Genomic DNA, 72,089 nt, shown 5'->3' with positions numbered 1-72,089 from the left:
CAGCGTTAAGAGGATGTGACAACCCCCTGGGAATTCATACCTGGCCTGCACTAAGCCCACGGTAGAGTACTGTGAGCCAATGAAGTGCTTTACGTCCCAGAAGTCCTGTTTAATTCAATGACGCATTTCGAGGCAGGAACTCTGTAACTAACTTGCGGTGCAGCCAAAATCATCCACCCAACCCTTCTCCCAAATATTAGGAGGAGACAGCAGCAAGCATGCTCCTCAAGAAAGTATATGGCAGCCCCACCTTACCTCTATTCAATATTCCTTTCATGTTCTTGCCTTGCATTGCTTTTGGGCTTGAGGTTACCACACCAGGGCATAACAGAGAAAAGCCCCAAGGAAGGACGATTGGTATCTTGCACCAGCCAACAGTAGGCTCTTCATAGATTACCTTGTTCTCTCACCTGAATTCAACCTGCTACTCATCCCCAGATTCTTAATATTAGATTATTTTGGAGACCTTAGAACTGGCAATTGGTGAATTCAGTGCACCCTGAACAATAATCTTAAACATGGCCTCTCAAACCCTTCCAAGCCATTGCTGATTTAGTGAGGTTAAATTTGTAGAGGAGGAACAGAGTGAATGTTCCAGTCAAAGATCATTACAATCCTCTCAGTGAACCTGTCGCTTCTGATTGTTACTTTAAACAAATGCATTTGGTGTAAATGTGGTCTTTCAGAAATACCTACACACAGTACAAAGTAAATTTATTATCAGATTATATCTATGTCACCATATATAACCCTGAGATTGGCTTAATAAATCCAAGAAACAAAGTGGAATCAATGAAAGACCACACCCAACAGGAAGGACAAATAACCAATGTGCAAAAGACAATATACTGCGAAAATACAAAAGAAAAATAAGAAATAATAATAAATAAATAATCAATAAACATTGAGAACATGAGATGAAGAGACCTTGAAAGTGAGTCCATAGGTTGTGGGAAAAGTTCAGTGATGAGGCAAGTGAAGTTAAGCAAAGCTTTTTTACCCCCATTTAGGCTTTCCTTTTTATAACTTCTTCACTTTGATGAGGCCTCCATCGGTCGGGATCAACCATGGGTGTTGTGTCCTAGCTGTCTACATACGCGAGCCAGGGCATTACAAGATGGAAAGCTAGCTGTTGCCCATGTAGCAAGCACCCCCTCCATGTCACTACGCATCTGATGAACTAAAAGGAAGGGCAGAGACCAATACAATTTGGCACCAGCAGCATCGCTTGAGTTGCCAGTCTGCATTGAACTCAACATAAGACTGCCTTAGGGAATCCTGTTCCAGATTTTTCCTTCTGGATTTACTCCCAAAGCCTTCCTCATACATTGGTATAGTCACAAGGCAGCAGAGGTCTGAGATCAGAATTTTCTTTCACCTTGATGAGCTGCCAATCACAGCTGACAAGCCCTATCTGTCCAAGCAACTGTTTTTAAGGTGCCAGTAATCCGCCTTTGCCCCTTCTCCTGTCAGTCAGTAGAAACTGTTCCGCTGGGCCTAGTAGCTAAGCCACACATGAAGGCCTAAAGCTGGACCTGGTTCTCAAAGGCTACTTATAGACAATAGACAATAGACAATAGGTGCAGAAGTAGACCATTCGGCCCTTCGAGCCTGCACTGCCATTTTGAGATCATGGCTGATCATCTACTATCAATACCCGGTTCCTACCTTGTCCCCATATCCCTTGATTCCCCTATCCATAAGATACCTATCTAGGTCCTTCTTGAAAGCATCCAGAGAATTGGCCCCCACTGCCTTCCGAGGCAGTGCATTCCAGACCCCCACAACTCTCTGGGAGAAGAAGTTTTTCCTTAACTCTGTCCTAAATGACCTACCCCTTATTCTCAAACCATGCCCTCTGGTACTGGACTCTCCCAGTATTTGGAACATATTTCCTGCCTCTATCTTGTCCAATCCCTTAATAATCTTATATGTTGCAATCAGCTCTCCTCTCAATCTCCTTAATTCCAGTGTGTACAAGCCCAGTCTCTCTAACCTCTCTGCGTAAGACAGTCCAGACATCCCAGGAATTAACCTTGTGAATCTACGCTGCACTTCCTCTACAGCTAGGATGTCCTTCCTTAACCTGGGACCAAAACTGTACACAATACTCCAGGTGTGGTCTCACCAGGGCCCTGTACAAATGCAAGAGGATTTCCTTGTTCTTGTACTCAATTCCCTTTGTAATAAAGGCCAACATTCCATTAGCTTTCTTCACTGCCTGCTGCACTTGCTCATTCACCTTCAGTGACCGATGAACAAGGACTCCTAGATCTCTATGTATTTCTCTCTTACCTAACTTTACACCATTCAGATAATAATCTGCCTTCCTGTTCTTACTCCCAAAGTGGATAACCTCACACTTATTCACATTTAACGTCATCTGCCAAGTATCTGCCCAGTCACCCAGCCTATCCAAGTCACCCTGAATTCTCCTAACATCCTCATCACATGTCACACTGCCACCCAGCTTAGTATCATCAGCAAACTTGCTGATGTTATTCTTAATGCCTTCATCTAAATCGTTGGCGTAAATCGTAAACAGCTGTGGTCCCAATACCGAGCCCTGTGGCACCCCACTAGTCACCACCTGCTATTCAGAGAAACACCCATTCACCGCTACCCTTTGCTTTCTATCTGCCAACCAGTTTTCTATCCATGTCAATGTCTTCCCCCCAATGCCATGAGCTTTGATTTTACCCACCAATCTCCTATGTGGGACCTTATCAAATGCCTTCTGAAAATCGAGGTACACTACATCCACTGGATCTCCCTTGTAAACTCCAATAGATTAGTCAAGCATGATTTACCCTTGGTAAATCCATGCTGGCTCAGCCCAGTCCTATCACTGCTATCTAGATATGCCACTATTTCATCTTTAATAATGGACTCTAGCATCTTCCCCACTACTGATGTTAGGCTGACAGGTCGATAGTTCTCTGTTTTCTCCCTCCCTCCTTTCTTAAAAAGTGGGGTAACATTAGCCATTCTCCGATCCTCAGGAACTGATCCTGAATCTAAGGAACATTGGAAAATGATTACCAATGCATCCGCAATTTCCAGGGCCACCTCCTTTAGTACCCTAGGATGCAGACCATCTGGACCTGGGGATTTGTCAGCCTTCAGTCCCATCAGTCTACTCATCACCGTTTCCTTCCTAATGTCAATCTGTTTCATTTCCTCTGTTACCCTATGTCCTTGGCCCATCCATACATCTGGGAGATTGCTTGTGCCTTAGTGAAGACAGATCTAAAGTACCTATTAAATTCTTCTGCCATTTCTCTGTTTCCCATAACAATTTCACCCAATTCATTCTTCAAGGTGTTATGAATGTACCATAGCTCTGAGGGGCCGAAGGGTGCGGGGGTAGCCCCCTCCTTTGTGAGAATCGCAAGATCACTATTGAGTCAATTCAGGAGACACAGGAAATGAGAGAAAGACATGCAGAATCCACAAAAGGGTTAGAATGTGTCCTGGCCTCCGAAAGGCGCACCCATTGATACCGGCTATTGTCTCTTGGAGACGGACTTGTGTATTGCATCCTGTACGATGCAATCGAAGCCCCAGGCAATGAACTAAGGAGGAGGTTGGTGGAGGGATTGCATCATCCCCAACCTGATTGACAACTGAGACCCTGTGAATCAGGATAAAAAGAGTGTCTGTGGGAACAGCCCCTCAGACGCACCAGAATAAACCCGTAATAGCGAAAGCCGGTGGAAGGCCACGTGCGTCCGCTTCCATTTACCCAGAATCGGTGACCTTTGCCACGGAAAAACAGTTTTTAGCTAACAACGGGGAACTCAACTCTCAACGACTCTCGAAGGATTGACATCATAAACAGAATGGGCAAGTTTTAACCCGTCTCTCTCTCTCCAACAATTGCCACACAGGGTCCCCAACGGCGGCAGCCTGTATGAACTGAACGAACTATATATTTCCATTGGACAATTCATTATCCCTTAGACAACGATACAGCTTATTTCTTATTGATTATTATTATACCCGCGCTTTTAGATTTAATATTGATGACGTATATTATCTGTCTGTTTGCATTGATATTATTTTTGTGTATTTCTATCAATAAATACTGTTAAAAATAGTACCATCAGACTTCAACAGACCTCTCTATCTTTGCTGGTAAGTGACCCAATTACGGGGTACGTAACAATTGGGGTTCTCGTCTCGAGATTTGATACCAAATTGGGGAGCCAGTGAATCGGGCTTGTAAGTCCAAACTTGGATCTGGTTACGCGGGTAGCCAGACGGGAAACCAGCAAAGATGGACGTGGGGGAATTTATAGAAAACCTGACTCTGGAGGCACTGGAGGTGGCCACCAAATCAAACTTGATAAATTTGGCGAAGGGGTTAAACCTCGCAGAAGTGAGGTTGTCAATGAAAAAGCAGGAGGTGTGAAGGGCAATAACTCAGTATTATATTGGGAAGAATGTGTTTACAGCTGAGGTATTGGAAAATATCCCTGAAAAGGTACCAGCTAGTGGGACGGCTCAGTTAGAGTTGGAGAAATTAAGGTTGGAACATGCAATTAAGTTAAAGCAGCTGGAAGCAGCTGAGAAGGAGAAAGAAAGAGCCGAAAAACAAAGGGAGCATGAGCTCCAGCTAAAGGAGTTAGAGCGGGACAGAGCTGAGAAGCAAAGAGAGCATGAACTTCAGTTAAAACAGCTGGAAGCAGCTGAAAAAGAGAAGGAAAGGGCCGAGAAGGAGAGGGAGGCAGAGAAACAGAGGAAACATGACTTGGAGATGGAGAAGTTAAGGCAAGAGCAACGAGTTCAGGGGTCAGACCGAGAGGAGCGGTTTAATGTTAGTCGGGAGTTGAGGTTAGTACCTCCGTTCGAGGAGACGGATGTTGATAGTTAGTTCTTGCATTTTGAAAAGGTGGCCATGAATCAGAAGTGGCCCAGAGAACAGTGGGTGGCGTTGTTACAAAGTGTGTTAAAAGGGAAGGCACAGCGGGCATATACGGCGTTGTCCATGGAGGAGGAAGAGGAGGAGAGTTATGACAAAGTAAAGGCGGCCATTCTCCGGAGCTATGAGCTAGTACCTGAAGCGTATAGACAAAAGTTCAGAAATTTAAAGAAAGGGTGGAATCAGATGTATACCGAGTTTGCCTATGAGAAGGGTGTGCTCTTGGACCGTTGGTGCACCGCAGAAATAGTGGACGAGGATTATTGGCGCCTCAGGGAGTTAATTCTGATTGAGGAATTTAAAGGTTGTGTTTCGGAGGATATCCGGATGTATTTGAATGAGAAGCCGAATAAATCCATCTCAGAATTTGCTAGGTTCGCAGATGAATAGGCCCTAACCCACAAGACAAAGTTTTCCTCGAATAAAAGTTCCCAGAGAGACTGTGGGAACGATCGAGAAAGCCCGCCGGCTGAGGCAGAGGTCCCGCCGGGAGCTAGTGGTAAGATTGAGGGGGAAAGGCAAGACGGCCAGAGATTTCCGGGCTTAACCTGTTTTAATTGTGGAAAGGGGGGACATATTGCATCTAGGTGCTTTGCTCTGTGGAAAGAGACAGGAAAAGGGAAAGCAGCAGTCCCTATTGGATGTGCCGTGGTAATCAGTAAATCGACAAGAGAGCCCCGGTAGACAGAGTACGAGAAGGGTCTGAGACTTGTATGTCAAATGGAACCGTGTCTGTGAGGGAGGGAGACACCCCAGTTCCAGTACGGATCTGGAGAGACATGGGAGCAGAACTATCATTGATCAGCAGTAAGGTACTAGATTTTGGTCGCAAGACGGGAATGGTAGCTGTGAAAGGCATAGGCAAAGGGACGGAAATGGTGCCCTTGCATAGGGTCATTATGAATTGTGAGCTAGTCTCTGGACCCGTTGAAATGGGGGATGTGATCAGAATTCCCGAGAACTGACGCGGACGTCCTTCTGGGTAACGATTTAGCCGGTGGTAAGGTTTGGTCGGCAATGACGCTGACAAAACAGCCTGTGAGTGTTGAGGCTCCGCCCCTAGATTCCAAGATCTATCCCGCATGCGCGGTCACTCGCAGCCTGTCGAGAAAGGCAGCTGAGAACGAGAGCAGTTTAAATCTGGCCAGTATCGATTTGGCCGAGAGGTTTTTACCGACTCTGTACCACGAGGGTTTGGAGGGTGGTAAAACAGAGGGTAGTAAAGTGAAAGAGAGTAAGGGAGAGGAGATAGACCTGCCCTTAGCGAGGAATGAAGTGCTAGAGGCACGAAATGGAGATGAGAAACAGGTAAAGCTGTTAAAAGGTCCAGAGGTGGACATGGATGGCAGAACTGTTTGAAGAAGTTGAAAATTCTAAAGGTGTTCCCGATAATGAAATGAGGGCAGTCCTAGATGAAAAGGATGCCATTACCTTGAAGAAGTCTGCTGGGTTGGCAGATGAGGTTGTTGCAGCCCGCGGGGTTGAATTTTCTCCGGAAGGGAGTTGCCCAGAGAGCAGCTGGGAGAATCAGGGGAATTTAGAATTTGGACCGGGTACGGGTATTGAAAGCCTGGAAGAGGCAAATGTCCCGTTTGAGTGTGTCCAAGATGTGGATGCACGTGGTACTGAACCTAGTAATGGAGCTCAGAAAAAGTCAGGTATTTGATTCAGTCAAAAAGGAATGCAGTCCTTGTGGGTCAGATAGACTTGGTTTAGTGAAGAAAAGGTTAACCTTGGTAATAGTGGGAAGTGAGAGTTCCCAGGTGTTTGTGCTCGAAGGTGTGTTAAAAGTTAATGCGGAGATCAAACGTGGGGAGATGAATATTATCATTGAAGAAAACGGGAAATATGTAGTTCCCAAATCGAATGAAGAAAATTTAAAACCCGCGGATCACTTACAGGTTGAGTTGGAAGATGACGGGGCCCCCCATGCTATTGTTATTCCAGAGTGTGGCGTGAAAAGGCAGAATTTGAAATGCTGCTTGAACAAAGAGTTCGAACTGAAAACTAATAGCCTGAAGGGTCCTGAAGAGAAAGCTAGCAACTTGCGTAAAATTAAAGAATTGGGTGGAAATTCAGAAGATGGTCTAAGTTTGGGACACAGTGTTGATAAAATAACTCCTATGAAAGAAGCGGGCAAAAGCCTATTTTGCCAGGCTACCCGAGCTCCCCACGTGGGAACTAACCGGAAAAGAGATGAGGGTTAATGGGGACGCCATTTTTAAATAGCAGAAACCGGTTTTAAGGGATTTCGACAAAGCCTGTGAATAATAAAAGACAAACCCCATGGAAGCCTGCCTGTTAAGTTTGAAAGCAACATAACGATTGGTATTTGCATGAACTTTTGTAGTATACACGTAAGCTTAAGATCACAACTCTTTAGTTTTGTTTGCTGAAGAAAAAAAAATTAGGTGGTTACTAAATTGGAGTCTGATGCTACAAGACTTTAGTAGGGTACAAGATGTTAAGATATTAAAGGAAGTGACAATCGTAATCGGTAACCATCTAGATGCTGAATTGAATGTATAACTGTATTACTCTGTAGTGAAAAGAAAAGCTTTTGTATTGTGTTAGATTCTAAAATCCTGTAAGACTCTGTACTACTTCATTTTCACCGCTGGTGAAAACGCTTTGAAGAAAGGGGGTGTTATGAATGTACCATAGCTCTGAGGGGCCGAAGGGTGCGGGGGTAGCCCCCTCCTTTGTGAGAATCGCAAGATCACTATTGAGTCAGTTCAGGGGACACAGGAAATGAGAGAAAGACATGCAGAATCCACAAAAGGGTTAGAATGTGTCCTGGCCTCCGAGAGGCGGACCCATTGATACCGGCTATTGTCTCTTGGAGACGGACTTGTGTATTGCATCCTGTACGATGCCATCAAAGCCCCAGGCAATGAACCAAGGAGGAGGTTGGTGGAGGGATTGCATCATCCCAACCTGATTGACACCTGAGACCCTGTGAGTCAGGATAAAAAGAGGGTCTGTGGGAACAGTCCCTCAGACGCACCAGAAGAAACGCTAGCGATCCCGTAATAGCGAAAGCCGGTGGAAGGCCACGTGCGTCCGCTTCCATTTGCCCGGAATCGGTGACCTTTGCCACGGAAAAACGGTTTTTAGCTAACAACAGGGAACTCAACTCTCAACGACTCTCGAAGGATTGACATCATAAACAGAATGGGCAAGTTTTAACCCGTCTCTCTCTCTCTCTCCAACAATTGCCACACAGGGTCCCCAACGGCGGCAGCCTGTATGAACTGAATGAACTGTATATTTCCATCGGACAATTCATTATCCCCTAGACAACGATACAGCTTATTTCTTATTGATTATTATTATACCCGCGCTTTTAGATTTACCATTGACGACGTATATTATCTGTGTGTTTACATTGATATTATTTTTGTGTATTTCTATCAATAAATACTGTTAAAAATAGTACCATCAGACTTCAACGGACCTCTCTATCTTTGCTGTTAAGTGACCCAGTTACGGGGTACGTAACAAAGGGCCCAACATTGTTCTTATCTATCTTCTTTCTCTTCACATACCTAAAAAAGCTTTTGCTATCCTCCTTTCTATTCCTGGCTAGCTTGCGTTGGTACCTCATTTTTTCTCCCCATATTGCCTTTTTAGTTAAGTTCTGTTGTTCCTTAAAAATTTCCCAATCATCTGTCTTCCCACTCACCTTAGCTCTGTCATACTTCCTTTTTTTTTAATGCTATGCAATCTCTGACTTCCTTTGTCAACCACTGTGGCCCCTTTCCCCCCTTTGAATCCTTCATTCTCTGGGGGATGAACTGATTTTGCACCTTGTGCATTATTCCCAAGAATACCTGCCATTGCTGTTCCACTGTCTTTTCTGCTAGGATATCCATCCAGTTAACTTTGGTCAGCTCCTCCCTCATGGCTCCATAGTCTCCTTTGCTCAACTGCAACACTGACACCTCCGAGCTGCCCTGATCCTTCTCAAATTGCAGATAAAAACTTATCATATTATGATCACTACCTCCTAATGGCTCCTTTACTTCAAGATCGCTTATCAAATCCTGTTCATTACATAACACTAAATCCAGAATAGCCTTGTCCCTGGTCGGCTCTCGTACAAGCTGTTCCAAGAATGCATGCCGTAGGCACTCTACAAACTTCCTATCCTGTGGTCCAGCACCAACCTGATTCTCCCAGTTCACCTGCATGTTGAAATCCCCCATAACTACTGCGACATTACCTTTGCCACATGCCAGTGTTAACTCCCTATTCAACTTGCACCCAATATCCATGCTACTGTTTGGTGGCCTGTAGACAACACCCATTTGGGTCCTTTTGCCCTTACTGTTCCTCAATTCTATCTACACAGACTCCACTTCTCCTGATCCTATGTCCCCCCTTGCAAAGGACTGAATCTCATTCCTCACCAACAGGGGCACCCCACCCCCTCTGCCCACATTTCTGTCCCTACGATAGCACGTATACCCTTGTACATTCATTTCCCAGGTCTGATCTCCCTGCAGCCATGTCTCCGTTATCCCAACAACATCATAGTTACCCATTCGCACCTGAGCTTCAAGCTCATCTGCCTTATTTCTGACATTTGAGTTGCACGCCACTGGGAGCATTTAATAGGTGGTGAGAGCATGTCCCCACTACCACCCTGGCTATAACAACCACTTCAGTCAGGGGGAAATCACATTCTGGCAAACATCGATTCACCATCTTTGTACTCATGAGATTTGGAAGAAATGGTTTCTCCCCGGCCAGTGTGCTGGTAATGAGATCAAAGCCGCAGAGCTGCAGCAGTGAATCAATAGTCATGGCATCTGATTGCTAAAACTGTCCTTGAAAATTAGCAACACTGCCTCTCTGAAACCATTACATCCTTGTGTATGTATGGAAGCAGCTGAAAAGAATATATAGATGAACCAGTGCTCTGATTTCCAGCATTTGTTGATCACTTTTAAAACAGTTCACAGGATGTAACAGGTTTTAAAACACATTATCCCTTTAAAGAAGTTAGATTTTATGTCAGCTATGTATTTTGTTTTGAAGCTGGACAAATATTCCACTTCTGACCGCAGATCCCCATTGGGCCCTGCTGCCCTGACATCTGTTTTTGCCTCCTGAATTTATAGCATCAATGCTTGAATAAGGTTTCCAACACACAAAGAGATTAAAAATATTATTCTATTCTTGCTTAAAAGTCAGGATGTAAAAAATTACTATTTATGTCATCTATCATGACATCAGGATATTCAAGTTTACTTCACAGCCCAAAGGAAGGCCCCCAAAATGACAGGAAGGGAGCTGGTGCTTAATGACATCTGGTTCCTGACTGCGCAGTTCCATCCATGTTTATCAGTGGAGAAGTTACTGGCTCTACATACCTGCCTTTCTCAGGCAGGTCTGCTGGAAACCTGGAAGCAGGAAGCTTCATCCACTCAACAAGCTGAGAACATATCAGGGAAATCAGGTTGAGCAAGGAATTTAAAAAAATAAAAAGAGTTTTAGCCTGAAAGAAACAGGCCATCAAAGCAAATGTAACACATTTCTGCTACCTTTTTACTTTAATCATTTCCTCTTTTATAAGTACTGACTAATACTTGAGTAGAGAGCTGCAGACATGGACCATTGTCTAGTTCTCCACTCAAGAAGCTACTCTTAGAGTGAAGATCCAGAAGTTGAGGATGTTGACAAAGCTGCTTTATAATCGCTAGAATAATTTCTTTGGGGTTCTACTATCAATCCAATCGAAACCCCAAGCATATTATGTTAAGGGTATTCAACACTATGATTCATTGTCCATGGTACAGATGTTGGAAGTTCCAGTCTTCTAGTTTTACCTCATACTATCTTGTCTTTGCAAGCGCCCGTTCCCTGATATCATTTGCTTCTCATCATGCTAGTCCTCCCTGGTAAACATTTCTTTTAGAATGTGTTGACTGGATCCAGATGTGAAGCTACTTTATCCATGTAATCACTCGATGGTGAAATAGGCCTGGATTGCAATCAGAACAATCGATTCCTGCAGTTTTCCAGTCATACCACTTTGCTTTGAGTTTCTGCCATCTAGACAAGCTGAGGCAACTCTGCTAACTGAAAGAAAGGCATTCACAAACACAAACACAAATTCAAATATTGGGGAGAACATTTTGACAAATGAAAAATGAATGGACAGAACTTTTACAGGAGCTTGGGATCTGAATGCACAAAAGTAATTTTTAAATCCAGATTCCAAATTGGATTAAAAATGTTGGTATTATGGATAAAATATGAAAATCACCCAAGTTTGTCTATTGTATACAACAAGCAAAACCAGGGAAATAACCTGCCAATTTGTTCCTTTTACATTTTGGTTTGTTGGCCACTAGATGCAAAGAAGCACTGAAATGAAATACTGAAGCCAGGTTCCACTGGATGAGCGAGTACTGAGTAGTGTTTGCTGCTGAATCTGCAATAAATACCATGAAAGTGGGCAGCGTAACCAGGGCCTGGAGTTGCTCATCAGTTGTCTGAATTGCTACATTTTTGTGAAGGAGCAGGCAGCGTTGCTGTGGGTGTGCATAAGATCCCTCAGAACAGTTTATACTTTGAACGATTTGTGTGGAATGCATTATTTGCAAAGGAGGCCGATTGATTCTAACATGACTTCTTTTTAAAGAAAGTAAATGCTCAAAGCTAGATTGAATTGTGCATGTCTTTTTTTTTACATAATGGAGATCTTATATAGGGTAGGTCATGGTAACAATCAACTCCACATGATTCAGGCTAACTCACTATAATGTAGTTGACGTTTACCCCATGTCATGTTTACCCTTAGTGAGGTTACAAGACATGCAGCCTGAGTTTTCTTCACTGACCGCAGAAATGGGAGCAATTAAGGTCAAAGTCTGACCTTTACTGTTCTCTTGCAGGAAAAAGTAAGAGCACATTCTGCAGTGATCTGAAATGGAAAGGTGATTGAATGGTCTGGATATTGGCCGTGCTGCTTTAAACAAGGCAGGTGGTACATTGGTCTTTATTAAGATAAGATTTAAGTGTGGGAGCAAAGGTCTCCTCCTGCTGTTGTATAGGACCTTGGTGAAGCTGCACCTGGTGCATTATTACACAACATTGGTTAGGAAGTTTTTGGAAGATAGTGTACAGTTCTGGTCAGTACGCTATAGAGAGGATGTGACTAAGCTAGAGAGAGTGTAGGAAAAGTTCACTGGGATTTTGGCTGGATTGAGTTATAAGAAGAGATTGGACAGGGTGGGTCTGTCTGCCCAGAGCAAAGGAAGCTGAGAGGTGATATGATAGAGGCACTATAGAATTATGAGAGCTGAACATCAGGTAGATACTTAACACCCAGACATATGGAATTATGAGAGGAGGGGGCGAGTCTAAAAGGGATCTGAGAGGTAATATTTAACTCAAAGAGTTGTTGAGTCTGGAATAAACTGCCAGAGGAGGTTGTGAAGGCAGGAACAGTCACAATGCTTAAGAGGCACCTGGACAGATACTTGAATGAATAGGGCACAGAGAGATGTTAAGTTATAACGAGCATGTGGGATAAGTGTAAACAGACAAGGCAGTTGGCACGGTTGTGGTGGGCCAGAGGGCCTGATTCGATGCTGTTTGACTCTGTGATTCTTTCATCCAGAGTTGCCATTTTACTCACAAATAGACTCTGGAGTGGCCCAAACCCAACAATGTTACAAGAACAGAGTCTAAACAGGATATAATTCTTAAAATGATGCCAACTCAAATGGCATATCAGTAAGTTACAATCTTCCTTCAGTAATAAAAACATTAAGTCACATCCAAAATAACTATTCGGTCTCTAAGTTTATTCACTTTATCATAAAGTCCTTGAATACAGTACTTGGCTCTGCAGATTACACTTCTGGATTTTGTCTGGAAATACAACTCAGTCCATCACAGGAAAGGCCCTCCCCTCTAAGGAGTGATACCACAAGAAAGTAGCATCCATAATCAAAGACCCCCTACTGTCCAGGCTATTCCCTTCTCTCACTGCTGCTATTGGGAAGGAGGTACAGGAGCTTTAGGTCCCACAACACCAGGTTCAGGGACGGTTATTACCCTTCAACCAACAGGCTGAGAACCAGCATGGGTAACTTCACTCATCTCAACTCTGAACTGATATCACAACCTATAGACCGACTGACTCATGTTCTCAGTATTACTTACTTACTTCTAAAAAATTTGCTCAGATGTTTTCTTTATTTAGCATGTTGGTTATTTGTCAGACTTTGTTGGTGTGTAGTTTTGCAATCATTCTATTGCATTTCTCTGTTCTACTGTGAACGTCTGCAAGAAAATGAATCTCAAGGTCGTATACAGTGGCATATGTACTTTGATAATAAATTTACTTTAAAGTTTGAACATTGTACTTTTAAATTGGTTACACTTCTCCCAGGACCTGTTGCTGAGCTGTGATATTCTTGTCCTGATGGTTTAGGATTTCTCCACATCTATGTGCCATTAAATAATCCTCCTCTCTGATCTTCCTGAGGCGGCAGCATCTTCTTTGATGTGAGAAAGACCCTCCATCAGCACTGTCTTCTTCAATGTTTTGGTGTTGGTTCTTAAGAGTCATACAGTGAAGAAATAGACCCTTCAGCCAAATTCATCCACACCAACCACAGTGCATTCATGAGCTAATCACATTTGCCTGCATTGGCACAGATCCATCTAAATTTTTCCTACCCGTGAACCTCTCCAAATGTCTTTAAATGCTGCAATTGCACCTGCTTTTGTCACTTCATCTGGTAGCTCATTCTACATCCCCCACCACCCACTTCACCAGTTACAGGGTGTGATAGTGCATCAGTGTATGGTGGGTGTTTGATCAAAGACATAAATGCAGAAGGAAAACATTTCACCCTCCAAGAGGATCGTAGGGTTTGGAGGCTTGCATGCCTCAGTGACACGGAGAGCTCTGTTGGCTGGAGTCAGGGCCTTGTGCTTTGGCCCTTGGTAAGGTCACCCATGACAAACAGGTCAAAGGGCAGAAGCTGGACTAAAAATGGTCCACCGGTCCTCCAGGTTCAGGGGTTCAGCTCAGGGTTAACAACCATGACTAGTAAAACAAAATTGTTATGGAAACAGCAATGAAGAATCCTTCTACATCTGTGTATGATGGTATTCCTGAGTCTCCACGTGGGGCTTGCGAGACTGACAGTAGTAAAAGCCAAAAGGAAGCTACTGACATGCAAAAGAAAGACCGGAACACCACTAGAGGAGCACCTTCATTGGTGCCCTAAAAGCCAGTGACATAGTAGATACAGGTAAAACATTTCATGTACAAAGCCAAGTGCACTTAAGATGGGAAGAATTGGGATGGTGGTAATTAATTTCCTTACAATTTGAGATAAACATTCTACCAGAGTCTGGAATGTAGCTTAGGTTCAATTAGTTAATGAAAATCTAAACCAATTTACTAGATTTTACCACTCTAAACATTCAACCAAGTACTTGAGACTGCAAATTGCTCAGGAATGTTACACATGCATATGGACATTCTTTATATTGTTGGTCACCTCCAGGACAGCCAAGGAGAGGATTAATATGACCGTCCCAGCCTGGTACCCCATTCAAGCAAATCTATTACTTACTTGTTTTCCTTCAGGCCAACTCCTCCTGTTACCAACACCACCAGTCAGTTGAGACCTTGTCATTGCGTCTCCTGAAACTTCGGGCTCTCCAGTAGAGGCAATCACCTCCACGCTGACACTCTGCAACAGAGTGCTAATCTTTGGACATCAACCACTCTCAGAAACACTGAGCTTAGCTGAGAGGGAGTGAGGGTTGGTCCCCTGATGCCTGGCCAATGGCCATCACTACAATTGCAGGGCTGGTGGGAACTATGCCAGATATTTTCTAGGTGACATCTGGAACCTACAATTAATGCTAACCCTTTTCTTAAATACCAGCATCTGCATTAGTGTATACAGTTACATCACTTCATCACATCCTAAGCAGACACCCCTGCTGCCATCCTGCACTCAAATAAAATATTTAATTGATTGACAAGAGCAAATGTGCAAAGATGAATCTGACAGAATACTTTGAAGAGGTTGCTAAAGGACTGAATCTGTAGCTGTTATTTATATGGATTTCCAGAAGACATTTGAGAAAGTCCTTCCTTAGAGACTGTTGGCTCAAATTGAAGCTTATGTAATTAAGGCAATTTACTGACCTGGTCAGGAAACTGGCTGAGTGCTAGAAGACAGAGAGTAAGGATAATGGGCTGGTGCTTCAATCAACAGGATGTGATTAGTGGCGCCCCACATCTAATCATCCTTGTTCATAAATAACTTAGATGATGGGATGGAAAGTCAAGTTTGCCGATGGCACAATTATAAGTGGCACAGTAAGCAGTGCAGATGGAACTACTAAATTACAGAGACATTAATATATTGAGCAAAGGGGGGAAAGTTGGCAAATGGGTTTCAGTGTTGGCAGGTGTCAGCTCTGCACTTCGAACATAAAAGAAACAGCGAAGAGGACTTCTGAAATGGCATAACCTCATAAGCAGTGGCAGTCCGAAGAAACAACGGCAATGTATGTAGATCATTAAATGTCAAAAAGCACGGCTGATAAAATGCTGTCAATTGTTATCAGATGTCTGCAGTACAGGGGAGAGAAATAATGCCACAGATAAAGCAAAGGAGCTGGCTGGTGGAGATAACCTGATTTTTTAAAAAACTGGTGGTTATTCCCTTCTTTTTGGTTTGCATCAGATCCAGTAATCATAGCACGTGTCTGCCAGAGACATGAAGCAAAACGAATCCTGCTTCCAGAAACCTAGCCGCATTTCAAAAGCAGTCAGCTTGTGTTTGCTCTGTCTGCGAAAGTTAACCACAGTACATATCCAGTGAGGGAATATTTATCATTTAACAAGTCAACTGTGTCACCCATGTACACATGAATTTAGATCTCTTGAAGATATGGATTTGGGGATATGTGAGAGCCAATCAAACTAATGCATGTGTCTCAATGAACAGCTGTGGTTTTAAAGTGTGAAGAAAGCACAAAAGATTCTGCAGACACTGGAAACGTTAAACAACACATACAAAATGCTAGAAGAATTCAACAAGTCAGACAGCGTTCAAAGTTGAAAGCAAATTTATTATCAAAGACACAATGCAGATGCTGGAAATCTAGAGCAATACACACAGTGTGCTGGAGGAGCTCAGCAGGTCAGGCAGCAGCAATGGATGGGAATAAATAGTTAGCATTTCGGGCTGAGATCCCCTCACCAGGATTTATGGCCTGAAACGCTGATTGTTTATTCCCATCCATAGATGCTGCCTGACCTGCTGAGCTGCTCCGGTACATTGTGTACATTGCTTCATTATCAAAGTACATACGTGTCACCTTTCACAGCCTTGAGATTCATTTCCTTGTGGGCATTCACAGAAACACTATAGATTCAATGAAAGACCGCACACAGCAACATGAACAAACAACTAACGTGCAAAAGAAAACAAACTGTGCAAATACAAAAATAAATAAATAATAATAGTCATAAATAAATGAACAAAATAACCTGAGACAAGGAGTCCTTGAAAGTGAGTTCATAGGTTGTGGGAACAGTTCAGTATTGGGGTGAGAGAATTTACTACCCCTCTGGTTCAAGAGCCTGAGGGTTGAGGGATAATAACTATGGAAGAAAATAAACATCTAGGCCGAGACCCTTCAACAAAACTTCATATTGAAGAGCCTTGGCCTGGCACATTGACTGTTTTATTTCCCTCCACCAATGCTGTATACATGAAACACTGTTCTAAGAGGGCAGCATCCATCATCAGAGCCCCCCACCACCCAGGCCATGCTCTTTTCTCGCTGCTGCCATCAGGTAGAAGGTACAGGAGCCTCAGGACTCATACCACCAGGTTCAAGAACAGTTGCTACCCCTCAACCAATGATCTCACTTTAAGCACTCTTTATCTCATTATCTCGTGTCCTCGTTATTTATTGCTATTTATTTATATTTGCATTTGCGCAGTTTGTAGGCTTCTGCACTCTGGTTGATCTTCCATTGATCCTGTTATAGGCACTATTCTACAGATTTGCTGAGTATGCCCACAAGAAAATGAATCTCAGGGTGGTATATGGTGACATATATGTACTTTGATAATGAATTTACTTTGAACTTTGAAGAGAGGGAGTCGCCATCAGTATCCATGTGGCCTACATGTCTGATTGTTCTCTGCCTTGTATAACCATGGCTATTCTTCGGGATGTGTACATTGGTTTGAATGGAGCCTGCTCTGCCTTTACAATAGCAAATACAGCACTATTTTCCCTCCTTTTCCATTTATTTTATCCAGTGTTTTACCTTTTTTTGCCATATACAGTTTTGTAATTTATAGTAACTTTGCTCTGCCCTACTGCTGCAGAAAAACATGTAATCTAAGTCAATGATAATAAATCTGATTCAAGTTCCATCCAAAAGATTATTGATCCTGGATTTGAATTGTCTTAGTGACATTGCATCAACACCCCACATACTGTGTGTAAAAAAATGCAAAGACTTTGAAATCTTCTGGAGAAGAAATTTCTCCCATTGAAGTCCCACATGGCCAGATCCCTAACCTGAGGTTAGCCCTTTCTTCTAGGTTCTCCAGTAGAAAAAATATCCACACAAAATCCATCTTGCCAATCCATCCATTGCTCAATGAGGTCACATCCATTTTGTTTTAATTTCATCCAGTATAGGCCAATCTGCCAATGTGACTAGGTAACCTAGAAAGTCTTTCCCACAAATCTGAAAAAAAAATCGAAATGTGATTGAAAATGGAGTTAATTCAGACTTGGTCAATCTTGTGTCCATTTTGAGGCCTATTATGATCCAGGTGGAAAGCCAACTCCTGACTTTTGTGCCACAATTTTTACTAGCACTGGAGTTATTGTTCTTGTAATACAACTCCCCAGAGTGATGTCAATAGTGAAGTACCCAATAATTCTTTTCCAGTTATATTTTCGGTCTCTTTGGTCTGAGAAACAAAGACCTTGCTTAATCACAGAACAACCAGCTTCCTCTGTAAACACCCTGTTTAAATGATCAACACTCAAATTGCTGACCATTTCTTTCTTTCTTTCACGCTGGAGCCTCACTGTTTACTCTCTGTACTGCTTATACTTAAAGCTGTGCATTCTTTACATCTTGAAAACCTTTGACTTCCAAAGGGGCTTCACTTCTGCTGGCTGGCAAAGAGATGAGCCACAGGCATCAGAGCCATCCCTGGTAGCTAAGGGAACTGTGTAGAAAGACACTTGTCTAGCAGGAGTTTACAGGGATATTCTCCCAGGCCCGGGATGCACTAGGACTAACATTCTATGTAGGTTGGACTTCAACCAACTGAGATTTGTGACTTCCAGCTATCACAGATGCAGATTCACACATGATAGGACAGCTTTTACACACATTTCACTCCACCAGCCAGCTCCTGTCCGCCCACTTAACCTATCTGCTGCCCTCTACAGATCTGTTGCATCCTCCGCACAGCTCGATGTCAAAAACAATAATACCTTTTCATTTGATTCTTGATCTAAGTTTTGTACAGTGGGGAGCCTCTAGGGACTGCAGTCTGAAAATAAGCCTTGATTTCTGTCCTTCGACCAAGCCAATTTCTATGCTAATACTTCATTTCCAAATCTACAACCCCTTAAGTCAGGCCTCATTTTACAGATCCCATCTTGTGATTTTTGGACAAAACAAATCTGAAAATATTTACAAAAGTGTCTACATAGGTGTCACTTTTATTGTATCCTTCTGAGTTCCTCCAGTGCTAGTCCAATATGCTTCCTTCATACCACCACAGACACCTGCACTTGTATTTGCATCTACATCTGTTTAGACCCTCAGCTTCAGATTTTCCTCTTCATATCTCACCTCTATACCTGTCTCTCTTACTGTGGGACCATCCTTAAGGTTTGGTCCTGCGTCTAGTAAGCTTGAGTGCCATTTTTCAGATGAGGCATTGTCTGCCCTCTCATAAAAAGATTCAGTGGCATTACTCGAGGAGAAAAAAGGCAGTTCTGATAAAATTTATCTATCAACATGTGTCATTAAGACACCCCGTCTTTTCATTATTTCTCCAATGTGTGAGACACTGCTGAGTGAACATTATGCTTTCGACATGCCATCAGAGAGTAGGCTACAAAAGTATTCTGTTGTCTGTAAATACCTCCTATACATAGAAATCTACAGCAAATTACAAGCCCTTCAGCCCACAATGTTGTGCCAACCATGTAACCTACTCTAGAAACTGCCTAGAATTTCCCTAATGCAAAGACCTCTACTTTTCTAAGCTCCATTCACCTATCTAAGAGTCTCTAAAAGACTCTATTGTATCCGCCTCTACCACCATCGCTGACGGTGCATTCCACACACCCACCACTCTCTGTGTGAAAAACTTGCCTCTGACATCCCCCTTATACCTACTTCCAAGCACCTTAAAACAGTGCCCCCTCATGTTAGCCATTTCAGCCCTGGGAAAAAGCCTCTGGCTATCCACACAGTCAATGCCTCTCATCATCTTATACACCTCTATCAGGTCACCTCTTTTCCTCCGTCATTCCAAGGAGAAAAGGCCAAGTTGACTCAATCGATTCTCATAAGGCATGGTCCCCAATGCAGGCAGCTCCTCTACACTCTCTCTGTAGTATTCAGTGCAACTCTCCAATGCTGTTTCAATCTAGTCCTTTTCTTTTTTTCAGGAATGATAATACACAAGTGAAGTGCCAAGGGAGATAGTTTGACGCTCATGGTATTTATATGAATGCAGTTATCACATCCAGATATGTTTGCTTCTTTTCCTTCAAAAAGAGCAGTCTATCCTGTAGAGATAAATTCATTTGAGTTTTCAGATTGCTTCTACCTTCTCACCTCTCTGTGAGTGTTTAGGATTCCCTCCGGCTGTTCTGTGTATGGCGCCTCTGATTTATTTTCTAGCTGGGAAGTTCATTCAAAGTGCAGTCTGAGCTAACAATAAAGTTAGTGGAGAGCACCAAAGACTGCTGTAACTGCTGATTAATGGATGCCAGGTTCAACCTTGGGGCACTGAGCACAAATACTTGCCTCAGTTCAGGTTCATGCAGAAGACTTTGAACACAAAACTAAACAGAATGTAGCTAGCCCGATTTTGTTCTATAAGAGTGTGAAGCCTGGATTATGTCACTGTGCAGTCAATAAGCTTGCAAAAATTACTAAGCATTTCATATGTTGGAAGTGTGAGTGCTTTATCCTGCCAACGAGTCAGGGGTTTCCTGAAAAACCCTGGTTTTTATTCCTCTGCCATTAGCCTTTTAAGCTGTTTGACCCCTTCCTAAAAATTGAAAAATCTTTCAGTTGCTACTTATTAACCATCTATCTGTTCTGTTTTATCTCCTTCAATCATTTGCTGTGAAATATTCTTCCATAATACTCTGCTGAATTACCTCAAGACTTAATTGCATTTGATTTTGGTGCCATTTAAATGATAGCTGTCATTAATTTCCCAGCTTATCAGCGGCAGAATCGACTTGGGAAAGTAAAAGAGTGCCGCCACGTTGAACGCTTCATTTTTTGCAAGTAGTTCCCTAGGTGCTCAATTCATATTATTTCTTGGAAACTCTACCTTATGTTTTATTTAGAATAGCAAACCTTCCCCTTAATACAGCTTTGATTAAATTATTGAGCACTGGAAGGTGACTATGAGTGGAAAGTGTCTTTAAGCCTGAGAGTGCCTTAGAGCAACCATAATGAATTCTTTGCCACTCTGCTCTTGGGATTAAATCTGAAGCTGCAGTGCTGTATTCTTAGGTTGTTATTGGTGACTAGCCATTACTGTACATCATCATGAATTTTTCACATGCATTACAAATTCAGGCCTTTAGTTCAAAAGTATTAATCTGAACTATCCGTGAACTGAACACAGTACACAAGGCTCCAGGACACAGAATCAACCGTTCAGCCCTTCCAGCCTTTTTTGCTATTCATTCAATTCGCAACTGATCTGAATATCTCACTGTTGCTGCTTATCTTTCTCCAGGCGCCACTTGAGTCCAGAACTGAATGGCAAGAAAATAAATGTATTGTGTGTGCAATTTTAACTAGTAGATACTGTTGTCTGCTATATTGTTTTATGATTTGGATTTAAATCCATCCTTGATTATTGTACACCAACCATAAAGTGCAGCACAGGAACAGGCCCAGTCCCTTCAGCCCATCATGTCTATGCTGACCAATAGCTTTTAAGAGCTTCCTAGATAGGTACATGGAGCTTAGAAAAATAGAAGGCTATGCACTAGGGAAATTCTAGGCAGTTTCTAAAGTAGGTTACAGAGTCAACACAACATTGTGGGCCGAAGGGCCTGTAATGTGCTGTAGATTTCTATGTTCTATATTCAATGTTCTATGACCATGATGCCAAATTAAACTATTTCCATCTCCCTGAATATGGACTGGATTATATCCTTAATATGTCAGGCCTGCACATGTATGCTCTCCCCCCACCCCCACAATCTCCACCCAGCTGTCGAAAGTTGCCTGTCTGTCATTTTCAACTCATCACCTACAACCTATTTAAACCCAGCCCTCATCCACAATCCTTGTTCACTCATACAAACCAGCCAGCCTCAACCATTTGCTTCTAGCCTTCAGTTACCTTATTGACTGTGAGTTTGGTATCTGTTCTCTCTTATTTTATGGCCCCTCAAGGCTTGATATTTTGCAGTTGAATTTTAAAGTTATTGTTCACTGCTAAATCATCTCACCTACTCTACTTCTGGGTCAAGCCTCCTCTGGACTTAATGAAGAAGATGGATGGGAGCCAGTCAGACAGATATTAGATCCCTATTTGTCTACCTTCACTGGATACACCGTTATCCTGTACCCCAAGGGCCACCTGAATGTTCATCTTCAGTCCCCAACTTCTCCCAGTAGTTCTGTTCTTCTGTCTCCAGTAAGGACCATGCCATAGCCAAGGAATTAGATCCATTGGCACCTGTTCTTGTGTGCAAATTATGCACAGAAATTGTTTAGCCTTCATTACATCATGCTAATTAATGTATCTGGAAACAATTGTGTCCATTGGGAATTGCCTTGTGCATTCAACAATTTTCTAACTGTTGTACACCCTGTGACATCACTGGTCATCCATCACACATTGCCTCCTCTGCTGACAAAGTTGGAGGTTCTAGATATGACTAATAACCTCACTGAAGAGTCACTGTACACTATGAGTATATCTCACCGCTCCATTTCATCATTGTTGATTGCTTCAAGTGGCGGTCTGTGAATATTGGGTGACCAAAGAGCAGCGGAGGATGAGAGGTGACCTGATAGAGGTGGATAAGATGATGAGAGGCATTGATCGTGTGGATAGTCAAAGGGTTTTTCCCAGGGCTGAAATGGTTGCTACAAAAGGGCACAGGTTTAAGGTGCTTGGGGTAGGTATAGAGAAGATGTCAAGGGTAAGTTTTTTTACGCAGAGAGTGGTCAATGTGTGGAATGGGCTGCTGGCAACAGTGGTGGAGGCGGATACAAGAGGGTCTTTTACGAAACTTTTGGATAGGTACATGGAGCTTAGAAAAATAGAGGGCTATGGGTAACCCTAGTAACTTCTAAGGTAGGAACATGTTCGGCACAACTTTGTGGGCCAAAGGGCCTGCAATGTGCTGTAAGTTTTCTATGTTTCTGTGTTTCTGTTCTAAAAGGTCACCCCTCAATTTTGAGGCTGTGTTCCTGTAGTTCTGGATACCCCCACCAGAGAAAATAACCCCTCCACATCTACCTAGTTCTTTCAACATTCGGTAGGTTTCAATGAGATCCCCCAGCATTCTTCTAATTTCCAGTGAGTACAGGTTCAAAGCTTCCAACCCCTCCTCATATGCGAACCCCTTTTAAGACCCTTTGCACCTCTGATGTTTGAATTTTCTCCCTACTTAGATAATAGTCTGCACTTTTGCTCCTTTTACCAAAATGCATTATCATACATTTCCCAACACTATATCCCATTTGCCACGTTTTTGCCCATTCTTCTAATTTGTCTTAAGTCCTTCTGCAATCACATTGCTTTCTCAGTACTACCTACCCCTCCACTTGTCTTCATATCATCTGCAAAATTTGCCACAAAGCCATCAATTCCATTATCTAAATCACTGACAAACAATGTGAAAAGTAGTGGTCCCAAAACTGACCCCTGAGGAACACCACTAGTCACTGGCAGGCAGCCAGAAAAGGTTCCTTTTATTCCCACTCGCTGCCTCCTGCCTGTCAGCCATTCCTCTATCAATGCCAATATATTTCCTGTAACACTATAGGATTTTATCTTGTTAAGCGGCCTCATGCGGCACCTTTATCAAATGCCTTCTGAGAATCCAAGTAAATGACATCCACTGCCTCTCCTTTGTCCACCCTGCTTGTTACTTCCTCGAAGAATTCTAACAGATTTGTCAGGAAAGACTTCCCTTTACAGAAACCATGCTGACTTTGACTTATTGTATCATTAGTCACCAAGTACCCCGAAACCTTGTCTTTAATAATGGACTCCAACACTTTCCCAAACACTGAGGTTAAGCTAACTGGCCTACAATTTCCTGTCTTTTGTCTTCTTCTCTTCTTAAAGAGTGTAGTGGCATTTCCAGTTTTATAGTCCTCTGGAACCATGCCACAATCAAATGATTCTTGAAAGATCATAACCAATACATCCGTTATCTCTTCAGCAACCTATTTCAGGACTCTGGGATGTCGTCCATCTGGTCCAGGTGACCTACCCACCTTAAGACCTTTGAGTTTACCTCGCATACTTTCCTTTGTAGTAGCAATGGCACTCACTCCTGCTCCCTGATGCTCACAAACCTCTGGCATATAGCTAGTGTTTTCCACAATGAAGACTGAAGCAAAGTACCCATTAAGTTCATCTGTCATTACTTTATCCCACATTACTATCTCACCGGCATCATTTTCCAATGGTTCAATATCAACTCTCACCTCCCTTTTATTCTTTATATAACTGAAAAAAAACTTTTAGTATCCTGCTTTATATTATCATCGTTTACCCTCATATATCATGTTTTTTCTTTCTTATAGCTTTTTAGTTGCTTTTTGTCAAATTTTTAAAACTTCCCAATCATCCAAATTCCCACTCACTTTTGCTGCCTTATATGTCCTTTCCTTGGCTTTTATGCAGTCCTCAACTTCCCTTGTCCTCCATGGCTGCCTAGCCCTGCTGTTTGAGAATTTCTTCCTCAGTGGGACGAATCTATCTTGTGCCTTGTGAACTATTCCCAGAAACTTCAGCCACCTCTGTTCTGCTTTCATCCCCATTAGTATCCCCCTCCAATCCACCTGAGCAAGCTCCTCTCTCATGCCTCTGCAATTCCCTTTATTCTATTGTGAGACTGATAGATGTGACTTGTGCTTCTCCCTCTCAAACTGCAGCATGAATTCAATCATGGTCACTGCCTCATAAGGGTTCCTTTGCATTAAGCTGACTAATAAAATCTGGGTTAATACACAACACCTAATCTAAGTCTTTCCTCTAGTAGAAGACTCGAGCACAAACTGCTCTAAAAAACTATCTTGTAGGCATTCAGCAAATTCTCTCTTATGATCCAACACCAACCTAATTTTTCCAATCCCCTTGCATGTTGAAGTCCCCCATTACAATTGTGACATTACTCTTATTACATGCCCTTTCATCTCCCTTTGCAATCTCAGCCACACATTTTAGGTACTATTTGGAGGCCTATATATAATTCCCATAATGGTTTTTCCACCCTTGCAGTTTCTTAACTCCACCCACAAAGATTTGACATTCTCTGACCTCTTGCGTCACTTCTTTCTAAAGATATAATTCTATCTCTTACCAATAGAGCCACACCACCGCCTATGCCTTCCTGCCTGTCCTTTCGATACAAAGTATATCCTTTGACGTTAAACTCCCAATTATGACGTTCGTTCAGCCATGACTCAGTGATGCCCACAACGTCATACTGACCAATCTCTAACTGGCCACAATTTCATTCACATTATCCCGAATGCTACATGCATTTAAATACAGCACCTTCAGTCCTGCATTCTTCACCTTTATGAATTTTGCTCTGTCTACAGTTGTATCCAGTCATTGGCTTGTACTTCCTTACATTCATGCTACATAGAACCATAGAACCATCGAACATTACAGCACAGAAACAGGCCTTTTGACCCTTCTTGGCTGTGCCAAACCATTTTTCTGCCTAGTCCCACTGACCTGCACCTGGACCATATCCCTCTATACTCCTCTCACCCATGTACATGGACTTAAGTTAAATAAAGTCCTAACCTATTCAACCTTTCTCTGTAACTCAGTTTCTCAAGTACCGGCAACATCCTTGTAAACCTTCTTTGCACTCTTTCAACCTTATTAATATCCTTCCTGTAATTAGGTGACCAAAACTGCTCACAATACTCCAAATTCGGTCTCACCACTATCTTATACAACCTCAGCATAACATTCAAACTCTTATACTCAATACTTTAATTTATAAAGGCCAATGTACCAAAAGCTCTCTTTACGACCCTATCTACCTGTGATGCAACTTTTAGGGAATTATGTATCTGTATTCCCAGATCCCTCTGTTCTACTGCACTCCTCAGTGTCCTACCATTTACCTTGTATGTTCTACCTTCGTTTGTTCTTCCAAAATGCAATACCTCACACTTTTCTCCATTAAACTCCATCTGCCATTTTTCAGCCCATTTTTCCAGCTGGTCCAAATCCCTCTGCAAGTTTTGAAAACCTTCCTCACTGTCCACTACACCTCCAAACTTTGTACCATCAGCAAATTTGCTGACCCAGTTTACCACATTATTATCCAGCTCATTGATATAGATGGCAAATAACAATGGACCCAGCACTGACCCCTGTGGCACACCACTAGTCACAGGCCTCCACTCAGAGAAGCAATTCTCCACTACCACTCTCTGACTTCTCCCACTGAGCCAATGTCTAATCCAATTTACTACTCTCCATGTATACCTAGCGACTGAATCTTCCTAACTAACCTCCCATGCGGGACCTTGTCAAAGGCCTTACTGAAGGCCATGTAGACAACATCCACTGCCTTCCCTTCGTCTCCTATTATATTATATTATAATATTTTACGTATTATATCATCTCCTTGTAAACCTGCTGGCTCATCCAGAGCTCTGCCATACTGGTTCCCAGAACCCTGCCATATTAGTTTAAAACACTCCCAAGTGTAAAAGAGAGAGAGAGACAGAGAGAGAGAGAGAGAAGGGAAAAGAAGAGAAAGGATAAGAAGAGAGTGTGAAAGAGTAAGAAAGAAATTATGGAGGAGTCATAGCAGTTTAGAAGACTCTTACACTGTTGTTGACAGAATATAGATGAAGCTGAAGTCTAATGAAACGCCTAATCATATTCCATCTGGTATCCCATTTTGTCCTAATCAGATGAATATTGGCTGCTGTCTATTCTGGAAGCACGCAGAACATTTCCTTTCCTACGCACAGGAAATTTTACCAATGTAAACCAGATGAGTGGCAATTCACATGCTCAGCCTTGCACTCCATGAACATATGTAAGCTGACATTAGCTTTCAGGGTTTAACAAGGACTCTTTGACGTTACTTTATGTTCATTACTGAGCAATATTTATTAAAATAGGGAGCTGTAAAAACAAAAGTGTGCAATTTTTTAATATTTTGATAGCAGGTATTTTCCAACAGTTTTTTATTGTTCATAAGCGTGATTAGTTTTATGATACTGCACACAACTGAACTCACATAGGAGTTCTGAGCTATAGCAGTCCTTCAAGGCAATAAGCAAAATCAAACATCTTCCACCCTTCTGGACTATTAAAGACACGGGTTTGTCACTGCAGTGATAGTTCTGTCAGGAAATTGAGTTGGACATGAAGAAAAGTACGTCTTGATTTACATTTTCCACTGACTGTGGCATAGCCTTGACCAAACTTTATCCATTCAGAGGATGTGGGTACTGAAGGCTTTTTGCCCCGCTTCAGAGTACAGTCAAAAGTCAACCATTTTGGAGAGTGGAGTCACATACATGCAAACAGGTAGCAGATTACCTCCTCCAAGAAATTATTATTCCCATGTTCTTGTATCAGTTCAAATTCAGATAAATAAATAGAAATAGAAATCCAAGCTTCAAAGTGTCAGTACCTTAATATTATGGAATATAAGGGCAAGTGAACTCTTTTAAGAAATCACCATGTGACAAGTTCCCATTCTAATGTTTACTTAATTCCAATGGAGTAACACACACAAAATACTGGAGGAACTCAGCGGGTCAGGCAGCATCTATGGAGAGGAAAATTTCCGAACAAGACCCTTCATCAGGACCGAAACATCAGCTGTTTATTCCTCCCCCTAGAGGCTTCTTGATCTGCTGAATTCCTCCAGCACCTTACGTGCGTTGCTCAAAGTTTCCAGCATCTGTAGAATCACTTGTGTTTATTACTTCTCAATGGAAGTGCATTGAGTTCCTTCATTCCTTATTAATTCATGCCAGACACTTTGGAAGTCATTTAGAATTTTCTGATATGCCTTAGCAACATCGTTTGAAATCTGAATAGAATTTTACCACACTATTTTTATGTACACTCAGTGACCACTTTAATAGGTACACTTGTATACATGCTCGCTAATACAAATTCCATTCATGTGGCAGCAACTCAATGCATAAAAGCACACAGACATGGTCAAGAAGTTCAGTTGTTGTTCAGATCAAACATCAGAATGGGGAAGAAATGTGATCTAAGTGACTTTGAATGTGGAATAATAGTTGGTGCCAGATGGGGTAGTTTGAGTATCCCAGACACCGTTGATCACTTGGGATTTTCATGTACAGCATTCTCGACTTTACAGAGAATGGTGTGAAAAACAAAACAAGACTCCAGTGAGTGGCAGTGCCTTGCCAATGACAGAGGCCAGAGGAGAATAGCCAGGTAGATTTGAGCTGACAGGAAGGCAACAGTAACTGAAATAACCTTGTGCTGCAACAGTGGTTAATAGCAGAAGAGCATCTCTGAATGCACAACATGCCAAACCTTGAAGTGGATGGGCTACAGAAGCAGAAGACCACAAACATACACTCAATAAAGTGTCCACTAAGTGTATGCAATGTGGAAACATAAAATGCACGCAAGCAGATTTGTTGAGAGTGTTTGTCTTCAGCAATATTAACACTACCTCAATCCCCTCTGCTCTTTTGTGTTTTGCGCTATTTTCTTCAGCTATTTCTTTTCCTGGCAGCAAACACAGGACCTGGTTTCAGTGTGTTGGACACTCTGTTGTATGACAAGGATATCTCTTTGAGAAGGTATGGTGCGGAGCATGTTCTGGAGTGGCTTCCTAGCTTAATTTAAGTGAGCAAAACATACACATAATGAAGCATTAACATAGAGAATGCACTTAGCTTTACACTCCATAATGTGAACATAGAACATAGAAAATCTACAGTACGTTACAGGCCCCTCCACCCACAATGTCGTGCTGATCATTTAACCTATCTGGAAGCTGCCCAGAATTTCCCTTCCGCATAGCCCTGAACTTTTCTAAGCTCCATGCACCTATCTAAGAGTCTCTTAAAAGACCCTGTTGTGTCCACCACCACCACCATCACTGGCAGCCCATTCCGCACACTCACCACTCTCTGTGTGAAAAACTTGCCTCTGACATCCCCTCTGCACCTGCTTCCAAGCACCTGAAAACTATGCCCCCTCATGTTAGCCATTTCAGCCCTGGGAAAAAGCCTCTGGCTATCCACACGATCAATATCTCTCAGAAGGTACTGATACTCTGAGATCTCAATTTGTAGGTGAAATGTCGTGTGCTGATGAAATACCTCTGCTATCCTTGGCATCCTTCTCTTTCGAAATGTAGAGAATGTCATCTGCTCTTTGTTACAAAAAGATTTTTTTCTTTTCCTTCTGTTACAATAGTTATCATTAGCTTCCAAATGGTGCTGCAGACAAAAATGTTCCCAAACAATGTGACTTTGTAACATGTCCCCTAATCTGTCTAAGGCTCTGAAGCACTGACACTCTTTATCCTACCAGCAGATGATGAGCCTCATTATATCTGCAATCATTTAGAGACTTTATGTGATTTCATTAATTGAGTCCCCTGGGAAGCAGCCTTCAAGTTGACCTTCTCCTTCAAAGAACCCAGGTGCAATGTAATACCTTCAAAGTAAGGAAATGGCTATGAACCTGGGTAGCGGTTCACTGGCTATGTGGCCATTGATAACGAATAACTCACAATGCACAAAGCAAAGCTAGAAAGGTTTGGATGACTGCGTGGATTACCAGGGAAGGCTCCTTTCAGTTTGAGATGCTAAAACAAATATGGCACTAGAATTGCTTCCAAATCAGCTCAGCCTCAGTCTCATGTTGGCCAGCTGAATAACAATAGACAATAGGTGCAGAAGTAGACCATTCGGCCCTCCGAGCCTGCACCGCCATTTTGAGATCATGGCTGATCATCTACTATCAATACCCGTTTTCTGCCTTGTCCCCATATCCCTTGATTCCCCTATCCATAAGATACCTATCTAGCTCCTTCGTGAAAGCATCCAGAGAATTGGCCTCCACTGCCTTCCGAGGCAGTGCATTCCAGACCCCCACAACTCTCTGGGAGAAGAAGTTTTTCCTTAACTCTGTCCTAAATGACCTACCCCTTATTCTCAAACCATGCCTTCTGGTACTGGACTCTCCCAGCATCTGGAACATATTTCCTGCCTCTATCTTGTCCAATCCCTGAATAATCTTATATGTTGCAATCAGAACCCCTCTCAATCTCCTTAATTCCAGCGTGTACAAGCCCAGTCTCTCTAACTTCTTTGCGTAAGACAGTCCAGACATCCCAGGAATTAACCTCGTGAATCTTCGCTGCACTTCCTCTACAGCCAGGATGTCCTTCCTTAACCCTGGAGACCAAAACTGTACACAATACTCCAGGTGTGGTCTCACCAGGGCCCTGTACAAATGCAAGAGGATTTCCTTGCTCTTGTACTCAATTCCCTTTGTAATAAAGGCCAACATTCCATTAGCCTTCTTCACTGCCTGCTGCACTTGCTCATTCACCTTCAGTGACTGATGAACAAGGACTCCTAGATCTCTTTGTATTTCTCCCTTACCTAACTCTACAGTCTGTGTAGGAAAAAAAATCTGATGAAGCCCACAGCAGCAAGGAGCCATTTTTCAGAAGATCTATGGTATGAGGACATTTCTGTTCCGCTGAGCTTGGGCAGTGCCTCTCAGCATCATCCCAACAGGTGGATTGGTGCTTTTGCATATCTAAAAAGAGCAACAATCCTACTCATTTTCTGATACAGATTTGGAATAGAAATACAAGAAAGTCTACAAAATTCCAAGTTGTAAAAAGTAGAAGTCCATATACTGTTAGTATACAGTATATCCTGCAGGGTGACTACTAAAGACACAAATAAATGAATGGTTAGACCCCGCTCCATATATTTGGAAGTACCAGGCGTTCTGTGTATTGTGGTATGATGCAATTCTGCCCAGTCCTCCAAGCTCCACTGCTTTGCTGCTTCTCCACTTTTACCTACATTTAGTTGTGTCTGCCCCTAAGAATTATTCATCTTGACTTCAGGCCCTTTTTACCCTAATATTGTGAATTATTATTCAAGGGCCACCACTGGGCTACCAGCAGAATTAGGAATAAATGCTGGACCTCCAGTTGAATGATGAATCGACTCTGGAACTGTTACTATAGGCAAAGCAACAATTTTTACTCTAGATTTTAAGAATTGTACCATAATGGACAACTGATATTGGTGGAAGTGTTTCATTGTCAGTGTCTTTGACAGAAGTAGGGGAATTGAAATGAAGCAACTGAGAGTTTAAAAACAACTCAAACATCCTATCTTAAACTTCAGCAAATGTTAGGGGCCAAAGGGCCAAAAATTCCCAAACTCACATCCCTGGGATTGTTCACACCAATTATCTCCACTGTTTATCCTTCTGGCATTTGGGAGGTCAGAAGAAGTCCTCTAACCGGCAAGGGGTTACCAAGTGCACATTCAGTTGCCAGCCTACATTCATATGATTTGTCCCACTTGAGTATCCTGCTGACTAAGCTTCCTTTCCAAGGTCGGCACTTGAGCAGCAGTCTGTACAAATACTTTTTCAAATTTTAGTGCAACCAGGTTCCTGCTGTTTCTCAACAGGTACTGTTAGAATAACGCTCAGAATCCAATGCAATTCCCAAGGCATAATAATACTCTACTTTACAATTAGAACCCTATTTCCACATTTGAAAACATGAAAGATCTTAATTGGGCTGAAAGGAGATGCCGGTGTTGCACACCCTTGTACATGAGCCACAAATCCAGGACAACAATAGCAACTGTGAACTCTGTGTCTTTATTGAGATGGAGCATGTGCTGTCACATGCTGAAGTTCTGCCACACTTTCCACCCACACCCTATAGGGTAACAATGCCAACCATTTACCATTTCTAGAAATGGAAAATAAGCCTCTAGAACACGACCAGAAGCAACCCAAGATCACATCGATAGAGAACACACGTTTACTCACATACACACACGTTGTATGTATAAAGTGACATTACAATTAATAGTCTTTATGATTTCTGACACGACACAGGCAGCTGATTATATGCACTTTGATTTGGCTCACTGTGTCAGAATGGCAGTAACTCAGAGAACATGTCATCTCATTTGTTTCATGGTGGCTGATGTGGGTAATTGCATTTGCCATAACTCATGTGACAATGTCTCTTGGAATTGAAAGTAGATTTGGCAACCTATCTCACAAATTACTCATCCTATTTCTTAAAGTAATGTCTTCAGAATTTATTGAAACCAACCAGTATATACACAAAGAGATGTTTATTTCAATGTCAGCGCACTCTTTACATGTTTTATCTGGAAGCTGATAGTACAATTGAAAGTCTTTGAATCATTACATTGCTTAAGAAACAGACACACCACAAGACACTTCGATCCAACAGGATCACAGCATCAACACACACTCACCACAAAATGCATTACGTGTAGTTTCAAATTCTGAAATGGCACATATGCAACACAGTGTGTACTTTGATTTAGTTCACTGTGTAGCAATAGCTTAGAGGGAAGTTCCAGCCCTTTGTTTCAGGTTGACCAATGTGGATGATGACATCCTCCACAATACACGGTAAGAATTTGTTGCCAGTTTCATCCTCTCGGTGTCTTCTCATCACTTGGAAGCAGAGTAAGATGGCAAGAAGATCAGCAGGTGGATAAATACATTCTGGCCGGTCCAGATCTGCCAACTTGTTCACCAATTGTCAATGTCATTGGTGTTATCAGTCATCTCTGAAAAATGAAAAAGATAAGGACTTGAACTTCTCAGGATATTGCAAAACATTACAACTAATGAAGTACTTTGAACTATGGTCACTGTTATAATGTGAAACTAGCTGCCAGAGTGTGCACAGCAAGTTCACAGCTCCAGCAATGAAACAAGAAATTGCTATGTTTTGTAACTGCAGAAATTAATTGAAAGAAAAACAGGGAGACCAAGAGGACATGTATGCTTCATTTTTAGTTTAGTGTGGAGCACACTTATGATGTGCTGGCATAATGACCTATTTTTACATATAACCCATAATAAATTAAGTAAGCAAACAAAGAATGCTTAAGCAAACAATATATTTACAATATTATTCAAATATTACTGAAATATTAAATACAGAACACTCCTCACTGCTGAGCTATAAACTCCAACTCAATATTAAATGCATCTCAACTTATATACATGTACAGTATGTATATATACGGTATACTATATAATACAATTACTATAAAGACATTCAGTAACGTAATCACTATGAAAGATTACTTATTCTTGTGGGATAATGCCCTTTCCTGGCAAGGGTTGGGGGGGAGAATGGGGGAGTGTCACTGTATGGCAGGTGAGACTTGCAGCTGCGAAACAATCTTAGGTTCTGTCTGGGATCTCCTCCATGGTGGTTGTAGGAGTTGACTCTGGCACTGCAGAAAGTGGTTCTGACAGCTCTGGACACCTTTGTTCTCGACTGTTGGCATCATGCACAGTACATGCAAAGCTTCTTGATCTGCAGATCTGTCCCAGGCCACTGGACAAAGCTTTTAGTCAATGCTTTTATTTTACCATGCCTAGGTAACCAGCATGTAGCTCCTCCAATACCTTAGCTCTCAGCTTGGATGGTACAGCAACTCTCAATTCTCACATAAGGCAATACCTGTCAAGGGCAAGTTCATCCCGGCACTGGTAAAAATGGGGGAACTGGAATTTCTCCTGCACATTCCAGCTATTTTGTGTTGCCACGTAGACCTGAGACAGTGTAGGGTCTTTTCTAGCTACCCTTGGGATTATCTCTGCTGAATACATCAGGAATAGTGTCCGCTTTTGTAAATTTTCAAAGGTAAGTGAGACAATTCATCCACATTTCAATTCTTTGGTTGTCCTCTTGAATTCTGTCTTGTAAATGTGTCCTCCAAGAAATAGAGGCCATTTCTGTATTCCTTCTGCTGCTGTTAGTGGAACACCTTTCTGTGAACTGAAAATGAACACTGGTATTTGATGCTCAGTAATGAAGGCAAACTCCCTCCCATGCAAGTACTAAGTAAAACCTTTTACACCCCAAACCAGACTCAAGGCCCCTTTGTCAATCTGTGCATAACTTTTCTCTGCAGTGGTAAGGGAATGTGATGCAGAGACAATGAAGCATTCACTTACATCACTCATAACGTGACGTGACTGTCCCTATGCCATAAAGTGAGGAGTCACTGGCCAATGTGGATCATAATGTGTGAGTACAGTGCCTAACACCACCACTTCCTTTGCCACCTCACACAGCTTTGTCCATGGCCATTTCTTCCCGATCTGTAGTAATGAGTTCAAGGGGTGGAGCACGTTAGCCAGATTTGGCAGGAACCTGTTATAGTCATTGACAAATCCTAAAAAGGGCCAGAACTATAACAGGTCCGTTGGCCTTGGGGCATCTACCATAGCTTGAATTTTCTCAGCATTCTTGTGTAATTCCTCTGTGTCAATGGTGTGACCACAGTAAGTAATATTCGCTTTAAAGAATTTACATTTGTTACATCATGATCTGAGCCTGTAATCTTCTAATCTTTTTAACATTGCCTTGAAATTCTGGAGATGTTGCTTGTCATCCCTGCCGGTGACAATGACGTCATTGAGGTGGCACTGAGTTCCTGAACAGTCTTGCAGTACCTGGTCCATTGGTTTCTGTCAGAGTGCAGGTGAAGATACTACTTCAAAAATAGCAATAAAGGTCTTTGTGAGTGTTTATGGGAAGAAATACTTTGGGTTCTTCTTCCATTTCCATCTGTTGGTAGGTCTCAGCTAAATCCACTTTGCTGAAGTGTTTCCCTCCAGAAAGGTTTGCAAAAATATCCTCTATCCGGGGAAGAGGGTATTGATCTACTTTCAGTACTGAGTTGTTCTTAAAAACACCACAGATCCTGACAGATCCTTGGCTACTGGGATCACCCATGGGCTCCACTCAACCTTGGAAATAATTCCTTCAGTCTCCATGCAATCTAGCTCACTGGCTCCTTTATCGTGGGTGATATACAGCACCCTCCGGGTTTTGTAAAACTTGGGTGTGGCATTTTCAATCAACACTATTTTACCCTTGATATGTTTGAGTTTTCTAATGTTATCCTTGAACACTGCTGTGACATCATCCAGTACACTTTCACAAACAAGAGAAAACGTGCAGATGCTGCGAATCCGAGTAATACACACAAAATGCTGGAGGCACTCAGCAGGCCAGGCAGCATCCATGGAAAAAGTACAGGCAGTCCTGACTAGATGCCACAATTTTGTTCAAGCTCTCATCCATTTCAACTGCAACTCAACTGCGTCTCTGTCTGCTGTTTCTATTGACAAAACAATTTCAATTGTTCCTTTAAATGTGAGTTGTGCTTCAGTTAGGAGCTGTTTTTGAATATTTGTTTTAAGATTACAACAACTAAGCCATCTCTCGATGCATCATTAAACACATCACTGAACTGACAATAGAAACATAGAAAACCTACAGCACAATACAGGCCCTTCGACCCACAAAGCTGTGCTGAACATGTCCCTACCTTAGAAATTACCTTGTCTTACCCATAGCCCTCTATTGTTCTAAGCTCCATGCACCTATCTAGGAGTCTCTTAAAAGACCCTATCACTTTTGCCTCGACCTCCATTGCTGGCAGCCCATTCCATGCACTCACCACTCTCTGCATAAAAAAATTACCCCTGACCTCCTCTGGACCTACTTCCAAGCACCTTAAATCTATGCCCTCTCGTGCTAGCTATTTCAGCCCTGGGAAAAAACCTCTGACTGTCCACATGATCAATGCCTCTCATTATCTTGTACACCTCTATCAAGTCACCTCTCATCCTCTGTCACTCCAAGGAGAAAAGGTCGAGTTCACTCAACCTGTTCTCATAAGGCATGCTCCCCGATCCAGGCAACACCCTTGTAAATCTCCTCTTCACCCTTTCTATGCTTTCCACATCCTTCCTGTAGTGAGGCGACCAGAACTGAGCACAGTACTCCAAGTGGGGTCTGACCAGGGTCCTATATAGCTGCAACATTACCTCTTAGTTCTTAAACTCAATCCTACGATTGATGAAGGTCAATGCACTGTATGCCTCCTTAACCACAGAGTCAACCTGTGCAGCAGCTTTGGGTGTCCTATGGACTCAGACCACAATATCCCTCTGAACCTCCACACTGCCAAGGGTCTTACCATTAATACTATATTCTGCCATCATATTTGACCTACCAAAATGTACCACCTCACACTTATCTGGGTTGAACTCCATCTGCCACTTCTCAGCCCAGTCTTGCACCCAATCAATGTCCCACTGTAACCTCTGACAGCCCTCCACACTATCCACAACACCTCCAACCTTTGTGTCATCAGCAAATTTACTAACCCATCCCTACACTTTCTCATCCAGGTCATTTATAAAAATCACGAGAGTAGGGGTCCCAGAACAGATCCCTGAGGCACACCACTGGTCACCAACCTCCTTGCAAAATATGACCTGTCTACAACCACTCTTTGTCTTCTGTGGGAAAGCCAGTTCTGGATCCATAAAGCAATGTCCCCTTGGATCCCATGCCTCCTTACTTTCTCAATAAGCCTTGCATGGGGTACCTTATCAAATGCCTTACTGAAATCCATATACATTGCATCTACGCCTCTACCTTCATCAAAGAATTCAATCAGGCTCGTAAGGCATGACCTACCTTTGACAAAGCCATGCTGACTATCTCTAATCATATTGTGCCTCTCCAAATGTTCATAAATCTTGCCTCTCAGAATCTTCTCCATCAACTTACCAACCACTGAAGTAAGACTCACTGGTCTATAATTTCCTGGGCTATCTCTACTCCCTTTCCTGAATAAGGGAACAACATCCTCAGCCCTCTAATCCTCCAGAACCTCTCCCATCCTCATTGATGCTGCAAAGATCATTGCCAGAGGCTTAGCAAACTCGTCCTTCTCTTCCCAAAGCAGCCTGGTGTATATCTCATCCAGTCCCGGTGATTTATCCAACTTCATGCTTTCCAAAAGCTCCAGCACGTCATTTTCCTTAATATCTGCATGCTCAAGCTTTTCAGTCTGCTGCAAGTCCTCCCTGGGTTTGCCAAGATCCTTTTCCATGGTGAATACTGAAGCAAAGTATTCATTAAGTACTCTACCTATACCTCCAGCTCCATAATGTTTGGACCACTTCTTCGATTCAGCCATGCAGGCTGAAATGGATTCCCCTTCCTTTTGATTCCACTTATGAAACTTAAAGCATTCTGCAATCAACATTGTTTTTGGCTCAAAATGTTCCTGCATTACTTTCATGATATCAACAAAACTCTCATTTAACTCATTTGGTTGGAGCAATTGTACATTTAACCAGATTGTATGCTCTTCTACCTAACACGGTCAGTAACACTGGCTACTTTATTTGGTTTTCATTGGTTATTTCATTTGCTTCAAAATACTGTTCAATTCATTCAGTATACACCCCCAGTTATCTGTTGTGCAATTGAAAGTGTCTATCGTTCTGATGTAGCCAGCCATTTCTGCTTTTCTTTACTATTTATTCTCAGTATCACCTAGTACTCATTGTTTATGAACCCATGAATTTCATCTATTTTCTGCCTTCTTTTAACTCCAATATCTCTCTCCTCCCTTCCAAATTAAAGAAAAATGTGCTGCACTTCAACAGGTAGAGAGTCAACTCTGGTTCAATTTAAAACTTGCTCATCACCACTGTTAGGTTTTGTAGCTCCAAAAACTAATTAAAGGAAAAACATGGGAGCCCAGGAAATGTCTATGCTTTGTTTTCACTTTAGTGAGTCACTCACTTATGATGTGGTGGTGTAATGACGTATGCCATTCACATACTTTTACATATAACCTGCGATGAATTATGTAAACAACAAAGTATTCACCAGATGTACAACAGAGGCAGAAAAACAAAGAACTTGCATTCATATAGCAACTTCCACATCTTCGTTACTTTCCATATACCACCAAAATCTAATGGTTGAAGTTTTTGTTTAATAGTTCTTGCATTTCTTCAGTGAGATTGGAGCCACAACACAATGGTTGAATTTAGCCCAAGTCCAGCCTAAGAAATCTAAAGTGAGCATTCAGCTACCTTAAGGAAACAACTTCATAAAGCAGAATGAACTAGCAGCTGCTACATGGTTACCACTGATGGTCAAGGAAAAAATTTCCATCCAACATCTGGGGCTGATGGCGGTGCTTAGGATTATGCCGCTTAATGGCAACCCCTTTGCTGGCATCTTCGGAATCAGCCCTATTTCTATCTTTAATATTTCCTTTTTCCCTTTTCAGGTTCTTTTGAAGACCTTGACCAGGAATAACATGCTGACTTCGGTCCTTTGCGGAAATGGGACCCACTCTCAGGGCCTCACAACCGGCGGCTTTTCAATATGCTAAGGACGTGGCCTGGAAGACAAATGCACCTTCAGGGTGCCAGATTTTCACAGATTCGAGGACAGTGCCGCCACCCGATGTGTCATGGGACTACACAGAAGATCGAAAGCTGTGAGCTGGCTGCAGGCTGTGTGCCCAGAGACCCAAATTCTTTGGGTACAGAGCTCGGAAAAAGCAATTCAACAGTCTTTTAACACCATAAATCGGCGAGTTGTTTTGTTATGTCTTCCTTCTCACTGTGGACAGAGACACCTCTTTTTTCCTTATTAGAGAGAGAGAGCCTATGGTATGTCAAATACCGGGTGAACGGGTAGTTTTTGGGTACTGCAAGTCTGTGTCTTTATTGACGCTTTGCTGCACGCTTGAGTGCTCAGGAGGGTGCAAATGCTTTTTTTGCTGGTGGGGGGGATCATTGCTTTGCTGCTGTTTATGCATGGGAGGGGGAGCTGGGGGGGTTTGGGGTTCTAACATTTACTGTCATTCATTCATTCTTTAAGGCACTCCTCTGTTTTCATGGATGTTTATAAAAACAAAAAAGAGTTTCAGGATGTATATTGTATACATTTCTCTGACATTAAATGTACCTATTGAAATCTATTGATAAAGCAGCAGTTCTCACAAAGGAATGTAAAAATTGGCAAATTTGTGAGATAAGGTAAATTCATAGCTTCAGATTTACAAAAAGTAGTGATCCAGTTTAAGTAAAATCCTGACTAAATATTTTTAAATGTTCCAATTAATATGCAACAATAGAAAATTTAATGAAGCTCATGTCAAGTCTTCTGTGGCATGAAACAAACACAGAGGAAGTCCTCTCAGCGTGCATGTTATGGACAGGAGGCAAGCAGTCGTTGTTTTGGTGTTACTTGTTTAAAATTGTGCACTGCAGATGAGTCCTCCAGATAACAGAAGTCTTTCAAACTGTAGATGATCAATTTGGAAGAGTGGCTACTTCAGCTTTATTTAAAAGGCCCATACTTAGCTGAGCTCCCGCTGTAACTTCTGAAGCGTCCAACTCAGTCCCTATAAATATCTCCTTTCAGCACAGTTCAAAGCTCAAAGTAAACTTATTATCAAAGGTCACATATGTCACCATATGCAATATGAGAGATTCTTTTTATTATTTATCTACCGTGCTGCCCTAATTTTCTTGCGGGCATACACAGTAAATCCAAGAAGCACAATAGAATCAATGAAAGACAACACCCAACTGGATGGACAAACAACCAATGTGCAAAAGACAGCAAACTGTGCAAAAACAAAGGAAGAAAAAGCAGTAAGTATCAAAAACATGAGATAAAGAGGCTTTGAAAGCAAGTCTGTAGGCTGTAGGAACAGTTCAGTGACAGGTGAGTGGAGTGAAGTTATCCCCTCTCGTTCAAGAGCCTCATTGTTGAGGGGATAACTTCTGTTATCACTGTTCCTGAACTTAGTGGTGTAGGTAGGCCCTGAGGCTTCTGTACATTCTTCCTGAAGGCAGCAGCAAGAAGAGAGCATGACCTGGATGGTGGTGGTGTCCCTGATGCTAGATGCTGCTTTCCTGCGACAGTGCTACGTGTAGATGTGCTCAGTGGTGGGGAGGGCTTTATTCGTGATGGATTGAGCTGCATTCACCACTCTTTGCAGGATTTTCCATTCAAGGGCTTTAATATTTCCATACCAGGCTGTGATGCAACCAGTCAATATACTCTCCACCACACATCTATAAAAATTTGTCAAAGTTTTAGAGGTCATGCCAAATCTTCGCAAACTTCAAAGGAAGTAGAGGAACTACCTTGATTTCTTCATAATTGCACTTAAGTGCTGGGCCCAGGACAGGTCCTCTGAAATGATTACACAGAGAAATTCAAAGTTGCTGACCTCCTCCACATCTAATCCTCTGATGAGGACTGGCTTATGAACCTCCTATCTCCTTGGTCTTGGAGACCTTAGTATCAGTGACATGGGTGAACATTCCAGCCAGTTGATCAGCACAGGTCTCAGTACTTGGCCAGGTATCCCATCTGGGCTGGATGCATTCTGTGGGTTTGCCCTCTTGAAGGATGCTCTCACGCTAACCTCAGAGACTGAAATCACAGAGACATCAGGGGCTGTGGGAGCTCATGAAGGTTCCTTCATGTTTTGATGGTGAAAGTGAGCATAGAAGGCTTTGAGCTCAAATACAAAAACACTGCATAAATATGCCAATGGTCCTGACCACAGTTGGTGTGGATGCTAACCCAGCCCCTGGCCATGCACCCAGCCATAGTTTGAACTATGCTGCCACCCAGATCCCTGGATCTGGCCAGACTCCCTCCTGGTATTCAAGACGGAGACACAAGACACGGCAGATGCTGATATCTGGTGCAAAGTACAATCTCACTGGGTCTTTCATCATCTGTCGAGGGAGATAGGCATGGAGTTGATGTTTCAAGTCATTACTCTTCATCTGGACTGAAAGATAGCCAGGAGTTGAGTGTGGGGGGTGGGGATGGGACAAGAGCTGGCAAGTGATTAGTGAGGCAGGGATGGATCGTTCTCTCAGTCAACTGCAAACCCCCTCTGCTCATCTGACACCATTTGTCACTTGCCAGTTCTTGCTCCACCTCTTCCTTCCACCTCTTTATACTGATTATCTTCTCTCTGCTTTTCCCAGGCCAAATGAAGGATCTCAACCCAAAATTTCAACTGTCCATTTTCCTCTATAGATACCAGCCGTAATCTTCCAGAAAATCACCTTTTGCATTCCCTTTTAGACCCCCCACAGCTCACATTCCAGATGAATGAGGGCCATCAGGATTTCCAAACAATTAGATATCAGTTCATCAATGGTCCACTTTACTGTTTGCAACAACATCCTCCACTACTAATATCCTCAGGCCACTGGCTATCTCCCCCATTTGCTCCTACCCTGAAAATCTCCTAGATCATAACCACAAACCGCCCACCAAAATCACTAGCATAATCCTCTTTAGCTTCCATCAACAAGCCTTTACCCCTCCCCCAACAATCCAGTGATTTTCTTTCCTGCTGCTCACCATCACCTTCTCCTGTTCTAAACATGCACTGAACCTCATCAACACCCCCCAACTGTCTCCTCAGCAGGATTGCCCCCACCCCTTTCTTCCACAATCATCTTCGTAGTCTTCCCTCACTACAGATGCCCCTCACAGCTGTCCCAATCTGCTTCTCCCATCATCCCTCATTTCCCTCCCACTCACTCCATTCAGTCCCCACTCACTTCTCCTGCAGTCTTCACTGCTGGCAGAGACAGGACTGATCATAGGGGAAGGGTCTTTGTGCCAGCTTTTCAGTCATTGCCGGGCACGTCCTGCTCCACGCAGGGCTCAGGCTATCCTCCTTCTAGAGCTTCAGAACATGGCAGCCTGGCATAACACAGCAGTACTCTGATGCCATTCAGTACTTCAAGTGCTTTTGAACCCCGGTTCGTAAAGAATCGTTTGTTGTCCCAGAATTGGTGTTTGCATTCACTTTCACATGCAACATACACCCTTCCTCAAATTGAGTAATTTTTCCTTCCTCAAGGTAAATGATCCACAGTGGAGTTTATAATCTATATGCATCGCACTCTGCTTTTGATGTATTAAGCATTTTGTCTTTTTTTCATGTGTGTGTCCCTATCTCTCACTCACGTTTACACATGCTTACAAGCACACACTCCTTTCCCGTTTCTTTTTTATGGGAACAGATGGCGAACGAACACTCCCCACTGTTCTGATGGATGAAAGGAGCAGGTTTAGCATGGAGTCTCTGACATTCTGGGCTCGAGTGGCCCAACATCAGTAACCGCTGAGTGATCGCTGAATGTTTTCAGTTTTTAAGTATAAAATACCACATAACCTTTCTGATTGCCTCTTTATTTGTAATATAACTTTGTCAAAGCATGCCGTTTATTCACAACCCTGTCAAGTTCTATATTCAAACTGGAAATGAACTCTGCTAAATGAACTACCAGGTTTATTGCATCTCTGTCTCCGGCACAGATTCCCATGAAGGCTCGAGGTTAACAAGCACTGCCTTGATTTGGCATTAAACCAATATGTCAAAACGTCAGATTTGCTCCTTACATTTTATGAAGGTTTTTTTTAGGTAAGTAAGTTTAAGTTGCAGCATAATCACTGAGTTAATCATTATGCCTTTGCCATGTCACAAGACAACTTCTTCAATATAAACTGATACAATTTAAGAGGAGAATTGTTCAGCAAAACTCTTGCCAGGGGTTTTACTACATAGTCTATGACAGCCTGATTTGGATTATGTAAAATGTGGAAGGCTGGATTCACTACAGCTCTCTATATATCTCTGCCAATAATAATTGAACGTATTATACATAGCTCTGAGCCCAGAAATTTCTTTAAATGATTCGAGTACCTTGCATTCAGCAGCCAATACTGCACATTCTGCTCAGCTCTGGTAATAGTCACTTCCAAATTTTACTCATGGTAATACTTAGCCGTAGCTCAAAAAAAATCAAGTTTCATTCCAAAAAGTTTGAGAACATTATCCAGGATGACACTTTATAAGTGTTATGCATTGAATGTGCCCCATCTGTATTCTCAGGTGGTGAAGAAGACTTCACAGCTTTTTTTTAAAAAAGGGTATCATTCTCCCTTATCTAAAGTTGCCAAAATTAATTACTTGGCAATATCACAAACAAGAGAAAATCTGCAGATGCTGGAAATTTGAGCAACACACACAAAATGCTGGAGGAGCTCAGCAGGCCAGGCAGCATCTATGGAAAAAAGCACAGTCAACATTTCAGGCCGAAACCCTTCAGCAGGACTGGAGAAAAAAAGTTGGAGGAGTAGATTTGAAAGGTGAATGGAGAGGAAAGAGAAACGCCAGGGGATAGGTGGAACTTGGAGGGGGAGGGATGAAGCAAAGAGCTGGAAAGTTGATTGGTGAAAGAGACAGAAGGCCGTGGAAAAAAGAAAAATGGAGGGGAGGAGGAGCACTAAAGGGAGGTGATGGGCGGGCATGGAGGTAACATGAGAGAGGGAAAAAGGGATCGGAAATGATGAAGGGGGAGGAGGCAGTATTTGGCAACATATTTTATTTGTCAAAGCTGAGAGGTTGCTGTGTGCTCATGGATTATTATGCTGTCCATAAAACAAAATGTAAAGAAAAAAATGGATTCACTGACTCTGAGGTAACTTGCTTCTCTTAAAGGTAGTGGAGATGCTAATAGGAACTCCTGCCCTTTACCCTAATGCGGCAATTCAAAATGGTACTACTGAAGGTTGACCTTGTAAGGTTTCCATTAAGATTCACTAAGCATTAATTTGCACAAAATGAACACATAAAATTCCCAAAAGTAGCCTTAATTGACACTGAGAATAACAGATTTAATGAATTTTGTTATGCTGTTGGTTTTTTTAATCTTTTTCCATAATGTAGACAATATTAAGTTAAATGTACTGACCAGCAGGTATGATTCCATCCAATTCCATGACCCCTCAGATTGGATTATTCAGTTGGGTAGAATTTAGGCATACATCAGGCAAGACTGGAACCCTCATCGTCACCACTCCAAGCCACTGCTAACATCAAGAGTGCTGACTTTATCACTGGGATTGAAACATCAAGTCCTAGTAGCTCTACTCTACTTATTGAATTAACTGAGGAGTGAGTGACTTGTCATACACAAGGGCAAGTTGTAAACTGGTATTTATGGTAACTTGAAGTATTTAGGTTCAATCTTATCAAAAATTCAGCCCAGTTAATCTTCTCAGTAGGGTATCAAGTAGGATAGCCCTTTTTTATCCATGTGTTTTAAGAGCCCTGCTGCTAGAATGCACTTATTCTAAATATCACACAAGTGCCTGCAGGGTTGTCCAGAACACTGAAGTGTAAATCCTCTCAGGCCCCATTTAAGATTTTGTAATGAATTATGCAGCAGACTGAAGGAAAAAGCTGAAGAACAAATGCACTGGAAAATGTTCAGCCTGACAGTTTACCCTTACCCTTTGACATTTAACAGTTCCAGTTGTTCACTGGTAAAACTGCTCAAAATATTAGAGGCAATGTTACACTCTCTTCAGGTGACCGATCTACCTAAGTGGCTAGAATACGCTGAAATATCCATGTCTTATAGTCTTGGATACGACATGATGTCACCCACCCCCACAAAAATTCAACTTGCTGAAAAAAACAAAATGAGTTTTTATCAAATGAAAACCATCTACATCCTCAAGGAATGGAACACACACTAAAACACAAGACACACATCTTTTGCCTCACAGATGCTGCTCACCCTGCAAAGTGTAGCAGATTGCTTATTGTTATAGACAGCACAGCACAGGGAAAAGCTCTTCATCCCACGACCAATGCTAATTTAAATTGCTGCTCATGATCGAAATCCCTCCAATTCCTACCCATGCGTGTGTCTCTCCAAGAGAGGTATGCCGAACAAGTCAAGGAGCTTCTGTTGTATAATCACTGTTGCTATACGTTTTTCTCAGAACAATTCTTGAAGACATTAAGGGCCCACAACCAACAATGAGAAATGGTCAAGTAATCTATCTGTAGATATTGATTGGAGGATAAATATAGCCCATGCTTTTCTGGAAGAATATCCTGTTTAACATGAAAGCCATGCAAATGACTCACTTCGCACCCCTAGAAAAGCCAAGTGTTCCTTCTCAACCACAATACATCTACTCCAACAATGCAGACCTCGCTCTGTTTAAAGGATGAATTTTTTCCACAAATCCCACACTTTCATGCCTGTGCTTGTACTCTGGAGTGGATGTAGGGTTGTGCCAGTCTGATGCAAAGAAGGTGAGTGATTTGTGTATCACTAAACCATTCGCTTCAGGATTAACAACCTATATTTTCTGGTGCAAGATTGTAGGATGGAAGAATTGAAGAGTTTAACATGGGGAATGTGATCCCAACTTGCCATATACTCTTCCACAGTCCTTCGTTACAGCTGGGAATATCTAAAGTAGGTATGAGTCTCCATTTGTTGGATGCAGGATGAACGAATCAACATAGTTAATATATCTGAGGGAATGAGATACATGGGACAGGAAACCCTGTCCCTTCCCCCCAATGCTGAGTGCCAGTTAATCACCATGTGAGTCTCCTCACCCTCTGGCCACCAGCTACGCAGTCCATCTGGAAAGGAACAAGCAAACGTAATGAGTTCCTGATATGTTTGACTGGGCCGAGGCATCAGTGATATTCCTGGACTCTTAACTGTTTCCATCCTCCATGTTGCCTCCCAGATTCCGTGTGTGGGCTGCTTCTTGCTTGGCATTGTTGTCCTACTGTGTAGCAACAGGGCCTTTTTATAATAAATAGGATGCTATGTTGGTTATATGACAACAGTACATATAGTCAATACGTCACTGGACATTCCTAGGCTCAGAATCTAAAGAACTTGACACAATGTAGAAGTTATGGTAAAATAAATTCAATATCGGTGACTTCAGTCTTGTAAGCAAGCTCCCTCTAAAGCTAATAGGCTGGTCATTAAAAGGTTGATGCTTACTCTCTTCTCATAGCAGATACCAAAACTCCCAGTAGGACAAAGATTATTAGTGGCCTATACAAAAGCAACAAACTAAATACTGGGAGGACTCAATGGGTCAGGCAGTATCTGTGAAATGCTTGGTCGATGTTTCGCCTTAGGATCTTTCACTTGGGCTGGAAAGTAGAAGGGAAACAGTTGGTATAAAAAAAGGTGTTGGGAAGAGATGGAACGAGAGGTGGCCAGAGATAAAGGGATCCAGATGAGAAGGCGTGATAGGCAGATGGAGGAGGAAAGTTTTGAAATAGTGACATAGACAGGGTGTCACAACCACAGGCTCTGCAGCAGGGTCTATAAACTCACACAGGCAGGTTGCACAACAGGTTCAGCAACTGCATTTGTGAGTATGCACGTTCCAGCTAATTACTGCTTCATTATGATGATATTTAGCTCCCATATTTTTATACTAGTATTGTTGAGACTTGGCCATAAGCACAGCAATGTTTCCTCTTCCTGTTTTCCCTTATCCTTGTTCGGGAAAGAGACCTACCATTTCAATAGACACTGTAAAGGAGCAATATTACTGTACAGCAATTTTTTTCAAAAATGTTGCTTCCTCAGAATATTTTTTTGTTTATGATCGACCACTTGAAGCTAAACAGAAATATAGTTCTAAACTACTTGCATCATGTAGGAATTTGGAAAAACAAGAAATTAATTTTTATTGAATATAATGCAGTTAATTGCATTACGGTGCTGATGCTTTGCAATATTTCAACTAAGCTGAAGATGTTTTGTTGATGATTTTCATTTGTACTCAGTGTCTGAGGCTTCTCACTTAAGTGTCCTTGATGGATCCCTGTTGCGCTGTACTGCTTCTCCATGCTCATCACTGACGGTGCCAAGATCTGCAGCGAAGAGGTCTAAATGGGAATGCAGAAAATGAATCTTTAGTGACATACTGCACTTCATGGTTTTGTATGCTTGAAGTATGTTGTCAACTAGCTGCACGTGGTTTGGTGCTCTGTAGTTGGCAGGAAATTTTTCAACAACGTCCTTGAATGTCTTCCATGCAATTTTCTCCAGTCCCACTAGAAGTTGTTTGAATTGCCTGTCATTGCTGACCTGTTTCATTTGTGGACCAAGAAAAATGCCCTCCTTAATCTTGGCATCAGTTATTCTGGGAAACATCTGTCTCAAATAGAGGAATCCTTCACAGAAGTTTACAGCTATTCTAAAACTGGTCCTGCCTTGCAGCATCCACTCTGGCTAAGCACACCCAGGCATGCCTGGACAAGATAGAAAACTTTTCAGCTTACATTGTGGACAACATTTTAATTGTCTTGAATTATGAATTGAAATAACAAGTATAGGTGATTTTTTAAAATGGTGCATAATAGGGAAGTTTGATGGTGACTTTCATGATCAGCAAAATCCAAAATTGAAAAGATACTCACAAAGGTATTCAAGAAGCCAAATCTTTGTTATCCAGTTATTGCTTCCAGCTGCAATGTTGGAATTTATCTTTCAGCTTGACAATTTTAGTTAACTGACCTTTGGTCTAGAATTTATTGTTTTTCTTTTCCTTTAAATTCTGCATCAATTCTCATTAAAGCCAATAAACTGTTGATTTGCTTCAGTCTCTCTCTCTCTCTGTCTCTCCACACTTGGCTCATATCTAAACATTTTGTATGGGCAACAAAATCCAGCAGATAATGGGATATGATAGGAAAGAAAGGTGAAATCTGGAGCAAAATAAAGGATACGAGATGGGCAGTTGGGAACGGCTGAGGAAGGGGACTAGTGAATTGGAGGAGCAAATTGATTGGATGGAGGATGGGACAAAAACAAGATGATGGGACCCTGGGGTGGCTATAGCAAGATCTGGATTGATCAGGGAGAGAGAAATGTGACAGGATCTAATAGAGAACAGAACCAAGCTGAATAGATGGCTCTTGTGAGTCTCCTTGCTTTTCTCAGTAATCACTTTGTCTCACAGCTACCAGTCAAAACCTAAATTGTATTCTGTGACATGTCTGATAAATTCAATCCAGAATATCAACCTATTGAAAAGACTGAAACTGTTTGTACCAAATAGAGGTATTTGTCAAGCAAAGTACATTTACCTTTATAGGTGTGAAAGGTCACTAAGATGATACAACTTTAGACATGCCTAAGGCAGGTCAACAGTTCAATGGACAACATTATGCATAGATAACTCAATCTCCTTCTTTTCTATCTCTGTACTCAACTCAGGGTTATAAATCTTCCTTTGGTCAGGACATTTAACATTATCTCCTTTGAAGGATTAATAAGCTTTGCCTCAACCATTTTCTGTGGAAAAGCATTGCACATTTCTAAAACAAAATCTATATTTAATTCAATTATAGTCTCCTATTTCTGTATTAATTTTCAATTACCTCTTGTCATTGATTTTTCACTTAGGGAAAATAATTTTTACCTATTTGTACACTCAAAACTGTTCATAATGTAAACACAAGGGATTCTGCAGATGCTATTATTCCAGAGTAACACACACTCAAAATTCTAGAGGAACTCAATAGGTCAGGCAGCATCTATGAAAATGAATAAACAGTTGATGTTTCAGGCCGAGACCTTCATCATTATGGTCTCAACTTACAACTTACAATGCCTATAAAGAGGACTAAACACAGAAGAGAAATTTTGAAGAAGAGCAATAAAATTGATAAATTCCTAAACAAATGATTTAGATTAGCTCTAGTCACAGAGACATCTACTAAGTAAGCCACTGAGAACAAGTAGAATATATTGTATATAATTATTGAAATGTTTGCACCATAATGCACAATTGCAAGCTTGTTCTCATTAAGAAAACAGTCCTCTTAAAACAGAACTTGAACCACAGATGCATACAGGATTGACATAAAATAAATTCCCGAAACCCAGTATCGTTTCAATGGAACAAGGGGTGGAGAACCTATCAGCACTGAAATCCTGCTCAATAGACAATAGACAGTAGGTGCAGGAGTAGGCCATTCGGCCCTTCTAGCCAGCACTGCCATTCACTGTGATCATGGCTGATCATACAGAATCAGTACCCCGTTCCTGCCCTCTCCCCATATCCCTTGACCCCGCTATCTATAAGAGCTCTATCTAACTCTCTCTTCAATGCATCCAGAGACTTGGCCTCCACTGCCTTCTGGGGCAGAACATTCCAAATATCCACCACTCTCTGGGTGAAAATGTTTTTCCACATCTCTGTTCTAAATGGCCTACCCCTTATTCTTAAACTGTGGCTTCTAGTTCTGGACTCACCCATCAGCGGGAACATGCTTCCTGCCTCCAGCATGTCCAATCCCTTAATAATCTTATATGTTTCAATCAGATCCCCTCTCATCCTTCTAAATTCCAGTGTATACAAGCACAGTTGCACCAATCTTTCAACATATGACAGTCCCAACATTCCAGGAATTAACCTTGTGAACCTACACTGCACTCCCTCAATAACAAGAATGTCCTTCCTCAAATTTGGAGACCAAAACTGCACACAGTACTCCAGGTGGGGTCTCACCAGGGCCCTGTACAGCTGCAGAAGGACCTCTTTACTCCTATACTCAATTCCTCTTGTTATAAAAGGCAGTATGCCATTAGCTTTCTTCACTGCCTGCTGTACCTGCATGCTTGCTTTCATTGACTGATGTACAAGAACACCTAGATCTCGTTGTACTTCCCCTTTTCCTAACTTGACTCCATTTAGATAGTAATCTGCCTTCCTGTTCTTGCCACTAAAGTGGATAACCTCACATTTAACCACATTAAACTACATCTGCCATACATTTGCCCACTCACCCAACCTGTCCAAGTCACCCTGCACTCTCATAACATCCTCCTGACATTTCACACTGCCACCCAGCTTTGTGTCATCAGCAAATTTGCTAATGTTACTTTTAACCCCTTCATCTAAATCATTAATGTATATTGTAAACAGCTGCGGTCCCAGCACTGAACCTTGCGGTACCCCACTGGTCACAGCCTGCCATTCCGAAAGGGACCCGTTAATCGCAACTCTTTGTTTCCTGTCAGCCAGCCAATTTTCAATCCATGTCAGTACTTTCCCCCAATACCATGTGCCCTAGTTTTGCCCACTAATCTCCTATGTGGGACTTTATCAAAAGCTTTCTGGAAGTCCAGGTACACTACATCCACTGGCTCTCCCTTGTCCATTTTCATAGTTACATCCTCAAAAAACTCCAGAAGATTAGTCAAGCATGATTTTCCCTTCATAAATCCAAGCTGACTCGGACTGATCCTTCTACTGCTATCCAAATATGTCATAATTTCCTCTTTTATAATTGACTCCAGCATCTTTCCCACCACTGACGTCAGGCTAACCGGTCTATAATTCCCTGTTTTCTCTCTCCCTCCTTTCTTGAAAAGTGGGATAACATTAGCCACCCTCCAATCAGCAGGAACTATTCCTGAATCTATAGAACATTGGAAAATGATTACCAATGCGTCCCCGATTTCTAGAGCCACCTCTTTAAGTACCCTGGGATGCAGACCATCAGGTCCTGGGAACTTATCAGCCTTCAGACTCAACAGTCTATCCAACACCATTTCTTGCCTAATATAAATTTCCTTTAGTTCATCCTTTACCCTAATTCCTTTGGCCACTATTACATCTGGGAGATTGTTTGTGTCTTCCCTAGTGAAGACAGATCCAAAGTACCTGTTCAACTCATCTGCCATTTCCCTGTTCCCCATAATAAATTCACCTGTTTCTGTCTTCAATGGCCCAATTTTGGTCTTAACTATTTTTTTGCTATTCACATACCTAAAGAAGCTTTTACTATCCTCCTTTATATTCTTGGCTAGTTTACCTTCATACCTCATTTTTTCTTGGCGTATTGCCTTTTTTGTTATCTTCTGTTGCTCTTTAAAAGTTTCCCAGTCCTCCGGTTTCCCGCTCATCTTTGCTTTGTTATACTTCTCTTTTATTTTTATACTGCCCTTTACTTCCCTCGTCAGCCACGGCCGCCCCTTACTCCCCTTAGGAACTTTCTTCCTCTTTGGAATGAACCGATCCTGCACCTTCTGCATTATTCCCAGAAATACCTGCCATTTTTGTTCCACTGTCTTCCCTGCTAGGGTATTGTTCCATTGAACTTTGGCCAGCTCCTCCTTCATAGCTCCATAGTTCCCTTTGTTCAACTGTAATACTGACACATCCAATTTTCCCTTCTCCTTCTCAAATTGTAGGTTAAAACATATCATATTATGGTCACTACCTCCTAATGGTTCCTTTACCTCGAGGTCCCTGATCAAATCCGGTTCATTGCACAACACTAAATCTAGAATTGCCTTCTCCCTGGTAGGCTCCAGTACAAGCTGTTCTAAGAATCCATCTCGGAGGCACTCCACAAACTCCCTTTCTTGGGGTCCAGTACCATTCTGATTCTCCCAGTCTACCTGCATGTTGAAATCCCCCATGACAACTGTATCATTACCTTTGTGACATGCCAATTTTAACTCTTCATTCAACTTACACCCTACATCCAGACTGCTGTCTGGGGGCCTGTAGATAACTCCCATTAGGGTCTTTCTACCCTTAGAATTTCTCAGTTCTATCTATACTGACTCTACATCCCCAGATTCTATGTCCCCCCTCGCAAGGGACTGAATATCATTCCTCACCAACAGAGCCACCCCACCCCCTCTGCCAGTCAGTCTGCTCGAGGTGAGACACCGGTGAATTTCCCCTTGAATATTCTTATGAGTATAATATGAACTAATTTTCTTTTCTAATATTTATGCAGGCGAGTTGAACTGCGCAAGGCGGTTAACAAATAGTGTGGGAGTGCAGTTAAGTGCGATGCTTTACAGAGCCAACAATAGAAGATTGGGGTACAATTCCTGCCGCTTTTTAGAAGGAATTTGTATGTTCTCCCTGTGACCACATGGGTTTCCTTTGTGTGCTCCGGTTTCCTCCTACATTCCAGAAGAGGTACAGATTAGGGTTAGTAAGCTGTGGCTGTACTATATTGGTGCTGGAAGCATGGTGACACTTGTGGCCTGATCCCAGCACATCTTTGGGTTGTGTTGGTCATAGATGCAGATGACACTGTATGTTTCCATGTTTCAATGTACACATGACAATTAAAGCAAATTGAAAACTGACAGACTTGAATTTACAGTACTGTGCAAAGCTCTTAGGCAGATATATATAACTAGGTTGCCTGAGACTTGTGCACAGTATTGATTAAAATAGGAAGGTGGTTAGGAAACAAAAATAAGAGTACTTAGCTTTGTATTAGCTCAGTAATATCAATTGTTAGTTGGTAACTGAAAAGACATAATATATGTATGTAGCTAGTACTTTTGCATAGTACTGGAGTTCAAGGGATAGGTTTTAAAGGAGGAGAAAACAAGAGGTGGAAAAGCAAAGAATTTTTGGAAGAGGTCTCTGAAATGTGGACTAGGGTAGCTGTACGTCGGGCAATAAAGTTGAGCTGAGGGTGGAAGGGAAAACTGCAAAACACCACAAGTACAAAATCATTATAGAAAAAGTCACAGAGCAAAGTGTATAGCCACAGTGAGAACCTTAAAAGGTGGGGGGGGGGGGGTCACTGGTGGACAAATGTTATTGAGATCAATAAACACACATTGCTTTTGGTTTCTCAGATTAAAGACCATTCCACATGGAGTTGATGACTCCATCACAGACAGCCATTCAGCATGGGCTCAACCAAGAGATGATCAGCTGGAAGATGTTGAAACATGAAGTCATTGGTGAACGTACTGAGAAGCAATGGTAATTTCAAGCACGGTGACTTTCACTGTCAATGTTTAAAATCTTTAATCATGAAGATTTATGGCAAAGAAAGGAGTTGACTTTAAATGAAGTGTCTGTGCTGACTGAATAAGAGACCCTGTGCCTACTCTTTTTCCCCTTTAAATTGTAGTAAGCAGATACTTTTTTGATCTGATGTTCAATATCGTTTCCACCACCCCCTCCTATTTCATTCAATGTTCTCAACATGTTAGAAACCCTACTGTATTACCAATGAAAATACATTTCTTCAATTTATTTCAATGCTTCCGTCATTTCCCAACATATTGGATGTCCTAGTTATTGACTTTTCTGATGAGGAAAACAGGACCTTCTGATACACTCCTACGAATTAACATGCTTCCATTACAGTTCAGGTCACCCAACTAGAGGAAGGATGTTGAGGCTTTGGAGAGGGTGCAGAAGATGGTTACTAGGATGCTGTCTGGTTCAGAGGGTATGTACATTCAGTTGGGTTCTTATTCTTTTCAAGAATAAGCGAAATAGAAGCTTTATAAAAGATTGTGGAAACCTACTGATGCACCATCAATAACTCTCGGAGATGGGAGGCAAACGATAGGCTTTTATTAGCTGCAAGAGATCACAATTAGCAGCAAGAGACCACCACACAACATCCTGGAGACTGAGGGAGGAGCAGTGCCTCCAATCACCTTTATACAGGGGTCTGTGGGAGGAGCCACAGGAGCAGTCATCAGGGGGTGTGTCCAGACAGGTATATGTAGTTCACCACATTCATCCCCCCTTTGTTTTAAAAGAGAGTCTCCATGGGGCGAAGTTTCTGACAAGTATATTTACAGGTTAAGTCTATCAGGCAGTCGAATCTGTCGCTGCGATCTACGTAGCACCAGTGGTGATTGCACCAGTGCCGATGGTGATTGCACCGGAGACTGTGGTTGTGCTGGCTCTGGCCTGACTTGAGGTGCCAGCCCATTAGGCGTCAGTAATCCCTCATGCGTGTGCGAGGCGCCCGGTATGGGAGTGTCGTGAGGAGTCTGTGTAGGGCTCGGTGTGCACGGTGTCACCTCGGGTACAGGGTTCATAGTTACCGTGGAGTGTTCGGGGTAGGGGTCTGGTGCTCCTGCGGGCGCCAGGTCGCGGACGGAGACCGTGTCCTCCCACCCATCAGGTAAGAGCACGTAGGCATACGGGGAGTATTTATTGCTCCTCACATGTTTCCGGAGCAGCACTGGCCCTGGGGACGTCAGCCAAGCCGGTAGGGTGGTCCCAGTGGCAGACTTCCTGAGAAAAGAAAAGAGTCGCTCATGAGGGGTGGCATTGGTGGACGTACATAACAGGGAGCGGATGGAGTGGAGTGCCTCGGGGAGGACCTCCTGCCAGCAAGAGACCGGCAATCCCTTTGACTTAAGGGCTAAGAGTGTGGCCTTCCACACCGTGGCATTCTCCCTCTCCACCTGTCCATTTCCCCAGGGATTATAGCTCGTGGTCCTACTAGTAGCAATACCCCTAGCCAGCAGGTATTGGCGCAGCTTGTCACTTATAAACGAGGACCCTCTATCACTGTGGATATAGCAGGGATATCCAAACAGAGTGAAGAGCTGGCGCAGGGCTTTTATGACGGATGTGGCAGTGGTGTCGGGGCAGGGGATGGCAAAGGGGAACCGCGAGCACTCGTCGATTATGTTGAGAAAGTAGACATTGCGGTCGGTGGAGGGAAGGGGGCCCTTAAAGTTGACACTCAGACGCTCAAAGGGGCGGGTGGCCTTGATAAGTTGTGCCTTTTCAGGACGGTAGAAGTGCGGTTTGCACTCAGCGCAGACTTGGCAGTCCCTGGTCGTCGTCCTGATGTCCTCAAGGGAGTACGGCAGGTTCCGGGCTTTCACGAAATGGTAAAATCAGGTGACCCCCGGGTGGTAAAGATCTGCATGGAGGGCGTATAGCCGGTCGAGCTGTGCGCTGGCACACACTCCCCGGGATAGGGCATCCGGGGGCTCATTGAGCCTTCCAGGCCGGTACAGGATATCATAGTTGTAGGTGGAGAGTTCCATTCTCCACCACAAAATTTGATCATTTTTGATTTTGTCCCGCTGTTGGTTGCTGAACATGAATGCAACTGAGCGCTGGTCGGTCAGCAAGGTGAACCTTTTGCCGGTGAAATAGTGCCTCCAGTGCCTAATAGCTTCCACTATGGCCTGGGCTTCTTTCTCCACCACGGAGTGCTGAATTTCAGGGCCTTGAAGGGTACAAGAGAAGAATGCTACTGGCCTGCCTGCCTGATTGAGGGTAGCAGCCAGCGCAAAATCAGAGGTGTCACTCTCTACTTGGAAGGGAATGGTCTCGTCCACCGCATGCATCGTTGCTTTGGCAATGTCCCCTTTAATGCAGCTGAAGGCCGCGCGGGCCTCGGCTGAGAGGGGAAATGCGGTGGACTTGACCAGGGGGCGGGCATTGTCTGCGTAGTGAGGGACCCATTTGGCGTAATAGGAAAAGAAGCCCAGGCACCATTTGAGGGCTCTGAGGGTGGTGGGAAGAGGGAGTTCCAACAGGACCAATGACCCCGTTCTCCACGACATACCCAAGAATAGCAAGTCAGGTGGTTCCAGACACACACTTGTCCCTGTTATAGGTGAGGTTAAGAGCTTTGGCCGCTTGGAAAAATCGTTGGAGGTTAGTGTCGTGATCCTGCCAGTCGTGACCGCAGATGGTGATATTATCCAGATATGGGAACGTGGCCTTCAGTTGGCACTGGTCCACCATCCAGTCCATTTCCCTCTGGAAGACAGAGACACCATTCGTGACACCGAAGGGGACGCGCAGGAAGTGATAGAGCCTGCCACCTGTATGAAGGCGGTGTAGGGGCGGTCCTCCTGGCAGATGGGGAGCTGGTGGTAAGCGGATTTCAGGTTTATGGTCGAGTACACCTTGTACTGAGCTATCTGATTGACCATATCCGTGATGTGGGGTAGGGGGTACGCATCAAGCTGTATGAACCTATTGATGGTCTGGCTATAGTCCACGACCATCCTATTTTTCTGCCTGGTCTGAACAATGACCACCTGGGCCCTCCAAGGACTTGTGCTTGGCTCAATGATCCCCTCCCTGAGCAGCCGCTGCACCTCCGACTTAATGAAGGCCCTGTCCCCCGCGCTGTACCTCCTGCTTTTAGTTGCCACAGGTTTACAGTCGGGGGTCAGGTTGGCGAACAGCGGTGGGGGAGGGACCTTGAGGGTGGAGAGGCTGTAAATGGTGTCCGTAGCGCGGCTGTTGGCATGGTGCTGGGTGGGATGTGCGGGTCGGTGTGTGTGTGTGGTCAGTAGCGGGGTATATGACGAAGTCCCACAAAACTGAGGATTTCTGACAGTGATTGGTGGGAGGGGCCCATCATACTCCATTGTCACACTTTTCAGGTGGCTCTGGAAGTCGAGCCCCAATAGCACAGGGGCACACAGTTGAGGCATGTCCAGTAACGCAAAGTCCCGATATTCTGTGCCCTGCACCACCAATGTCGCTACACAACCCACCCGGATGTCTGTGGAATGCGACCCAGAAGCCACGGTGACCCTCTGGCTTACCGGCCATGTCACGAGTCTGCAGCGTTGCACTGTGTCCGGGTGAATAAAACTCTCAGTGCTGCCCGTGTCAAACAGGCAGATTATCCTGCGCCTCTCCACCAGGATGTCCATCATTGACCTTGTGAGCTGGTGTGGAGCGCTTTGGTCGAGGGTTACAGAGGCCAGAGTTGAATCGCCGTCTTGGTGCCCGGTAAGCACCCTTGGGTCGGAGGTGGGGCGAGGTGGCGCCGACAAAGATGGCCGCCCCCATGCCTCGCACGAGGCAGGCAGGCAAGATGGTGGCGACCAAGATGGCGACCCCCATGCCTCGCACACAGCGCTGCTCAACCCCGCTCGTGGTTTAGACTTATAGGCCTTGGCAAAGTGACCCTTCTTTACGCAGCTGGAGCAAGTAGCTTCTCGGGCTGGGCAGCGTTTTCGGGGGTGCTTTTCAAGTCCGCAGAAGTAACACTGCGTGGACTTGCGACTGGCAGGAGCCGTGGTCGATTCGCTGGCGGGTGGTGGGGTCTGCAGTGTCCATGGGACCGGCAGGAGATCGCACAGCTGGACAGCATCAGCGTTGTGCAGAGCAGCCTCCAGCGTGTCGGCCAGCTCGATCGCCAACTGTAAGGTAAGATCGGCATTTTCCAGCAGCCGCTGGCGCACGTACACGGACCTGATCCCCGTAACGAAGACGTCTCGTACCAGGAGCTCCGCATGCTGTTCCACCATCCGTCCCCTGTAGTCGCAGGCCCACACAAGTGTCTGTAGGGCCCGGACAAACTCAGCGCTCGACTCTCTGGCCCGCTGCCGCCGCGTCGCTAAGTGATGTCTCGCATAGACAATGTTCACCGGCTGCAAGTACTGTCTTTTGAGGGTGTCCAGTGCCCCTTGGTAGGTCGGCAGGTCCCTGATTAGGGAGTATACCCGCAGACTGACCCTGGAGAGGAGAACTTTGTGCATGATAGCAGGCTCAGTCATGGGAATCTCTTCCAGGTACGATTGGAAGCATGCAAGCCAGAGTTCAAAGGCAATGGCTGCTTCGGGAGATTGAGGATCAATGTCCAATTTATCCGGTCGTAAAATGCTCTCCATGTTTTAAAATTGCAGCTAATAAAATTGATGCACCATCAATAACTCTCGGAGACGGGAGGCGAACGATAGGCTTATATTAACTGCAAGAGACCACGATTAGCAGCAAGAGACCACCACACAACATCCTGGAGACTGAGGGAGGAGCAGTGCCTCCAATCGCCTTTATACAGGGGTCTGTGGGAGCAGTCAGCAGAGGGGCTTACCCAGACAGGTATATGTAGTTCACCACACCTACCCAACTTAAAAGAATCCAAAAAAACTGAACATAAATGAGGAATAAGCAGTGAAGAAAAAGCCTTATAAAATTCTCCAGAAAATCCATCAGAACCTGGAGCCTTCCCTGAGTGCAGTGAACTTACAGCTTTGGCAATTTCTTCATGAGAATTAGTTTGATCCAACTGTTTTTTGTTATCCACAGAAAGTGTAGGAATATTTAATTGGTCTAAAAAGTTATTCATTACAGTATTATCTTTAGGAAGGTCAGAACTATAAAGTTTAGAATAAAATTCTCTAAAGTTATCATTTATTTTTAAATGATCAATTGTCCTGGCACCATTCGCTTTACAAATTTCTTTAATCTGTTGTTTAGCAATAAAAGCTTTAATTTGGTTAGCCAATAATTTACCTGTTTTATCCCCATGAATATAAAATTGACTTTTATCTTTTAGGAGTTGAGTTTCAAAAGGATATGTTAATAAAAGATCATATTTAGTTTTAATTTCAACCTGTCTTTTATATAGAACAGGATCTGAAGCCAAGGCATTTTTTTGGTCTAATTGTTTCAGCTGATTGGCTAAATTAATTCTCTCTTTATTAGCTTTTTTCTTGACACTTGCAGTATAAGAGATGATATGTCCTCTAATATATGACTTACAGGCATCCATATAACAAGGCTAGAAGTCTCCTCCACCGTATTCCTCCTTCCTGGTTTAGAGGGTATGTACTATCCTGAGAGGTTCTGAAGCCGTGGAGGCTGAGGGGAGATCTGATAGAGGCTTATAAGAGTATGAGAGGCATAGATAGAGTTGACAGGGAGTACCTGTCTCCCAGTGTTGAAATGTCTAATACCAGAGAGCATGCATTGAAGATGAGATGGGAGGTTCAAAGGGGATATGAGGGGTAAGATTTTTTCTCAGAGAGTCGTGGATGCCTGGAATGTGCTGCCTGGTATGGTATTAGAGGCAGATACATTACAGGATTTTAAGAGACATTTAGAAAGGCAGATGGATGTAAGGATGATGGAGGGGTATGGACTGGGTGTAGGTAGGAGGGATTAGTGGTTGGGTGTTTTTGATTTGCTCTTTACCTGATTTGCTCAACACTGTGGGCCAAATGGCCTGTTCCTGAGTTGTACTGTTCTATATTCTAGTTAAATCTCTCCTTAGCCTCTTCTGTTCCAAAGGAAACAACCCAGCCTAGTCAATCTTTCTTCATAGCTATTTATTATCTGCATTTGCACAGCTTGTTTATAGTTCCTGATGTTTACAGATCCAGTTTACAATTACTGTTCTATAAACTTGTTGAGTATGCACGCAGAAAACAAATCTCAGGGTTGTATGTGGTGACTTGTGTGTACTCTGATAATAAATTTACTTTGAACTTCTAACTCAATTTTTCAGCTTTAACAATGCTCTTCTAAATTTTCACTTGTATTTTCTTTGGTGCTATCACAATCTTCTATAAAAGGTGTGATCACAACTGTACATAACTTAATGACATGTTTCTAGTTTCTACATTAATTGCCTTGGCTATTAAACATCCTACAATGCACTTTTTCCCCTTTTATCTATCCAACCTCTGACCTTCTGTGAACAAATAAGTTTCCTCTGGCAATTTTAGTGACCTACTACTTACAGCAAGACCCCAATAATCCAGCACATTGGGACTTTGATGGTAATAAAGTCACACCATTTCAGGCTTACTGAGCTTCACTCCTACTGATACCAAATTCTCTTCCATTTTACCTTTAGTTTGCAGGTTACACAGAAATATCATTATTTTTTTTCTGTGAAGTCAGTTAAGTTACAGGAAGCAGGAAATAGAACTCAGTGAGTTACAGCTTTTAATTTCAATTCATATATTTCAGTTTTCAAGTTTCCTATTCCAGAAAGAACTACGTTTCTGACCCCCAGAGTTCCTGAAGCCAATCTCAACTCCAGTTGCACACCCAACACCAAGTCCATACCCCTGGCTCACTCTCTGAACCAAAGAATCAGATGTCAATTAACTAAGTTTCACCAAGTTTATATCCTATTGCCTGTGTGCCTTAAACAAGCATCAATTGAATTGCCATTTGCCACTTTTCTACTTCCTGCCAGTCTAGACACATTGAACAAGTAGTAACTCTGTGAAAGTAACCCAGCATTATCTAAGATGCAGCACTGTATACTGTGGGGAAGAAAATTGAAACAAAAGCTTTTAAAGATAAAAAACAAAATGTTCAGCATGACAATAAATAGATGACATTATATTGGGGATTAGTTTTGGACCCAATAAGCTGTGTATACACAGAAATCCTAATTGTTGACCCTTTACAATACTTATTACTGAAATAGACATCATATTTGGTACTCAAAATTAATTTATGTCAAAACCTTATGTTTGGTTGCATTTGACTGGATAAGTTAAACTCATTTCAATAGCCCAGTCCCCAGAGTAAACAACATCAAAATAGCTGCTAGAGAGGGAGAAGGAAAATTATCTAAAACAGTCGTGCTCTTTATTTCCTTTCAGCCTTTCATTACAGCCAATGTGTCTGAATGATTTACTACAGAAATATTATCTTGCTATTTGGATGGCACCTTGATGTCATTGTAAAGACAGATTTACTGTTGGTTCTGGTTTTAGATCAGGCAAGCACATTAGGTAGCTAAATGTTAATTTATGACAGCTACCGTAACTGCTAACGTACAAACTGAACCTTCGAAGTAAGGTGGCCAACTCTCAAGATGGACTCGGAATCTCCAGGAATTAAATATTCATCCTCAGAACACAATAGAGCAAACTAGAAGAAAAATCACCAGAGCGTTAAAACAAATTAAAGGTTGCATTCATTCTTTTTGTATATTTTCATGAATGAACTACAAACATATTAGAATGAAGAAAATGGTGAACAGATTGCCAATAAGGAATATATTCTCTCTTGTTTTTTTAGGTTCTTGGAGGAGGGAGTTGGGGTCAGATTTGGGTTTAGAGCTGTGGATGTGGAAGAGACGGATGTCAGGAGGCCGCTCTGCGCTTCACGTTCAAAGGGCACTGACGTAGACAGGTGCTGAAGGACATCTGGCATCCAGAACTCCATTCTGCACTCGAGGGGCCGGTGATGTGGGGATGCAATAAGGGAAGTTTAGAGTCATGTTAGAAAGCCAGCAATGCGAACATGGGGTCGAAGGACATCTGTGGGCTATCCCAAGTCAGCGGATGTCCATGCGAATAGGAGGGACGAGGAGGTAAGAGGGCTGGTCAGTTGGCGCACTCAGAGTTTGGTGTCCTGTCTTCAGCTAGTTTGGCGATCGATACTGAGGACAACGGTTGGGGCCAACTTGAAATCGTAGCCCGATGGCTAAAGCCTGTAGATTGGGGGCCTGGAGGCCTGCGTGTTGTTGAAAAACTGTGTGTGTGTGTGTGTGTGTGTGTGTGTGTGTGTGTGTGTGTGTGTGTGTGTGTGTGTGTGTGTGTGTGTGTGTGTGTGTGTGTGTGTGTGTGTGTGTGTGTGTGTGTGTGTGTGTGTGTGTAGGAGAAAGGGTGGGAGCGAGGAAAGTGACTTGTTTTGTTGTTGTTTTGCTTCTTGTTATGTTCTATCTTGTTGTAAAACCATAAGACATAGAAGCAGAATTAGGCCATTCGGCCCATCAGTTTTGCACCACTATTTCATCATGATGGATCCACTTCCCTCTCAATCCCATTCTCCTGCCTTCTCCCCTTAACCTTTCATGCTCTGACTAACCAAGAACCTATCAACCTCTGCCTTGATTTCACCTAGTGACCCGGCCTCCACAGCTGCCTGTGGCAATGAATTTCACAGATTCAACCCCATCTGGCTAAAGAAACTCCTCTTCATTTCTGTTTTGAATGGACATCCCTCTGTATTGAGTCTCTGCCCTCTGGTCCTAGACTCCCCCACCAAAGGAAACATCCTCTTTGAATACACTCTATCTAGGCTTTTCATCATTTAATAGGTTTCAATGAGATCCCCCCTCAATCTTCTAAATTCCAGTGAGTACTGGCCAGAGCCTTTAATTACTGCTCATATCATAACTTTTCATTTCCACAATCATTCTCGTGAATCTCCTCTGAACCCTCTCCAATGTCAGCACATCCTTTCATAAAAAGGGCCCAAAACTGCTTGCAATACTCCGTGAGGCCTCGCCACTGCATTATACAGCCTCAGCCTAATGTTTTTGCTTTTATATTCTAGTCCTCTTGAAATGAATGTTAACATTGCCTTCACCTTCCTCACCACTGATTCAATCTGCAAATTAACCTTTAGCAACTTGGGAGCCCTTGTGCACCTCAGATTTTTGTATTTTCTCTCCATTTAGAAAATAATCTATGCTTTAATTCCTTCCATCAAAGTACATGTCCACACACTTCCCACCATTCTATTCCATCTACCACCTCTTTGCCCATTCTCCTAACCTGTCTAAGTCCTTCTGCAGCCTCTCTGCTTTCTCAACACTACCTTCCCCTCCACCTATCTTCATATCGTCCCCAAAATTGGCCCAAAATCATCAAACCTATCATCCAAATAGTTGACATACAATGTACAAAGAAGAGGTCCCAACACAGACCCCTATGAAACACTACTAGTCACCAGTAGCCAATCTGAAAAGGATCTTTTATTCCCACTTCTTGCCTCCTGACGATCTTCCATGCAAGTATTTTTCCTATAATATCCTGGGATCTTATCTTTGTTTAGCAGTCTCATGTGTGGCACCTTGTCAAAGTCCTTCTGAAAATCTAAGTACACAACATCTGCTGACTGTCCTTTGTCTTTTCTGCTTGTTGTTTCTTCAAAGAATTCCCACAGATTTGTCAGGCAAGATGTTCCTTGATGGAAACCATTACTGACTTTGGCCTATTTTGTCATGTGCCTCCAAGTACCCCAAACGACATCCTTAACATCTTCTTGGCCTTTAATTTCTTTTCTTCAACCTCCTTCCCTTCTTGGAAAGTGGAGTGACATTTACAAATTTCCAGTCTTCCAGAAACATGCAAGAATCTATTGATTCTTGAAAGATCATTTACTAATGCCTCCACAATCTCTTCAACTACCTCTTCTAGAAATCTGGGTTGCAGTCCATCAGGTCCTGGTGATTTATCTATCTTCAAACCTTTCAGTTTCCCAGACACCATCTTCCTAGTAAAGGCAACTGCAGTCACTTCTGCCTCTTGGCACTCCCAAACTTCCGGCATGCTATTAGTGTCTTCCACAGTAAAGGCTGATGCAAAATACTTATTCAGTTCATCCGCCATTTCCTCTGCCACTACCTCTCCAGCAGCATTTTCCAGTGGTCCAATATCTACTCTTGCCTCTCTTTTACTCTTTATATAGCTAAAATAAACTTTTGATATTATTGGCTAGCTTACCTTTGTATTCCACATTTTCCTTCTTTATGGTTTTTTTAGTTGCCTTCGATGGGTTTTTAAAAGCTTCCCAATCCTCTAACTTCCCACTAAGTTTTGTTCTATTATATGCCTTCTCTTTTGGTTTTATCTTGGCTTTGACTTTCCTTGTCAGACGTGGTTGCATCATCCTGCCTTTAGAACACTTCCTCTTGTTTGGGATGTATCTATCCCGCCCCTTCCGAATTGTTCCCAGAAACCCCAGTCATTGCTGTTCTCCCATCATCCCTGCAAGTGTCCCCTTCCAATCAACATCAGTCAGCTCCTGTCACCTGCCTTGGTAATTCCCTTTACTCCACTGTAATACTGATACATCTGACCTTTGCTTCTCCCCCTCAAACCTCAGGGTGAATTCTGTCACATTATGATCACTGGCCCCGAGGGGTTTGTGTTCTGTGTTGCTCCAATGAGTATTGTGTGCTTGCTATACTGTCACCAGAATGTGTGGTGACACATGAGGGCTTCCCCCAGCGGATACATGTATCGGTTGCTAAGGCAAATGACGCATACACTGGAAGGTTTGGTGTACGTGCGATAAATAAATCTGAATCTGATTCTCTCTATGATGAATAAAGGAAGGTGTAATTCTACAAGGTTGGACTTTTTGGGTGGGGTGTTGGAAGGAAGATATTGGCTTGGATTTGGGCAGCTAATGGCTGTGAATGAAATCATGAATGTTTAGCCTTTTTAAAACCAGGAAGTCTGGCATTTCTGTACGTGTGCTATCAAATGTGGAAGTCCTGGACTGCTGCCAGATTTGGAGTGCCAAATCAATCATTTCTTTTTCCATCACTAGACACTTTCCATGAGGGAATGAGTGAAAAAAACTGGGACATTAGAAACAGAGAGCTATTCATAAGTTGGTAATTGACAACTTAATGTAGTGGACCTGGGTTAAGTTTATTACTCTGAGACATATAAAGAGATGCTATATTTTTACAGAAGCTAAGTTAAAACTCATCAAACCTATTGCTGGTGAAACCTGAACTGGCTGAGCTGGAATGGCTGGTCATGATACTAATTGCCCCACAATAGCTTATGCATAATTCATTCCAATAAAAAGATCTTAATAGTATACTGCGACCCACTTCCCAGCGCACTCGAACCGGCTCACAATGCGGCGCGCGCCGGCATTGAGGCCGGTCCCAAAGAGGGCGCCAAGCCTGCTTCACCAGCAAGGGGAAAAGCCCGCACGTGGGGCGGGACTGTGAATACGCGCCCCCTACAGCATTCCCGCCCGGGGAGGGCAGGAACAGGAAGGCTTTAAAGCGAGGCCGCGAAGTTTGAATAAACCTCTTTTGCAACTGCAGCTCACCGACTGCGTGTCGTTATTTCAGCTCTGCGTGTAGCACACCCCTACAATTGGTGACCCCGACGGCCCAAACGATACTTGGACCGGAGATGAACGACGCCGCATCTGTTCATGCAGTTTCGTTAAAACTGCCAAGCTTCTGGACGCTGTGACCTCACCTATGGTTCCAGCAAGCAGAAGCCCAATTCCACATTCGGCAGATAACCTCGGATGACACATGTTACTACTAGGTAGTGAGCTCCCTCGACCAGGAGACAGCCGTCCAGGTTGAGAAGTTCATACAATCGCCCCCAGAGGACGGCAAATACACAGAATTCAAAGCCCTGCTCATAAGGACTTTCGGACTTTCACGGAGCGAGCGAGCTGCCCGCTTACTGCACCTGGATGGTTTGGGAGACAGGCCACCATTGGCTTTGATGAATGAGATGCTGCCCCTGGCCGGAGGACACAAGCCCTGCCTCATGTTTGAGCAGGCGTTCCTGGAGCAGCTGCCTGAGGATATTTGCCTGCTGCTGCCCAACGCGGATTTCAGCGACCCCCAGAAGGTGGCGGCCTGGGCAGATGTGCTGTGGAAAGCCAAGAAGGAGAGTGGGGTGTCCGTCGTCGCACAGATCACCAGGCCACACTCCCAGCAGCAGATCGGACCAGGCCCGGCCGCAGAGCTCGCTAACCCCAGAGGCAGGGGTGAGGAGACCAACGAACAATGCTGCTTCTACCACCAGCGGTGGGGCGCAGAAGCCCCCCGTTGTCGCCCGCCCTGCAAGTTCCCGGGAAACGCCAGGGCCAGCCGCCGCTGATGGCTACAGCAGCTGGCCATCGGGATAGCCTCCTGTATGTCTGGGACAAGCAGTCGGGACGCCGCTTTTTGGTTGACACCGAAGCCGAGATCAGCGTCTTACCTCCGACGAGTTATGACACCCACAACAGAGAACCGGGTCCCACCCTGAGGGCCACGAACGGCAGCACAGTAAGGACCTATGGCACCCATACGATGCAGCAACAGTTCGGCTCCAGCCGGTTCACGTGGGACTTCACACTGGCCACCGTAGCCCAACCGCTCCAGGGAGCGGATTTTTTGCGAGCTCACAGCCTACTGGTCGACCTGCCCAGGAAGAGACTGGTCCACGCCGAGACCTTTCAAACGTTCTCCCTGGGTGAAGCACAGTTGCCAGCCCCGCACCTAGACTCCATCACACTGTCCGACAATGACTTCACCAGAGTCCTGGCGGATTTCCCATCGGTTCTGGTGCCGCAGTTCACGGCAGCCATGCCCAGACATGGCGTACAGCACCACATCCCAACACAAGGACCACCCCTCCACGCCCGTGCTCGAAGGCTTCCCCCGGACAAGCTCCGACTGGCGAAGGAGGAGTTCAAGAGGATGGAGGAATTGGGGATCATACAGCGGTCCGACAGCCACCGGGTCAGGACTTTGCAGCAAACCTGCACGGCGCACGGACCTTCTCCAAGATAGACTTTGTCCGGGGATACCATCAAATCCCGATGCATCCGGACGACGTCCCCAAAACGGCTCTCATCACCCTGTTCGGCCTTTTCGAGTTCCTCCGCATGCCGTTCGGCCTGAAGAATGCCGCACTGACGTTCCAGCGGTTGATGGATGCGGTGGGACGCGACCTGGACTTCACTTTCATCTACTTGCATGACATCCTCATAGCCAGCAGTAGTCGTCAGGAGCATCTGTCTCACCTCCGTCAACTCTACGCCCGACTGAGTGAATATGGCCTAACAATCAACCCAGCCAAATGCCAGTTCGGGATCGACACCATTGACTTCCTGGGCCACAGGATTACTAAAGACGGGGCAACCCCTCTGCCCGCTAAGGTAGATGCGGTCCGCCATTTCACCCGACCCAACACAATCAAAGGCCTTCAGGAATTCATGGGTATGGTAAATTTCTACCACCGCTTCCTCCCTTCAGCTGCCCGAATCATGCGCCCCCGTTCGCCCTGATGTCGGGTAAGGGTAAGGATATTACCTGGGACGAGGAGTCCGCCGCTGTTTTCATTAAAACCAAAGAAGCCTTGGCAAACGCCACGATGCTAGTGCACCCCAGGACGGACGTCCCTACCGCCCTCACAGTGGACGCATCTAACACGGCAGTCAGTGGAGTGCTGGAACAACTCATCGAGGGTCGCTGGCAACCCCTGGCGTTCTTCAGCAAACACCTGCGACCACCCGAGCTCAAATACAGTGCATTCGACCGGGAACTGTTGGCACTATAGCTGGCAATCCGGCATTTCAGATACTTCTTAGAAGGTAGGCCCTTCACCGCGTTCACGGACCACAAACCTCTTACCTTTGCATTCACGAAAGCATCCGACCCCTGGTCATCCCGCCAGCAGCGACATCTGTCCTACATCTCCGAATACATGACAGATGTCCGGCATGTCTCGGGAAAGGACAATGTCGTGGCGGACGCCTTCTCCCGCCCTAACATCCAAGCCCTGTCCCAGGGGGTAGACTATGAAGCACTGGCGGAGGTGCAGCAGGCAGACGAGGAGATCCCTAGTTACAGGACTGCTGTCTCCGGTTTGCAGCTCCAGGACCTCCCTGTAGGCCCAGGTGAGAGGACCCTACTCTGTGACATCACCACCAGCCATCCCCGCCCCGTTGTCCCAGTAGTCTGGCAGCGGCGCGTTTTCGACTCCATTCACAACTTAGCGCACGCCTCCATCAGGTCAACCGTCCGGATGGTCTCCAGCAGGTTCGTTTGGCACGGATTCCACAAGCAGGTCAGTGAATGGGCCAGAACGTGCGTGCACTGCCAGATGGCCAAGGTGCAGCGGCACACCAAAGCTCTGCCGCAGCAGTTCCACCCCACCCACTGGCGTTTCGACCACATTCACGTGGATATTGTGGGTCCCATGCCAGTGTCACGAGGAGCGCGGCACCTCCTGACTATCGTGGACCAGTTCACAAGATGGCCAGAGGCGGTCCCACTCACCGACACCACCTCTGAATCTTGCGCCCGGGCACTGATTGCAACCTGGGTGTCCCGCTTTGGTGTGCCAGCCCACATTACCTCCGACAGAGGCGCCCAGTTCACCTCCAGCCTGTGGTCAGCTATGGACAGCCTTTTGGGGACACAGCTGCACCACACAACTGCCTACCACCCACAGTCGAACGGCCTGGTGGAACACTTCCACCGTCACCTGAAGTCGGCTCTCATGGCCCGCCTCAAAGGGCCAAAACTGGGTGGACGAGCTTCCCTGGGTCGTGCTCGGAATCCGCACAGTGCCCAAAGAGGATCTGCACACCTCATCGGCTGAGTTGGTGTACGGCGTGCCCCTGGTCATCCCAGGAGAGTTCATACCAGCCCCAAGGGGGCAAGAGGAAGAACCCGCAGCAGTCCTGGGCAGACTACACGAGAGGCTCGGCAACCTGGCCCCCGTACCAACTTCACAGCATGGGCAGAACCTGACCTGCGTACCCAAAGATCTGCAAAACTGTAAGTTTGTTTTTGTACAACGGGCCGGACATCGGGCACCGCTACAGCGGCCCTACGAGGGGCCGTTTATGGTGATCAGAAACAATGGGTCCACATTCGTGCTGGACATTGGGGGGAAAGAGGAGGTTTTCACAGTGGACCGACTCAAACCGGCCCATGTGGACGTGGCGCAGCTGGTCGAGATTCCAGCACCGCGGCGCAGAGGCCGACCTCCCAAACAGAGTCCGACCCAGACTGTGGACATTGGGGGGGTGTATCGCTGGTTCTGGGGGGGGGGGGTTATGTGGCAGCCCACTTCCCAGCGCACTCGAACCGGCTCACAAAGTGGCGCGCGCCGGCATTGAGGCCGGTCCCAAAGAGGGTGCCAAGCCTACTTCACCAGCAAGGGGAAAAGCCCGCACGCGGGGCGGGACTGTGAATACGCATTCCCGGGGAGGGCGGGAACAGGAAGGCTTTAAAGTGAGGCCGCGAAGTTTGAATAAACCTCTTTTGCAACTGCAGCTCACCGACTACGTGCCGTTATTTTAGCGCTGCCTGTAGCACATCACTACAATACCATTGAATATGGTTGGGCTGTGCAAGGGGAACCAGTGATTCGTCCAGAAAGCAAATAGCAGAGGTGAGCAGGCTATCAAGTTCCTAATTAGTTACTAAAAGCAATTTGTATTCTCCTGAAGTTTTAATCACAATCACTCCAGCCTCTGCTGTCCAGAAAATTGTATGGGCTTTCTGCCCAGTCTCTCGGTAGATTTGTAAATAATCAAGTGTTTTTTTTTTTAGTAAATTGATGAAGAACATTATTTTTAATGCTTCTGTATTCATTCTCCCGTCTTGAATTCAAAATTGATCAAAATTTCTGGACTGCTCCCCATGGATTCATAAAGCTTACAAAATGATTATTGCATTTATCAATCGTATTAAGCTGAAAGCAGATGAGCATGGTGATTGTGTACCTAAAATACATTAATGCCATTTAGTGGTTTGATTATTATCCTTCTTCATTTAAATAATAATGTTTTTTCTATTCTTTCTTCCAAAGTTGAAAACCTCAAATTTTCCTGCAAAATACTCCTTCTTACTGACTCATCTAAGCTATTATGATCCATTCACAGGCACTTAACAAACCCACATATTGTGTTTTGGGTCCTTTCCTTCCAATTATCATTATGGATTATAGGTAGCTTGTGCCCCAGTTTTGTTCTTCATTGTGCTAACAGGAGAAGTGGTCATTCCAGACTAAACGTGAATCAATGAAGGTTGCTCAACAGCTATCACCTCTTACAAAGTGAAAGCGAGCAACGTAGGTGACAACAGGGCTTCACTTCCAGATGAGCTCAATGCTTTCTATGCTTGCTTTGACCATCAAAACACGGAGGAACCATTACAAACTCCCACAGTCCTTGATGACCCAGTAATTTCAGTCTCTGAGGCTGAAATAAGAGCATCCTTCCAGAGAGTGAACACATGGAAAGCAAACAGCCCAGCTGAGCACCAAAGACCTATTCTGATCAACTGGCTGGAGTGTTCACTGAGAATTCTAACCTCTTGCTCCGGCGGTTCGAGTCACCCACCTGCTTCAAGCTGCTTTCAACTATACCAGTGCCTAAAAAGAACATGGTAACCTGCCCCAAAGACTATCATTCAGTAGCACTTGCATCCACAGGGATGAAATATTTTGAGAGACTGGTGAAGATATCAACTCCTGCCTGAGAAGCAACTTGGATTTGCTCCAATTTGCCGATTGGCACAACAGGTCCACAGTAGATGCCATCTCATTGGCTCTTCACTCAACCTGGAACATCTAGACAGCAAAGATGCACACATCAGGATGCTCTTTACCAATTATAGCTCGGCATTCAATACTATCATCCTCTCAAAACTAATCAATAAGCTTCAAGACCTTGGCCACAATAACTCCTTGTGGAATTGGATCCTTGATTTCCTCACTTGTAGACTCTAGTCAGTTGGATTGGCAACAACATCTCCTCCACGATCTCCATCAGACCAGTTGCCCCACAAAGCTGTGTGCTTAGACCCCTGCTCTACTTGCTTTACACTTATGACTCGTGTGGCTAAGCACAACTTCAATGCCATATTTAAGCTTGCTGCCAACATCAATGTCAGAGGTCAGATCAAAGGTGGTGATGAATCAGCATATAGGAGGGAAACTGAGAGATTCCATACGAACAATCTCTTACTCAAGGACCAAGGAGCTGATTATTGACTTCAGGAGGAGGAAACCTAAGGTCCATGAGCCAGTCCTCACGGAGGATCAGGATTGGAGGGGTCAGCAACTTTAAATTCCTCTGTGTTATCATTTCCGAAGACCTATCCTGGGCCCAGAACATAAGTGTAATTATAGAAAAAGATTCGTTATGACATCTAAAATGTTGACAAACTTCCATAAATGTATAGCGGAGAGTATATTGACTGGCTGTGTCACAGCCTGGTCTGGAATCACCGATGCCTTTGAACGGAAAATCCTATAAAATGTATTGGATACATGGCCCATTTCATCACAGGTAAAGCCGTCCCCCACTCCCACACCACCATGGAGCACAGCTACACAGAGCTTTGTCACAAGGGAGCAGCATACATCATCAGGGAGCCCCACCACCCAGGTCATGCTTTTTTCTCACTGCCTCCATCAGGAAGAAGGTGCAGGAGCCTCAGGTCTCACACCACCAGCATTAGGAACAGTTGTTACCCCTCAACTATCAGACTCCTGAATCGGAGGAGATAACTTCACTCAGTTTCACTCATCTCATCACTGAACTGTACCCACAACCTACGGACTCACTTTCAAGGACTCTTCAACTCATGTTCTCGATGTGTATTGTTTATTTATTTATTTGTTTATTTATTATTATTGTTTTTTTCTTTCTTTTTGTACTTGCAGCTTGTGGCTCTTTGCATACTGGCTGACTGTCCTGTTGGTGCAGTCTTTAACTGAATCTATTTTGGTTATTGGATTTATTGAATATGCCTGTAAGAAAATGAATCTCAGGGTTTTATATGGTGACATATATGTACTTCGATAATAAATTTACTTTGAACTTTTAAAATTGCCAACGTGAAAAGATTCAGTCATTTGAATTCTCCATTTTCTGTTAGGTAGTCAGTTCTCTATCCATGTCCTACAGGCCATTCCCATGTTACAAATGCCCGACAGATGGACACACCTACAATGATCAAACTCCTATGAAATTCAGAAACCCAATGTATATACATGTATTGGTTCCGATGAATGGCACAACTACTTTTCCCTTTCTCTACTTCCATTTGTATCAGTCTCTTGATCTCATGTATTGCAATTCTGTAGAGGCAGGAGTACCATATCAAGTCATTTGTGAGTATTTTCCTACTGATGGTCAAAACTAGCAAACTCTCGCAAATTTGACAAATATAAACTCCTTTTTTGTAAACCATATTGACTCTGACAGTCTTTACAGTGTTCCTATCCTTGAACACCTCCCAAAGAGATTTTGGTAGATGTTCACTGCCTCTGTAGCACTTGCTTTAACATGAAGGGTGCAGGTAATTAAGCTCAGGGACCTGCCAGACCTTTAACCCCAATAGTCTTCTGAAATCTATCATGATCATGACTGTTTTATATTCCTCTCTCCCTATAGCCCTCTATTCTCTATTACAATAGGGTATTTGAATGTCTTCTACCATGACAACTAATCCAAAATAATTATTTCATTGCACTGCCATTTCATTATTTCCCATTAATTTCATTTTATCATCATCTTTATAAGGGATGAATGACTACTGTAGTTGCTTGGCCATTTTACGTCATGCCACCTGTACCTAATAACATGGCACTGAGAGTATGTTCCTGGTCTTCTGCTGCTGTAGCCTATCTACTTCAAGGTTCAATGTGTTGTGCATTCAAAGATACTCTTCTGCACACCACTGTTGAAATGCATGTTTCTTTGGAGTTTCTATCACCTTCCTCTCAGCTTGAACCAGATTGGCTATCCTCCTCCTCATCTGTCATCAACAAGGCGTTTTCACCAACAGAACTGCCTCTCACTGGATTTTTTTTGTTTGCTTTTTGCACCATTCTCTGAAAACTCTAGAGACTGTTGTGCAGGAGATCAGCAGTTTCTGAGATACTCAAACCACCCAGCCCCTGTGTAGCACCAATATTCATCCCACAGTCAAAATCACTTAAGGCACATTCCTTCCCAATTCTGATGTTTAATCGGAACAACAACTGGAACTCTTGACCATGTCTGTATGCATTTATGCATTGAGTTGCTGCCACATGATTGGCTGATTAGATATTTGCATTAACCAGCCGGTGTACAGGTGTACCTATTAAAGTGGTCACTGAGTGTATGTGTAGAACTTTTAGTTTCTACTGTCATTTGCCACTTTACAACCATGCACTTTCTTCTAGTTTTCTTAGTTGCCTATTACTCATCATTGCAATGTTACAGTATCTGCCTCTTCATTCAACTTATTGAACTTGTTTAGTGAGCCATGGATGATGCATCCTTCCCGAAGAGCCTTTCTTTCCTGTATATCTTTTTCATGGGCCCTTAGCTCCAAGTAGAGCATGGCCATTGATAACCACCAGTCTCTAACATCCAAATCAATGGTATGGCTGGAGTTCGTCAATGTTTCTGTAATCCACTGTGTCCACTCTACCAGGGATAGGCCTACACAGCTTGTTGGCCAGCCTTAGCCGTTTCCACCTCTCACGAGGGGGACGTAAGGTTGGACTTTGAGAGGCTTTCTCATGCATAATACAATGAATTCACAGTGGTAAAGATAATTATGGTAAAGCAATGGGATCTGATGCGTATGGAGAACTGATTA

General features: G+C 43.6%; 1 long non-coding RNA gene across 2 annotated transcripts; it reads right to left on the bottom strand.

Moving 5' to 3' along the window:
* Positions 1–31,796: 31,796 nt before the first annotated feature.
* Positions 31,797–46,341, bottom strand: LOC140713657 (uncharacterized). 2 transcript variants are annotated; one of them, XR_012095700.1, is made up of 2 exons: positions 46,256–46,341; positions 31,797–32,279 (listed from the first exon to the last, which is right to left on the bottom strand). It is a non-coding gene; the product is annotated as an uncharacterized lncRNA (long non-coding RNA). The 2 variants fall into 2 exon arrangements; XR_012095701.1 differs by lacking the exon at positions 46,256–46,341 and adding an exon at positions 43,366–43,479.
* Between the last annotated feature and the right edge of the window lie 25,748 nt (positions 46,342–72,089).

Source organism: Hemitrygon akajei, chromosome 20 (assembly GCF_048418815.1).
Source record: "Hemitrygon akajei chromosome 20, sHemAka1.3, whole genome shotgun sequence".
NCBI classification, from domain to species: domain Eukaryota; kingdom Metazoa; phylum Chordata; class Chondrichthyes; order Myliobatiformes; family Dasyatidae; genus Hemitrygon; species Hemitrygon akajei.
Note: the sequence above shows the minus strand (reverse complement) of the source record. Positions and strands in the feature narration are given on the sequence as shown.